The sequence below is a fragment of the Sarcophilus harrisii genome, chromosome 2, assembly GCF_902635505.1.
Source record: "Sarcophilus harrisii chromosome 2, mSarHar1.11, whole genome shotgun sequence".
Taxonomy (NCBI): Eukaryota; Metazoa; Chordata; class Mammalia; order Dasyuromorphia; family Dasyuridae; genus Sarcophilus; species Sarcophilus harrisii.
Genome location: NC_045427.1, coordinates 218,090,137 through 218,162,225, shown reverse-complemented (window position 1 = coordinate 218,162,225; position 72,089 = coordinate 218,090,137). Strand labels below are relative to the sequence as shown.

Below are 72,089 nucleotides of genomic sequence, written 5' to 3'. Positions count from 1 at the left end.
TTACATGAAAGATCTTATAGGAAGGAGCCAAAAAGTGAGAGGCCAGAGCTGGGCAATGCAGTGAATGAAATTTAGTCCAATTAAGCCAAGAAAAAGATGCCATAACCTGGAAGTGAAGGGTCAGTTTCTGGTGAGGCTCTTGGAAGAGATCAGAGAATGAGCTGGAGTTCCTCTAACTCATCAGTGGGAGGATAATTTAATACTACTGAATGAGGGAGAGAAAAGCTTTGTAGGATTCCCAGTAGGAGCCGGTGAAGGAACTGAATTTCTTTATTTGTTCTCAACTGGGGACTGGGAGAGAAAGCTAAAGAAAGGTAGACATGACCACAGAACGAGTTCCCACTTTTGGGAGGGGATGGGTCTAGGGACCTAGTGGAATGTGTATCTTTGCATTCTCAGTAATTTTTCTGCCATCACTATCATTTTATCTAATTCCACAAAATGCTTGTTCCACTATGTCTATTGATTAAACATGGATCACTGAATCACTCAAATAAAGGAGCTTCCTAGAATAGATTGCAAGTTGTCATTTTTTTAAGCCTTCTCTATGGTTTTTGTTTTTATTTTTTTAATTATAGCTTTTTATTTTAAAATATATATACACAGATAATTTTTTACATTCACCCCTACAAAATCCTGTGTTCTAATTTTTTTCCTCCCTCCCACCCTCTTCCCCAATCAGCAAGTGATCTAATATATGTTGAACTTGTGGAATTCCTTTATACATATTCCCACAAATATGATGCTGCACAAGAAAAATTAGATCAAAAAAGAAAAAAATGAGAAAAAACAAAATGCAAGCAAAAAACAACAAAAAGAGTGAAAATACTAAGTTGAGGTCCACATTCAGTTCCCACAGTCCTCTCTCTGGATGCAGATGGCTTCCTTCATCACAATACTATTGGAACTGGTCTGAATCACCTTATTATTGATGAGAGTCATGTCCATCAGATTTGATCATTGTGTAATGTAATATGAGTCATGATATGAAATGTTAATCCATACCAAATCTATACCAAACTCTAGACTAGAGGCTCTTAACTTGAGCTCTATGAACTTGTTTTTTTAGAAATGTTTTGATAACTGAAGTTCATCATAACTAGTTTCCTTTGTAATGTCATATATTTTATTTTATACATTAAAAAAATACTATTCTGAGAAGAGGTCCATAGGCTTTATTAGGCTGCCTTAGGGGTCCATGATATAAAAATAGCTAAGGATCTTTTTCATAAATGAAATAAGGAAAAGTGGTATCTCTCACAAATGGATAGAGCTTGGGATAGCACCTAACTCTTGGAGAATCTGAGACAGGGACAAGGAGCAAGGCTGACATCTGAGAGCATCCTATCTTGCTGAATGGTACAGAAGAAGTGGGGGGAGGGGAGAAAACTTGATTGACTGGATATATCCTATTCCTTACCACTAAATAGGATGGAATATTGGGCACAGTGCTCTTTGGTGTTACCCAAATAATTTCCAGATGAACTCCAAGCTCCTCTTTCTACATGAAGATTTCTTGATTTCCCTCTGCCTGCTAGTACTAGTAGTAAATGTCAATTTGGAATTATGCAAGAAAACTATTCATCCCTTTTGATCCAGTGATCGCATAGCTGAACCTACACACTAAGGAAGTTAAAGACAAAATACAAGTATAACATATGAAAAATATTTGTAGCATTACTGTTTGTAAAGAACTAGGAACAATGTGGGTACCATCACTTGGAAAATGATTAAACAAATTGTTCTTCACACACAGTACTCCATCCCCCTCTATCTGTCTTTGTACATGGGGCTATTTCCCATGTTAAGAATGCCTTCCTTCCTCACTTCTGTCTCATGGAGGCTTTCATTTCCTTCAATATACACCCCAAACAGTGCCATCTTCTTAAAAGCAAAAAAAAAAAAAAAAAAAAAAAAAAAAAAAAGCTATTTGTACCTTTCTTCACTAACATCCCTGCATTTATTTTGTATTGATATTTATTTTGCATGCCTTTATAGATGTAAACCTCTTCACACAGAATGCAAGCTTCTTAAGAATAGGTATTTTTAATTCTTTATGGTTGTGTCTTGGATACTTGGATACTTAACACAGTGTCTGACATATAGTAAGTACTTAGTAAGTGTTTATACTTTCTTCCAATTCCACATAAGTAATATTCTTTTTGTTGTATTAGCCCAATCTTGAACTGCTAAGAGTTTATCAACACCATGTGAGAGGTATGCCTGTTTTTTATATTTTTGTTTTTCCCAAGTTTTCCCCATTAAAATTATTTTTTATATTTGTTTTTAAAATTTTGAGTTCCATATTCTCCTTTATTCCAATCCTCACCCCTCAGTGACAAAGTACATGTGGAATTATGCAAAACATTTCTATGAAATTCATGTTGTTAAACAAAACAAATCTCCTCCCTAAAAAAAGCCTCAAGAAAAACAAAGTAAAATAGAGAGAGAAATAGAGAGAAAGAGAAAGACAGAGACAGAGAAATAGAGAGACAGAAACGGAAAGACAGAGAGAAAGAGACAGAGACAGAGACAGAGAGACAGAGACAGATAGAAAGAGAGAGAGAGAGAGAAAGAGAGAGACAAAGAGAGAGACAGAGACAGAAAGACAGAGAGAAAGAGACAGAGAGACAAAGACAGAGAGAGACAGAGACAGAGACAGAAAAAGAGATGGGGGGGAGGGAGAGGAAGGGAGGAAGAGAGAATGCTTTAATATATCTTCAGACAATCAGTTCTTTCTCTGCATATAGATAGGATTTTCAATCATAAGTACTTCAAAGTAGTCATGGATCATTGCATTGCTAAGAATAGTAAAGTTATTCATAGTGATCATCCCAGAACATGCTATTACTCTGTACACAGTACATTTCATTTTAGTTGAGTTCATGGAGGACTTACCAGATTTTTTCTGAAAGCATCCTACTCATCATTACCCATAGACCAATAATATTCCATCATAACCACATACCACAATTTATTCAGCTACTCTCCAATTGATGTGCTTCCCCTCATTTCCATTTTTTTTTTGCCAAGAAGAGAGCTGTTATAATTTTTTTGTACATATAGTTCTTTTTCTTTTTTTTAAATCTCTTTTGGGATTCATGCCCAGAATGACATCAATTGGGGTATAGCTCTTATTTTTCTACAAAGACTCAGTTCTCTTTATGTTTGAGAAATAAGGCCTGATCAGGATAATTTTCTTTAAAATTCTTCTTCTTCTTCTTCTTCTACAATTACTATTGCTAAACTGCATTTCTCCCCATTTATTCTATTCTTTCTTTCTTTTCACCCTGTCCCTCCTCAAAAGTGTTTGCTACTGACCACTCTCTCCCCCAATATGCCTCTCTTCTATTACCCTTCCCCTTCCTATATGCCTTTCCCCTTCTATTTTCCTGCAGGGTAAGATAGATTTCTATACCCATATTGAGTATGTATGTTATTTTTTCTTTAAGCCAATTCTGATGAGAGTAAGATTGACTCATTCACCCACTTCTTCCCCTCCTCTGTAAAATTTTTTTCTTAACTCTTTTATGGCAGATAACTTTTTAAAAATGTTTTTATTCTTTTGGATTTGTTTTATTATATCTTGATTTGTCATAAAGTTATTAGCTTCCATATGCTCAATTTTTATTTCTTCCTTGGTGAACTTTTGGACCTCTTTTCCTCTGGCCACATTTGTTTTTTAAGACATTCTTCTCATTAGCTTTCTGTATCACCTTTTGCACACTCTCAATTCTCTTCCTAATTTTTTTCTCTCTTACTTGATTTTCAAAATTTCCTTTGAGCTCTTCCACGGATTGATACCAACTCTTATTTTTTTTGGAGGCTTTGGGTGTAGGAGTTTTGACTTTTTTATCTTTTTTCTGAGTGTGTATTTTGATCTTCCTGTCACCATAGTAACTTTCTATGGTTAGAACTTTTTCCTGTCATCTTCTCACTTTCCTAACCTATTATTTGGCTTTTAACTCTTTGTTAAAGAGGGACTCTGCTTCCAGGGTGGAGAGTGCACAGTCCCAAGCTTCTGGGGTTTTGTGCAGCTATTTTCAGAGATCCTTCTAGACACCTGACTATAATCACTCTTTTCTATCCCTACTCCACTGTAGCTGTAAGGTCTAGTGAGTTAAAGCAACTCCTTCCTGCTAGTAGAGACCTCCTGTGAGCTGGGGCCTCCTGGAGCTGCGGCCTCCTGGAGCTGCGGCCTCCTGGAGCTGCCACCACCACCACCCATGCCCATTTCTGGTATACTGGTTCCCCAAGGCCCTCTCATCCTACTGACAAATCTTTCCTGCTACTTTCCAAGTAGTTTTTGATGTCTCTGGGCTGAGAGGTCTTGAAGCAGTCACTACTATTGCTGATTCAGAGGTCCCAAGGCCTGTTCCTGCTTTGCTAGTTCTGGAACTAAGTCCAGGGCTGGGTTGGCCAGGGGCTGCACTGGCACTGACTGCCCTGGTATTGCATGTTGAGCTCCCACTTTGGTGCCACGGACCTTTTCTAGTGACTTTTTAACTTGTCTTCCCCTGGAAAATTGTTTTATTCCATATTTTTATGTGTTTTGATGCTCTAAAATTTATTTAGAGTCATTGTTTACAGGAATTTGGAGCAATTTGGGGCAGAGCATGGAGAGTTCCTGCCTTTATTCTGCCATCTTGGCTCTGCCTCCTACTTGTTTTTAAATGAGCCTTTGTATATGAAAAAACATCATGACAGTACAGAGAGGACCAGTTTTGGATTCAGAAAAACCTTGTTTTCACATATTTTTCCTGACTTTCACACATATTTCCTGTGTGATGATGGGCAAAAGTCACTTCATCTCTTATTTCCCCAGGCAACTCTCTGAGACAGTAAGTTAAAGTTGAATTTTAATCTATATCATTAGAGGGAATTTCCATACTTGGAGTTCCCCCCAGTTCTGGACTCCTTTTTACCCTTTGTAGAAACACATTTGCCTTTTCAGGTTTTTCATAAATGTGTCTTAGAAAGGAAGATTTAATATTAGAGTCCTCCAGTAGCCTAAACTCCTTGAGAACATGGACTATTTTCATTTTTTGTATTTGTATTTCTAGCATCTAGCATAATACTTGACATGCCCTAGATGCTCAATAAATGTTTCTACAGCTGGCCAATAAGAGCTCAGTCCTCAGGGCATACACAGAATAATCTGGCTAATCTCAACCTGTGGGAATTTAATGAATCTGTTTCTAGCAATGTGTGATGGTGATGCACAATGGAGAGGCCCTTTCTCCAATTTAGAGTACATATGAGCATTTTCTGGTTAATTCCTGTCAGCTCACTGCCTTTTAATTGACTGTTGAATTGTAATTGAGTGTGCATACAAAAGGCTCAATGAAACACAAAATCTTTCTCTTTCCTCTGAACTTCTGGAGTTAGGAGGAAGTGATTCTGTAAACCTATAGGTGGGGGAGAGTGGGAGTGGCAATGGCAGTTGAGACCTTCCCGTTCTCCATCCAGGCTGCCATGTGGCCTTGGTTGCGTCACCATGGTTTCAGTGTCTGTCTTGATTTTGCCTGATCATTAATTATAATATTGATCCTTGATCATTAATTACACTATTAGAGATGGAATGGGCCAGGTTATATCCTTGTGAGCTTCCAAATGTCAGAACGGCCAGAAACCCAGCAATTGCAGTACACAGATGAATGTATTAGGAGCACTAGAAACTAGGTCCAGTGAGGAGACAGCCATGGAAAGCAACCTGCTTGATCAACCCTAGAGCTGAGTCCATTGGTTATGCCATACTCAGAAGTAAACTTGATCAGGGGCAAGTTTAATTAGCAGTCATATGGTACAGTAAAAAAGGGTACTCCCCCTTTTTATTCCACAAATACTCTGGGATAAAGCTCTAGATAAAAGTAGTGTGGTACAAAAATACTTAATTTGGAATCAAAAGATTCCAAGTTTTATCCTTGTCCCTACTAGTCCTTTGATCACGAAACAGGCAAGACAGTACACTCTCAGAATTTTTATAGATTTATATATATATATATATATATATATTTTAATTTATAAGCTAGGCAAAAGTTACCCTACATACATCATACCTTTGTTGTGTTTTATTATTGAATAACATTTGTGAAAGTCTTGGAAAGTCATGAAATGTTATGGAACTGTCAAGGATTGTTTTTGTCAAAGTCAAGTCAGATGGGAAGAAAATAAAGGCATTTGTTCATAGAATGTTGAGATGCCTGGAAAAATCATTGTGTCAGGAAAGGAAGGGAGGAGGGGACTGCCAGGTGGCAGGAATGACTGGAGGCAAAGCTGGGGTGGGGGGGAAGGAGCAAGCAGCATTAGGGAGAAAAATGATGAGAGATGTGTGAGAGGAGTGTTTGGTTAATGCTCCCCAGACTGGTTAAAAGGGAAACACCTGTATTGAATTCCACCCCTCCCCCCACCAAAAAAAGAAAAAGATCAAAAGTGGGTGGAATGCTGCAGATGACATTAGATTTTTCGGTTTTTCTGATATGTTGCTTGGTTTTGCCAACCTTTATCTTCTTTTTTTTTTCTTTTTTAAATTAAGGAATGACTTTCTGGGAGGGGATTGGGGGATAGATGTAATAGGATAGGTACATGGTATAAAAACAAAAATAGGAATGTGAATTTGTTTGATTAACCTATTAACTCACTGTCATCCATTATTCCTTAATAATTTACCTTTTTATCTGAATATTCCAATGGCTTCAAGGGCTGCTGAGCTCCAGTGTTTAGATATGAATATAATCATTATTGTATTTCATGATGTTCCTTCTGTCTGTCTCTGTGCCTTCACATACAATTTTGCTCTCTCTCCTCATCTTTGCTTCCTTCAAGGCTCTATTAAAGTGCTGTTGCCTACATAAGACTTAGTACCTTCCTTGTCCCTGAAATAGTTTGGTATAAATTCTATGTTTCTTAATCTAATGTTTCTTTCTGATAGAATGCAGGGTGGTTCAGTGAATAGAACCCTAGATCCGGAGTTCTGAAAATCCAAGTTCAAATCCAGGATTAGACACTCTTGGAAAATTCAGGTCATCTCTACTTGCCTCAGTTTATTTGACAATAGCACCTATCTTCCAGGTTTGTTATGAGGATAGGATCAGATAATATTTGTAAAGCACTTTGAAAAATTTTAATTGGCCATATAAATGCTAGCTAACACCATCAATTGTTATTATTGTTTGTCTCTGCATTCTCAGCACTGCAGGTGCTTAAGAAATACTTATTGCATGAGAAGATGGGCATCCTTCAGTCATGTGACTCACTTTCCCATGATTAACCAGCACCCTAAAACTCAAGCTTTGGCTTTAATCCAGGTGTTGTGATAAATGCTTCAATAAGAAGTCAGCAGAGGCTGTGGGACAGACTGGGTTGTCATGGGCACGGTTTTCTGGGCCATTACTCTTGTTCACTAAGCTTCTCATGGCTCTTCTTGATGAGCTGGATGGTTGACTCCTGATTCTAGCCAGACTGTTCTCTGTTCCACTTCCCTACCACCGCCTCTGCAGCCCCTTGGACCATAGAAGTTTTTTACTTGCTGCCCCAGGTTCTTGAGATGCTGAGAGACTAGTGACTGATTTCAGCCTTGATGGTAGTAGACAAAAAAAAACTGTTTAATGCTATGTCTGGCACACCCTGGGGTGTGTTTGTGTGTATCTTAGAGCTATGGCACAGTCTGCCTTGCTTAGACATCACCTTCTTCATGAAATCTTTCATTCTATTTCCAGATCAAATATAATCCTTCCTTCTTCTGAACTATTCCTTCCTCCTATTAAATTGTCTAGAACTTTGCTGGGTTCGATTTTGTTTCATTAAGAGATACCTCCCTGAAAAACAGCTGTGAAGGCTGAGAAGGGCCAGGCTTCTCCCAAATCTAGTAAATCTGAGACTGAAAAGTGGACAGCATCAAAGGCTGGTATTCTGTGTGGTTCTCATACTAGCACCCAAAGGCCATTATCAAGGTGATGAAGGGCTGAAGTAGGCTGGCAACCTGTGAGTAGAGAGAAGGGAACAGATGTGAGAGATGTGAACATTAACTCAAAAAGATTTGGCAACTAATGGGACATGGGAGATGAAGGAGAATGAGGAGGAGAACTTGTGGAAGTTGTGAATCTGAGTGACTGGAAGAATAATGATGCCTCTGGTAGAAATAGGGATGTTAGGAAGAAGAGTAGGTTTTTGGAAAAAGATAGTTCTACTCTGGTCATGTTGAGTTTAAGTTACCTATGGGAATTCTAATACAATTTGTCCATTAGGTAGCTGGCGATTCTGATTTTCTGCAGGAGGCCCTTCTTGGGCCCTCTTGCTGCTAAATGCTTCTCTCCAAGTCTACCTTTTACTTACTCTGTGGATATTTTGTTATATTTATAGTTATTTACATGTTTTCTTTCCTATTAGAATATGAACTCTTTGAAAGAGAGATCTTGTTTTTGCTCGTGTATCTAGATTTAAAGACACAATGCCTGGTACATAGTAAGTGATTAATAAATGCTTGTTGACTAAGTGATTAATTCTACATTAGAGTTCAGGAGAAAGATGAGGGCTAGAAAAATGAACTTGGGAGTCATCTATTCGCACAGAGATAAGAACTGAACACAGGAACTTATAACTGAGAAACATAGGGGGAAAATAGGAATTCCTAGCTCTTTCTGTATTATGTGTATCCTTTGGGAATCTGGTGGAGCCTTTGGATTCCTTTTGAAAATAATTTTTAACAATTCTTAATTGAAAAAATGATAAATTTCAGTGATAGGTTGGTGATAATAAAGATGTATTCTTTTTCCCATCCAAGTTCATGTACTACTTGAAATGTGTCGGTGAATCCCTAGGTTAATTACCCTTTATGTTGACAGAGAACAAAAGAGAATTTAAATCTAGAACTTCAAGTTATCCTTCTTTTCCCATTGAGTTGAGCATTCTGGATGAATCTTTAAATTTTAAAAAGTTTAGAGTTATCCATTTATTCAAGACCTTGCTTGGTTCTATTCTGTCTCAGCAAGAGATATTCCTGAAAAGCAGCTATGAAGGCTAAGAAATGCTAGGCTTGGCCCAAATTTGGCACACTGCAAGGTGGAAAGCAGCAGAGGCTGGTATTCTGTGTGGTTCTCATACTTGCACCCAAAAGCCATTGTCAACGGATTGGGTAGCAGCAAAATGACAGGCTGACTCTTTTCAACTTCCAACCAATGGCTTTAGTCTGAGGACAATCAGAAGATATGAATTATGGTTTCCATATGATAATCCCTTGAAAACTTGAATAAAGGTATAAAGTCTTCTAATTCTTTTTTCCTGGCTAAATATTCCCAGATCTTTCAACTGACCTTAATATATCACAGTCTTCATAGTTGCTCTTCTGGTTGCCCTACTCTGGGGAGCTAGGGCTAGAAAAGAATTTTTGTAGAAAAGATAGCACAGTGGATAGAATGCTGGACTTGGAATCAGGAAGCTCTGAGTTCAAAGTCTTCCTCAGGCATTTAATAGTTGGGTGGCTCTGAGCAAATTGCTTAATTACTGTCTGCCTCAGTTTCCTTATCTGTAAAATGGGGATAATAATAGCACTCAGATAGATTGCTGTGAAGATAAAAAGATAAAACGAAATAATATTTGTAAAGTGCTTTGCAAATATTTAAAGTGCTATATACAGGTAAATTATTTTTGTTATTGTTAACATAAACTGCGTCTCATTTTGTTTGGGGGGAGTGCTATGTTACAATACTGCATGACCTATAATAAGAGCTTAATAAATGGAAAACAGCTGAGAGTCAGGAAAACAATTTTAATGCCAGTTATTATGCAGTAGTTGTGTGACTTTGGGCAAGTCGTTTAACCCATTTGGTTCTCTGCTTATTTATTTGTAGCAGTTGATCAGGTTTTGACACCTCCTCCTCCTTCTGCAAAAGTGTGTTCTTGATTCTAAGGGGGAGAAGAAAAGAGAGAATATTCTCTAGGAATGGGGGATAGCCAGTTCAAAGATGGAGATGATGGACTGTTGTTTTTGTTGTTGTTTTGTTTGAGTCATATCTGACTCTTCCTGCTCCATTTGGGGTTATCTTGGCAGAGAAATGGTTTCCCATTTCCTTCCCTAGCTCATTTCACAGATGAGAAAATTGAGGTAAGTAGAGTTAACTGACTTACTCAGGGTCACACAGTAAGTGTCTGAGACCAGATTTGAACCCAGGAATAAGAGTCTTCCTGATGCCAGGCTTGCTCTGTACACACTGAGTTTATACTAGAGTGTTACATATTAGGGATATGGGAAAGGCTAATATGGCTGGCTGACACAGAGTGTGTGAAGGTGATGTAGATAATGTCTCTATATTCTCCATCGCATCACGGTGCCATGCATATGGACATGATAAGAGTGGTAAAACATTGGCCTTAGATTTTCAGGATCTAGATTTGAGTCCTGGCCCAATTGTATGTCATTTGACCCTGGATAAGTCATTTACTTGCTTTAAATCTCAATTTCCTCATCTGGAAAATGGGTAATGGCAGTACCACTCTGCTTATGGAGATGTTGTAAGGAAAGCACTTTGTAAACAGGAGAATGTTATGTTAAAGCTGGCTATTTTTAGGCTTGTTAAAGAAAGAAAGGCAGGGATCCTGAACTGTTTGCCCTTCTGAATTTTCCAAACCAATGGTCTTCATAGTACAGGTCTCTTAGAATTGCCTGTGCAGCAAAGTTTTCCTGAGCCAACGGGAGCTTGCCAGCTCAACTCAGCATCTTCCTCTGGAGAGGGCAGCTTGGAGCAGGCAGTACTTTCCGCCTCACACCCTCCCCCACTTCTCTATTTTGACAGGTGTGTCTAAGGGTTGTGGGTAGCTGGAATCATCAGGCTCAGCACAAACTGGGGCGGGAGGCACTATTCCTTAGCTTGTTTCCATACACAGGCAGGGGAGGGGGAATGAGGCAGTCAGGATTGAAATGGAGAAGACTGGGATGATGAGGGCAACTAAAGAATGGCTTCAGGAGTGTACCCAAAGCATCATCCCTTCACCCACCCTACAGAACTCCTAATCTCATTTTTTCCTGGGACGTAGTTTTGTAGTGCAGTAAAATGGTTGCTATATTTGGAGTCAGAGACTGTGGATTAAAATACTCTGCCACTTTTGTTACAAGTCAATGAATCTTTCTGGACTCAGTTTCCTTCTTTGAAAAATGAGAGGATTGGATCTTTTCTATTCAGCTTTAAACCTGTAATCCCAAATTCCAGAAACCATCTCATCACTTGACAACTCACAGGATCATACACTTATATCTGGAAGGAACTTTGAAGCCATTGAGTTCGACCATCTCATTTTACAGATGAGGCAAACATGATGAAATGATTTGCCCAATCACACAGCTAGACTGAAGCAGACTTTGAACACACATTTACTTGATTTGCGTACTCCATCTACTGCGCCATCAAAGTTCCTGAGAAGGGTCTTTACTCTAGACCTGAAATTTGGTTTAAATTTCTTTCTGCTAACTAACTTCCCAGTTGGTCTATTGAAAATACTACCTTTGGCCAAGTTATAGGAATCTAGGAAAAGAGTTGAAGTCCCACATGGGAAAATGAGAATAACTTCCCCACTTAGTCAGCTCTCTTCACAGTAGCTAGATGTATCTGTTGGACAAGGAGATAACCTGGAATCTGAATTCAATTTAGCAAACATTTATTTCATACCTCTGCTGTCCAACATCTATGTTAAGTACTCCAGGAGAAAGGAAGCTAAGGAAGACATGCTTTCATGTAGATGACGTTCCTCACAGGAAAGAGAATGTTATTGGGGACCAGAGTAACTCTGAAGCCTCATCTCGTTCTGCTTTAACAGGGCTTGGGATTCTACATGGTTGGGATGTATTCCTCTTCTGGAACTTGGCCAAATAGGGAACTGTGAATTTGATGCTGGAAAAATATCCCTTCTAAACCTGACTTTACTGTTTGCATTGTATGTGACCCTGGGCTGGGCCCTTAGTTTCCTCATATGTAAAACAAGATGATTAGACTAGATAACTTTCCAGCTCTAAATTTATGAACCATCAATAGGGTTTCGTTGTATAATGTAGCTGCTTGAGGGCTGATATTGTTATTTTTTTTTGTCTTTATAGTTCCAGCACCTGGCACAGAACCTAGCGTGGAATAAGAGTTTATTGAATGCTGGTTGAGTTGAGTCAGACAATGAGGATCATTGCAATAACAGGGTCAAGGAAGTCAACCTAGAGATTACATCAGAGGAAAGGACATGGGTTGTGAAAGATTTCTTTGTTTGGGGTGTGGGTCCCATCAGTGTTTGCCTCTGGAGTACATTTTCCCTTCCTCTATTCCAAATCCATTTGGTTCTTCAAGCCCCAGGTGCAGGCTACCTTCTCTATGAAACATTCTCTGACTCCTCCAGCTTGCTATCTTCTCTCCTTTTTGTGTTCAGGGAAGGAATATTGCAGTGAAATTAGCACTGGAGTTGAGGGAATCTGAATTCAAATCCTGACTCTTATTTATTACCTACAGGTATACCTTGTTTTATTGTGCTTCTCAGATGACAAGTTTTTTGAAGCTTTGTGACAACCCTGCCTCCTGCAAGTGTATCAGCATCTTTTTTCTAACAGTACGTGCTGACTTTGTATCTCTGATAATTCTTGAAATATTTCAAACCTTTTCATTATTATTATGTCTGTTATAATGACTTGTGGTCAGTGATCTTTGGTGTTACTATTACAGTTGTTTTGGGACACCATGAGCCAAGCCCACGTAAGATGGCAAACTTAATTGATAAAGGTTATATATGTTCTGATTGCTTCATGGATCGGCCATTTTCCCCATCTCCCCAGACTTTCCTGTTTCTTGAATCACTGCAAAATTGAAGAATATTACATATACTTAGTTGATAAAGCAGTGGCAGAATTTGAAAGAACTGACTCCGTTTTGAAAGAGGTTCGATTATGAGCAAAATGCAGTCAAGCAACATCACTTGCTATAGAGCCCAGTTTCTTAAACTGTGGTTCACAATCCCATACAGGTCTTATAACTGAAATGTGGGGGGTTGCTACATTATGATTTATCAGTAAATATTTTATTTGTATACCTATTTTATATACCTATATGATTAAGGGTCACAAAAGTTTCTTGGATGAAAAGGGGTCATGAATGGAAAAAGTTTAGGAAATCCTGTTTTAAAGAAATGTTTCATGAAAGAAAGAGACAATCAATGTGGCAAACTTCATTGTTGTCTTATTTTAAACAATTGCCACAGCCATTGTACCCTTTAGCAGTCACTACCCTGATCAGTCAGTGGCCATTAAAATCAAGGCAAGACCCTTCTCCACTAGTAAAAAAATCACAACTCACTGAAGACTCAGATGATATTTAGCATTTTTTTTTAGCAATAAAGTATTTTTTAATTAAGGTATGTACATTGGACTTAAAAAAAGACACAATACTATTGTACACTTAGTAGAATACAGAATAATGAAAACATAACTTTTATATGCATTGGGAAACCAAAAAAATGTGACTTGCTTTATTGCAAATTGCTTTATTGTGGTGATCTGGAACTGAATGTGCAATGTCTCTGCGTGTCTTTTTATGACCATGAGCAGGTAACTGAGCCCTCCTGAGGGTCAGTTTTGCTGTCCATAAAATGGAGAGTTTAGACAAGGTACCTCCTAAAATCACTCTAGTTCTAAATTTATGATCCTCTGGAAATTATTGCCTGTACCATTTAACTGGAATTTGACCCATATTTTAAATAATACGAGATAACCTGTGTAAAGCCCTTGAAGTGCTATATAAATGCTATCTATTATTGTTATCGTTTCCATTTTATCTTTGAAAATCTTTTTATGTGCATGTTCTCTTCTGCTTCATCTCCTTCTATTGTCCTGTCTATTGAAAATGAGAGGTCATAGAGACCTCTCAGACAGGAAATGCATCCTCCACCTTTCTAATCCCCTGATCACAATGGAGCCACTCTGTAAATGATTGTTGATTGATGGATGGACCAGAATGTCCAGAAACATGGTATATGATTCCTCTATGTCCTAGAAGAGCAGTACCTCTAGGGAAAAGAGGTACAAATATGAAGATTTTATATAGAGTTGGATGTATCTGAGGGTGATTTTCCTATGTTCCACCAGAATAACATTTCTGAAAGAGAGATTTAACCATGGATATTTTATGTGAGGTGGGAGATTCTGTGGGTTATTCTTTTATATTCCACCAAATTGGCACCACTGTGGAAGAAAGGTCAGGAAGTCCATCTTCCGCAGATAGGTATCTCTTTATTGATCCAGTAATACAATATTTTTGATATAGGTAGATATGAGGGTTACACAGCAGCAATGGGGGAAGATGCAAACCAGTTGCATTTTAATTGGAACAAACAATGAAATTAAGATTCCACTTTAGGCCCCAGCAAATAGTATAAGGGTTTTGTTCCAGATCAATCAGTCTGGTAGCAAAGACCCTAATCCCCTCTTCCTTAAAGTCTAAAATTGTCATTCTGTGAGAAATGAAATATTTCAAGGAAATGGTTCCCACAGCCAGAGAGGGTCATAGAATCGGGGATCGTGATCATTAGAAATTTCTTGATACTTCTCTCCAGCAGTGCTTTCTGGAAGTTGAGGGTAATGGGAATGGAGGACTGGTCAGTATTTCACAGGGAACAAAAGGATCATACACTGTTCTCACTTGAGGGCTCTGCCCTTGATTTTTAAGTGGTGAGTCCTGCCCACTACAAGTACGATCTTGTTTCTCTTCAATAGTTGACTGGGGAGGATTTTTAGTTCTGGATCAGGGAGGACAAAGGCACTACTCGTGGGACCAATGTAAATCTGTTTATAGCATGAGCAGCTGTTCAGTGTGGGCTAGGGATAGATGAACCTAAAGAAGTGGGAGCAGTGCTTTGATTAGCAGGAGTGCTGCTGCCTAGGACATCTCCTTGTGACAACAATGAGTTTTTGTTAAAGGAACAGAGAGGGCCAGCCTCAGGGTTAGGGGTGTGTGTGTGTGTGTGTGTGTGTGTGTGTGTGTGTGTTTTGGGGGAGAACTCTCTGAATGAAGAGCTGTTTTCCCAAAGTATCCAAATATGAAAATACTTAACCAGGATCTTCTTCTTCAGTTTGTTGTCTCTTTCTCCTCCCAACATTGGTGGCCTTCTCCATCCATTTTCACCAATCTACTTTAAGCAGTTTTTCTAAGACTAGAAGGTGCAGAGCAGGTGCTGATCTATGTTAGTGAAGGGAGTAACATCACAAGAAATCTTCTGCACCAATAAAATTACAGTTCCAGACCAAAAATAACACTTTAGGTTTTGCTGCATTTTCTCTCTAAAGTGAAGATGCCCTTCTGCCTTAGTTCTCACTGGGCTGCCATATGCTCAAAAAAAAAAAGGCAGGGAGGTAAGAGGCCTTTTAAAAAGGCATCTTGCTTTTAGTTGAAACCAGAGACAGGGCCATGAGGATAGCTTGGTCATTTCTTTTTTCTTTTCTTTTTTTTTTTTTTTTGGTCATTTATTTCTATTCCAATCAAGAAGAACATTTCTCCCTGAAGTTATCCCTCAAAAGGTTTCTGAGTCATCCCCAAAATGGTGCAGTCCAAACCAAGAAACTTTTTTGATGGCTAAATAGGCTTGTGGTTTCCATAGGTAGGTAGTCATTGCTTGATACATCCAGTATTTGGTTGGCCCTAGTCATATTAGATATGATGGGGGAATAAGAGAGAATATTTGCCCCATCAGTGATGATACTGGTCCAATACCCTCTTCTGGGCAATCACTCCCAGTTTTATGCACTGACTAATTTGCTCAAATCCCATCTGGACACTCCCAGACCCATCTGCCCTTCCTTATGACCTGCACTTTCATCCTCCCAAGACTAGTCCAGTTAGATCCCTGTTCAGTAGAGAAAGGCTTTAGGGGAAAGAAGATAGTAAAAAGGGAGTTACCGCTTCTTTATCATCAATCTGCCACAATCATCATCATGATCATGAGCACCATCACCACTCCCATCACCAATATCATCCCCATCCCCATCTTCCCCCTAAGAACTAAAAAGCTTAGTTCCACTAATTTAGTTTTTAGGAACTTCTTTATCTGACAATAGCCTTTGAGGGTAAGGATGGATAGGGTTCTAACATTCCCCACTGGGACTAGTCAAAGCAGCAAGCAGGAAGTCCTTTGAAAGCTGGAAATGGACAGGGTCAGATCCAGAAGGAATCCCAGTGGAGATGAAGGAAGCATAGTTGTCTTTGGGGAGATGCTTCTTCCTTGATGGGTCCCTGGGCTATTTTGGGCAGTCCCTTTCCCCAGAACTTTTGTGTGGCAATATTTCTAGGAAGTGGACTCTGTTCAATAAGGGCTCTGGTTTCTTGGTAGCCCTGGAGGCCCAGGAAGACCAGGGGGACCTTGTATCCCAGGCTCGCCTTTTGGACCCATGGGCCCAACCTGGCCTGGTGATCCTGGTTTCCCAGCGATTCCTGGCTTGCCCTGAGGTCCTGGTGGTCCTGGAGAACCTGGGGGTCCCTCTGGCCCTTGGGGTCCCATATCACCCTTGGGACCTGGTTGTCCTCTTAGTCCTGCTGATCCAAAACTGCCTTTAGATCCTTTAAGGCCTGGGAAACCTTTGAGGCCACTGGGTCCCCTTTCACCTGCTGGTCCTTCTTTACCAGGCTGACCCTGAGGACCTTGGGGACCAGGGGGCCCCATAGTGCCATTGTCTCCTTTGGGACCCCTGCTCCCATAGGGTCCCTTCACGCCCATGTCTCCCTTCAGTCCTCTTGGTCCTGGAGGTCCAGGGATGCCTAGGATTGGAAGAAAATAGAAGGTCAAGACATCAGACTTTGCTTAATATTGTAAAGAATGTAGAGCATGACATTTAAAAGAGAACTTAGAGATTATCTAGTCCAACTGTCTCATTTTACCAATGAGGAAATTGGGGTCCATGATGGTGAGGGTTTACTCAACCACGCCATTATCCTGCTGTGCTTCCCAAACCAATACACCTCTCCATGGCTACCACTTCCTTATACGTGTTGTTTTCTCCTGTTAGACTGTAAGCTCGAGGGCAGTAGTTATTTTTGATTTTGTCTTTGTATCCCCAGTGTTTGGCACTGTGCTTAGCACATGGTAAAAACTTGACACATAATGGGAAAGACTAGCATGAACTGATACAAAGTGAAGAGAGTAGGATGAAAAAAATATTGTAACAGTAACAGCAATCCCATACAATGATCAATTGTGAATGATTTAGCTATTTTCAGCAATATGATGATCCAAGAGAATCCCAAAGGCTCACGGTAAACATGTAATTCAACTCCAGAAAAAGAACTGATATTGTCTGAATATTGACTAAAGCATGATATTTTTAAATTTCTTTCTTTTTTTATTCAAATCTTCTTGTACAAAATGACTAATATGTTTTATGTGACTGAACATGTATAACCTATATCAGATTGCTTATCAGGTCATGGAGGAGGAAGGGAAAGAGGGAAGAATAAAATTTGGAACTCAAAACTTAAAAAAAGGAATGTTAAAATTATACATGTAATGGGGGAAATATTATTAAAAGTAAAGTAAAAAAATAATTTAAATGCTTTATCATTTATTGATCCATGAAATGACTTGTCTAAGAGACAGGGAGTTGTAAAATCAGGCTAAGAACTCAAATTTTTCTGACTTCAGTCTAGCATCATCATCATAACTAACATTTACATGGCACTTCAAGATTTGTAACATATTTTGTGTAGATTATCTCATCTGAATACTTTGTGTAGATCATCTCATTTAACCTTCACAACAGCACCATAAGGTCAGTACTGTTAAAATTTCCATTTTACAGATGAGAAAACTGAGGTTGAGAGAGAGAAATTGACTTGTCTAAGATTACACAGCTAAGGAGGGACTGAGGTAGGATTATAACTTGCATTTTTCTGATGCCAAATTAGGCACTTTCCCCACTCCACCACTGTGCCTCAGCATTTATTCTACTAGTTTTCTTGGCACTTTTCTATGAATAACATCTTATTTACATCTAGCTACAGAAGGTGGGTTGGCTTGACCATAGTGCTTTCTGTAAAAGTTTGGGGTAGGGTTTTTTTTTTACAGACCATCCTTGTGGTCAGCTGTATCCTGCTCTTTTTGAACACACATACACAGCAGAGGACAAATTATTCTTTTGAATGGGAGAACAAAGGAGGGAGTAAGGGTTTGCTATGGGATCTTTGAAATGTGACAGAAAAACAAAGAGGAAGCAAGAAGCTAAGAAGACCTGTTCATTATTTGCATGGGGGCCTTTTCTCTTTGCCATCTAAAGAATGGAGGTCTCAGGATTTAGCTACCTAAAACAGTATTATTGTTTTAAAAGGAAACAGTGGAAAAATTAGTTATAGAAGTGAGAGTAAGAGAACCAAGATTCAAATCATGGCTCTGATATGTTCCACCTGAGTGACAATCAGGGTTTTTTTTGGGGGGGGCAGGGAAGTTGGGGAAGAGAGAGAAAAACAATTTGGTTATGATAGTAGGGCTACTCTGAACCTTGGAGCACACTATCTTCCCATTTTGGATGATGGGATTCAGACTGGAGGAGCCTTAGAAACTGCCTGGCTCCAAGAGATCTTGCAGCTTTGTACCTCCAGTCCGTTCCACCAGAAGAAGTAACTTCAAGCTTCAAAAGCTCCCTATATTTATGTGATCTCCCAAAGGTTAACTCTACCTTCTGGAGGGAGAGGGATTCTGGGTTATCTCCCAGAGTGCTTTCTGGTCCTAAGGGAGGTGTGAATTCAGATCTCATACTAGCCCTGAACTCTCCCAAAGGTGTGAACTCCATTGAGTACTTAGATACTTATGAGCTCTCTAAAGGTGTGAACATTGTTCTATCAGTTTCACTTAGTACTTTGTTTCAAGTTCTGGCCCAAAATATCTTCTTCTAAGATCACATCAACTCCAATGTCTTAACACTTTGTAAAGAAATGTTTTAACACTTTGTAAAGATTCCAACAATATGTAAGGATCCCTGAAGGGTACTGCATATTGACTTAAAAAACTACGTATTACTATTATCTATGATTTATTATATTTTTATTTGTTTTATTAAATATTTCCAAATTACAGTTTAATTTGGTTCAGCCCCATTCTGGAGTCTTATGGGTGAGCTTGAGGTATATTTGATAAGTTTTATCTAATCCAATTGTTTTACAAAAGTTAATAAAGAACCATAGAGAGAGGTGACTTGCATTTGGTCATCAACTGTTTCATTCAAAACTCTTCCTTTTTAAGGAAATTTAAGTCCCCATACCTAAATTATTCTTTTATATTATTCAATTTACATATATGTATGTACATATTAATTACTTATTTGCACCCTAGGTTCTCTGACTTCAAAATCTAATGCTCTTTTTATGGTTTCAGGTCTTCTTGAAACCATCTCCTGCCCATCCCAATGCTCAGAGAGTACTTCCTTCCTTTTAACTCCCTTAGAACTTATTTTCTCTATGATTCTCATGGCCTTTAGTCTAGTTTTCATTTTAACACCAGCATATTTTTGTATTTTCTGTCTCTCCAACTAGAATAGGATAAGTCCTGTGTCCTGTACTCCTTGTACTTCAGAGGTCAGTGCAATGGATTTTTAAAAATTGTACTTATGATTTCACTGATATATGGGAACTTGCAGTGAGGAATCCCTCTCTACTAATGCACACTTAATTAACAAATATTTGTTAAATGCTTTCCATATATCAGACATTGTGCTAAGTGCTGGGGATATAAAAGAAGGAAAAGACAGTGCCTGCTTTGGAGGAACTTAAAATCTAATGGGGGAGACAACAAGCAGACAAATAGCTATAATGATACACAAACATACATATGTGTGTGTATATATACAACACAGATACATACACACATATAAATATATATAATTAGGAAATAATTAATTATTGAAGGAAAGACACTAGAATGAAGAAGTGTTGGAAAAGAGTTTCTGTAGAAGGAAGGCTTTTAGTTAGGACTTAAAGGAAGCTGGGGGACATCAGTAGGTGGAGATCGGGAGGGAGAGCATATACCAGGTTTAGGGGAAAACTAGAGAAACTGTCTAGAGGGAATATTTTGTTGAACAGTGTTTGTTATTTGTTGAACAGTAAGGAAGCCAGTCTCTCTGGATTGAAGAGAATATAGCAGGGATTAAAGTGTAAAGATACTGGAAAGGTAGAAGGGGCCGAGATTATGAAAGGCTTTGAAGGTTAGGTCCACTGTCCTTTCTCATGAATATTTTGTAATAGAAATATACAAGATTCGAGTCAGTTCTTCTCGTTTTATATTTGTAAAGAGGCTCAGAGAGGTTACACATATAAGGAGAATCAAAGCCAGAATTAAAAGCCATGTTCTTTGTAGGCTCATCGTTCAGGCTGTGATGTGAGACTGCTACTTAAGCCTTAGCTTTCAGGGAGAAAGGACCCCTGGGAACTCTGGGCAGTTTTCAGCTTCCTGGGAGTTCCTATAAGCCAGCCTAGTCCCCACCAGGGCCCTTCCTCATAACTTCTGATTTTTCTAACCCTAGCAACACTGCCTTTAGCCCCACCCTTTGTCTTCCCTCCAGCCTCCACCCCTTATGCTCCCCTCACACCCCCATCACTTGGGGAGTGATTTCTTCTAGTGGAACAGAGAGGCCATAAGTTTTGCTCTATTATGACCTAAACCAGAAACCAGAGCCCAGTCTTTACCCCACTGGGGCCAACCAAAATTTCAGGCCCCAGTTTCTGGCCACCTCCATTCCTAGTCTTCCCCACCCAGCATCTCCCTCTCCACTAGATGTTGTCATATATTGACTCACTCAGATATATCAATAACAGAGAATAGAATTTCCTGTCTGCTTCTAGGTTGTCTGGGGAAGGGAGGCTGAGGAGGGCAGCTGTGGGCCTTTTGAAATGCCAACAGCCCAAGAAGCTTTGCCCTGGCCCATTTTCCATAATAAACACCCCCAGCAGGATGGCAGCAAAAACAACCGAGGCTCCCTGAAGCACTGCCCGGGGGCCATGGCTCCGAGCTAAAGCTGTTTGTAACCTGGCTCAGCTCAGGTTTGCCAAAGCATAAGCATCATTTTGGGACTGGAGCAATGGTCTGTTGAAGTATGATGGAAGGGGCCCTGGGATTAAGAGTCAGAAGGACTTCTGGGTCCTAGTTCTGATCCTATCACTAACTACTCTCTTAATAGCCAGATGTGAGCCTCAATTTCCCATCCATAACATAGAGGGGTTGGTTCAAAGGAAGACAGACTTATCTGAATGGATGCAGAATGAAGTAAACAGAACCAAGAAAATAATATAGTCACAGTGATTACAACGATGTAAAAGGGAAGAATGAGAAAACAAAACTGAATCCTGCATCATTATAATGCTCACATTTGATATTAGAATACTATCTGTAATCCAGGTAGTATCCTACCTTTCTCCTTCTATTGAAAAAAGAAAATAATAATAATTATATAAGACTTTAAAGTTTGCAAAACACTTTACAAATATCTCATTTGATCCTCACAACAACCCTGGGATATGGGTATCATTTTTATTATTACTCTCTTTTTACAGATGGGAAAACTAAAGTAGAGAGAGGTTAAGTAATAAAAATTGTATCTTTTTCTGCATGTTAATCCATCGTCTCTCTCTCTCTCTCTCTCTCTCTCTCTCTCTCTCTCTCTCTCTCAGGAGGTGGTTAACATTTTTCATTACTGGTTTCTGGAATCCTATTTGATTATTTTATTGATCTGAGTTCGCAAGTCTTTCAGGTTTTTTTGTTTTTGTTTTTTAACAATACTCTTTCTTGTCTATTTTTATAGTAGATTTCAAAGTCTCCTGAGTAAGAGAATAAAAAGATCCTATTTATTTCCAATAAAAATGTTTTTATTTTATGTTTTTATAGCTTATATTTTTATAGATCTAACCCACTTAACAATATTAATCAATTTTACAAAAATGTGATGTTAAGCCAATATGTTATCCAAGACAGCTGCAAAAGGGACAATATTATAAATGTTCTAATTGGCTTCATTGGGCAAATGATGCCATACTAAGACTTGATGACTTACTAAGATAGGCTTTGGTTCTGATGCATTAATTATTTTATTGCAAATCCAAGTTGCCAGTCCCAATTCAGGGTGTGTCAGTTGATGTGCTTGGCTGTTTCCAAAGACCTTTCACTTACAGCATCTCATTTGTGTAGTAAGTGATAGAACTTCAGACTTCAAAATAAGAATGCTTTTGATTATACTCTCTGCCTTTATGTGAAATACTCTACCCAATGCTCTGCACCCAGCAGAAACTTAATAAAATATTCATTTGAATAATAATAACAATAATAACAACAATAAGTTGCAAAATGTCTGTTGTGGAACACACTGTTTTTAAAGCCACAACACTGTGCTAAGCATACTGGGAAGAGAGGGATATGCAACATTGTAGGGGTAGCCCAACCCTCAACCTTAATAGGTTCTAAATCTTTATCAATTGTGACTCTGAGCAAGCCCCACAATTTCTCTCAATCTCAGTTTCCACATCTATAAAATGAGTATTATAATAATAGCACCTACCTCATAAGATTGCTGTGAGGAGACCAAATCAATTAATATGAAGTACTTTTCAAACCTTAAAGCACTGTTAAATTGAACTTTTATTAGGTAGAGAAGAGATCTTCAATTGGCCCAAGAACTAACAGGCAAATCTTGTCAACATTTAGTCATGTATAATCAAGGTCACATTATAATGTCATAAGGACTTCTTGGAGCCAAAAAAGCAGTTTCTCACTTTTTATCCATGAAATTTCAGCGCCCTGGTTATAAACAGCCTAAGGTTTGTTTTAAATCTGAAAGTATCTTTGAAGTGGAATTAGTTCTCCTTGTTTGTGTGCATGTTTGAAACGATTTGGGGATTTTAGAAATTGGCTTTGGGATTGGAGGCACCTTCCCAGCTCTAAAAGCCTGTAAATTTGATCCTATGAAGTAACTCTTATTTTTCCAGGTGGTTTCCTTTCTGCTCTCGATAACCCTGTTTATTTGCTTGTACAAGATGTTTTGAAAGGACTTTCCCTTTGCAGCAGCAGTGAGGCTCTTGGCTGTGGTTATTGACTCAGCTGAGTTGCCAGATATTTTCATGCCTACCTGTCTTACTGCAGGTAAACACACTCATCTTGTGTGGCAGCTGTTGCTATTTAGGGCTGTGGAAGCAGAGGGATGAGGTCTGCCTAATCAGAGAACCATAAAGGTAGATCATAAGGATTAAAGCAAGACCCTCCCCTTCTTGCTGGTACCTTGAGGTATCTCACCCTCAACCTGCAGAGGATTATTTCAGAACTCCCAATCCCAGAGAGGGAGGGCAGCTAGGTGGTGCAGTGGATAGAGCATTGCATTTGGAATCAGGAAAATTTATCTTCCTAACTAAATCTAGCCTTGGATGCTGGTTAGCTATGTGACCCTGGGTAGGTCACTTAACCCTGTCTGCCTCAGTTTCCTCATCTATAAAATGAGCTGGAGAAGGAAATGGTAAATCCCTACTGTATCTTTGTCCAAAAAAATCCCAAATTGGGTCACGAAGAAAGGCAAAATTGAAACAACTGAAGAATAAAAGTTCTGGAGAGAAGCTCTTTGAAAGTTCCTCTGCCCAAAAGGATCTCTATTCCTGAAGCATTTGTTAATCTACACTGTCTATATTTGGTGTTGTAGGTTCTATGCATTTTTCTCCAAGAAGAGGCAGCTGCCACTGACGCAGAGGAGATGTATCTTATTGGACAGAATCCTTTCATACAGTTGCTCTGGTTTGTATGTACTCTTCCAAATTGCAAGAAATTAGAACTTAAATATGGGTTGGTTAAACTACCCAAGGGTCAGTGTCCTAGGGTGAAGCTGGAAAATCGTTCTCGAGACTCTTGTCCCAGATACCATGAATTAGTAGGAATTAGTAGAAAGATAATGGAAATAGAAAACTGGATTTGAAGCCAGGAGTCCTTCTGATACCTACTGACTGCATAACCCTAGAAACTCACTTAATTTCTCAGTTTTCTAACTGTCAAACATGTAGTCCAATCTGCTTCTGAGTGTGGTCCCAATTAGGTTAAAATATGACTGGGAAAAATTTAACAAAATAAATAAAATTGCAATAGAATACATGTAATATTGATTTGTGATTGTCTAAGTTAGTATTTGAGGATCCTTATGTAAAGTTTAGTGACCATTTCTATTTGAATTTAACATCACTGCCTCTTGGCAACTCTCTACCATAAATTTCAGAGGCAGTATAAACTGTGTTGGTAGAGGAAGTTTCCTTACCTGGGAATCACCTATGCCAGTGAAATCCTATGTCCAGACCCTCTGCCTATCTTTACTCAATTCCAGAAGGAGATGCTGGAGAAAACACCAAGCTTCACCCTTTTGAAATTTTGGCTTCAGGCTCCACAAACTGGCCCCAACCTCATTTCTCTGCTTGATTCATTCTACATTACCCATTTTCCTGCAGTCTGGAGACAAGACACCCTGTTAAAATTGAGCTACAGTAAGTCCGATTGTGACTGAACAGACCAATACCAGCTTGGACTGCTCTGCCACAGATAGGACACAAATAGTCTCTATGAACCTCTGGGGTAGCTTCTCTAATTTTGTTCGTCTTGCATTTCCTTTGGGTTCATTCAATTTTGCTTTGCTCCTAGAGTACAGCACCGTCTCTGATGAGAACACGCCATATTGAGTGGTCCTAGATACCTTGTATCACTTTTTCTAACTATCTCATCAGTGCAATCCCTGTGTGAGGTTTTTTTTTTAATTTTTTATAAAATAACTTTTTTGGCAAGTGTGTATTTGCCATCGAACCATGTGTCCAGCCCAACAGAATTATATTGCTGCATTCTGCTTTTCCTCCCACCACCACTGAAGCTGACCATATTGCTTGTCTCCCATTTCTCCCTTTAATATTCCCAATCTTTGGGGCTCCAAGTTCCAAGCTCTGTTTAATTTCTCGGCTATCTCAGAAAAAGGTAAGGCTAAAGAGGGCTGCCAGAAGTTTGAGGAATCAGGACCAAGGAAAATCTGAGTTTTGTGACTGTAGTGCAGGTTTCAGTTAAAAACAATTAATCAACCATTTCCTGAATGAATCCTGACCTTAATCAATTTTATACACACACACACACACACACACACACACAGAGAGAGAGAGAGAGAGAGAGAGAGAGAGAGAGAGAGAGAGAAAGAGAGAGTACACCTACTATAATGCAGATCCTGGGAATACAAAAATGATACAAAAAATGTCTACCCTCAAGGAAATCATATTCTACTGTGAAATGTAACACATAAACAATTAAATGCATACATGATAATTTGTGGGGAAAGAGAGTCCTAATGAATGATCACCCTTACTGTTGTATTATTCATTAATCAATTTATTTTATCTTTTAATGACATTTTAAAAAATATTCATGTCTCCTTTTCCCACCAATGAGTCTGGGAGCTAAGCACAATATTCCAAAGTCACTGTATCAAGCCCCTAGCATACTGCCTAATGCAGAGCCCAGTTAATGATTATTAATTCAATTGGTGGTGATGATAATGTATGATGACTTCTCCTCACACAAGTAGTGAGCATCAGAGGCAAGATTTGAATCCAGATTCTCTGATTCCAGAGCCAATTCATCCACTGACTATGCCACAGTCTATAGTAAATTTGGTGGGAAGAATGCTTTGTAGTTACCACTTTTAAATTTGACTCTCCCTAATGATCAAAGTAGCAGGGGCCAGTATGCCCTGGTTAGGGAGGGATGTTTTTATACCTCTTTTTATTATCTTTTCTGTATGTTTCTCTTTATAAAAGTTAATTCACATTAATTGATTATTAACACCTTGAGAAGATAGCAAGTGGTCAAACATAGTATTAGGATGGATTAGATACTATTGGGAAAAATACTTCTAAATCCCCTGAGGAAGGGAACGTACCTGAGCTCTGAAGAACCAACCCCACCGTGCTGAGTAAGGGCTGGGAGAGCGAGCTCAGAGGCTCTTTGTAAGTCTTACACTTACATCAGCTGCTGTTGGTATCCTTTTCCCCCTTATTCTTCCTCCCCTAAGGAGCTTCATCTCGCCTCCAGCCCCAATGGCCAGCACTCTGCCTATCTTGGGGATTACACTGAGGGTCCTTGATACTACCTGGAAGGAAAAAGAATCTCATTCTCTGTCTTTCTCTGCAATGTGTTTGGGTACAAGTTGGAAGGTTTCTTTCTCAGTTCAGCACATGATGCTCCATCTGACAGCTATGGAGCAGAGCATTGTAGGGCGTTCTAGTAGAATATGTCAGCATTTCTAGCAGTTTGTGACTAGCTGGGCCTCAGGGAGGAAGTTCCCAACTATAATTAAGCTGGTAGAAAGAGAGGTTAGGAATGTGACTAGAAGTTGATCATTCACCATAGCTCGAGACCCCTCACGGAGCCCTGCTCACCACAGAAACCCCAATAGTTTCCAAATGATAGGGGACAGGCATCAGATCAGGAAGGGTAGGGAGGGGTTAAGGCTAACATTAGCTCACCAGTTCTGGGAAAAAAAGCAGAAGGATTGTCGGGGTTATCACCAGGACATAAAGGAACCCAGAGCACAGAAGTGCCATTGGGAGTTGGCAAGGTCAGGGGCAGGGAAAGAAATGAACAGAAAATACATGAGTCTTAACAGGCCTCTTAATTACTAAGGAAGAGTCAGGAAGTCAGAAGTTGTAATTAAGTAATTCATGCCCATTAAGTTCAGTCCACAAATGACTTCAAGTCTGGGAAAAGTGGGTGGTCTATAGGGCTGAAATGAAGGGGTGGGAGGTTAGGCAGGGGCTTCTCCCTGCCCCAAGCCCTCCAGGCTCTGGGGCAGAGAACACCAGAGGTACATACAGGAAAGGAACATCAAAGCATCAAATGCCTCCTGGATGGTGTGGAATAGTGGAAAGAGAATGGATCTGATTTTTCCACTGAGGAGCAGAGATCTTGGCCAAGTCATATTACTGTCCTTAGCACACTTTACATCCACCCAAACTGGCCTTCTTGCTCTTCCTCACACATGACACTGGATTTCTCATCTCCTTGCCTTTGCAAAGCCTCCATGCCATCTCCTCACCTCTGCTTCTTGGAATTCCTAGCCTCCTTCCATACATGGCTCAAATGCCACCTCCTACATAAACTTTTCTTGATCCTCCCAGCTAATAGTAACTAACCCTAACCCCTTTAAACTTCCTTTTGTTTATTTTGTATATATTTTGAATTTATTTGTATGTGAACCCACTATTTCTCCTGATAGAGTATAAGCTCCTTGAAGGCAGGAACTGATTTATTTTTTCTATGTTCATTGGAAACCCCAGGGGAAGGAATTCCAGGAGCTTTGGTTCAATGGCAAAAATCTGATTGGCTTCAGAGTTCAAATCCTTCTTCTGGCTCTTAATCCTTTCATGACACAGGACAAATCACTTTATCTCTCTGGGGCTCAGTTTCTTCATCTGTAAAATGAGGGGTTGGAATGATGTCTAAAACTATTTCAAGTTCTAAGTCATAGTATGATTTTCAGAGAGCTCTTAGTCCCTTTCTTGACATGGGAATGCAGTGGATTCTTTGTACTTTAAAGAGAACCTATCAACTGACATGGAAGAAAGGAAGGAGGTCTTTTATCCCATTCCATTCGAGGCCTTTCAGTTAATCTCTTTACAATAAAAATATTGAAATGGATTATATTTAAAGTTCACCCATATTTTTCAACTATAGTTGCAGTTTTTCCCAAAGAAGAGTAGTATTCATATTTACTTGTGCTTTCCTGCCCTTATACAAACATTGAAGTTGCATTTTTAAAGATTTATGCACATATATAAGTCACCGTTACCACAACTGAAAGTTCTAGTTGCTTAAAAGCCAAAAGAACTTTTGGGAGAGTTTTTTTTTTTTTCTGTGAATCTAGGATATAAGATTAAAAGCAACAACAACATTTTAAGGGGCAGACTTTTTATTTATTTCAATCTGGTTCCACTATGTCCTCTGTCTTCTAGATGCTTTATATTTATATAGACTCAGTGGAATAAAAAACACGAAAGGGCCAGAATATGAATAAAATTTGTATGAATTCATCATGGGTAGCAATCTCCTAGCTTGCAAAAAGACAAAAAATCTGTGTAAGGCTGATCACTACACTGGGCACTTGACAGCATAGATGTCTCAGATAACTATTTCTTTTTCTCCTTCCAGCAATGCTAGAATTTCCGGTATGATTGGGCCAAGATGTCTAGTTCCTCAAGTGTAAACTCCTGAAGATGAAATGATCAGATCTTAATTGCCATTAGTTCTTTCACTTAGAGCCAAGATATTGACAAACTTTGTAATACTCTGGTCTAATGATATGTCAGCAGAAAATGTTCCGACTAGCAGCTAGATTATAGATTCTTGTGTTTCTGAATCTGCATAAAAATCAGAATAGAGTCTTGTCTTTTTATCATAAAGACAGGATGACACAGAACAAGTCATAGTAAGAGTGACAGATCTAAGTTCTTACCTAACAATTGACTTTCTGACTTTCCTACTCAATTAACTCCAGTGGATTTCCATTGCTTCTTTGATAAAGCTTTTATCTTTTAAAGCTTTTCCCAATTTGGCTTGACCCAGCCTTTCTGGCCTGATAGAACATTGTTTCCCTTTTCATAGTCTGTTGTCCAACCATACTGATATTTTCTTTAATCTTCCATTTCCTGCGCTTTTCCCTGGTTGTCACTCATGCTTGAAATGTGCTCTCTCCTTTTCTCTACCTTGTAGAATCCCTTTATTCCTTTAAGGTAATACTCAAATAGTATCTTCAGCATTCAGCTTTTTGAGTTCCCCATCTGCTAGTGTCCTCTCTCCAATACTAATGTTAACTGCTTTGTGTGTATGTGTGTGTGTGTTACACACACACACATATATATGTATATACATTCATACATACACATATATGTATATACATTCATACACACATATGTGAGGACCAATATAGCTAAGTTTAGGGAGGCTCATTGCCAGGTGAAGGAATTTCTCAACCACAAATTGAGAAGACCATTTACTCAGACAGAAAAGTGACCATCAGTGTTAGAAGAAGAAGCATTCCCAGCTCGGGTACCAGAAATCCTTCACGTTTTGAACTAAAAGCTTTTGACAATGAAACACTGGGCTTGGATGTGAGAATCATGGGAACACCTATTCTTGCTCATTTAAAACAGATTAAAATAATGCTTTCTTGGGTAGCAAAGAATTGGAAAACGAGTCGATGCCCATCAATTGAGGAATGGCTGAATAAGTTGTGGTACATGAAGCTGATGGAATATTATTGTTCTATAAAAATGATGAACAAGCTGACTTCAGAAAGACTTGGAAAAGTTTACATGAACTGATACTGAGTGAAACAAGCAGAACCAGGAATATATTGTACACAATAACATCAAGAATATGTGATGATCAACTATGAAAGACTTGGTTCTTCTTGGTGATTTAGTGATCCAAGACAATCTGAATAGACTTTAGGTAGAAAATGCCATCTGTATCCAGAAAAAGAATGATGGAGTTGAATGTAAATCAACATATGCTATGTTCATTTCTTTTTATTGTTTTTTTAGCTCTCATCTTTTTTCCCTTTTGTATTGATTTTTCTCTCCCAACATGATTCATAAAACAATGTGTATTAAAAATTAATTTAAAATATTAGCAGAAATAACAACAAAAGCATTATCTGTTCAAGGATTTCTTAAAAGTATTTTATGTAACTCCAGAATAAAATAAAATGAAATGATAATGCTTTTCTGGACAGAAAGACTGGGAAAAAACATTCAAAGCAGATTTGCTGTAAAGGGAAGAAGAATCACTTGTCAAAGTGATTTGGAAAACAGAGAGCAGACTAGTGGTAAATAGAACAAATGACCTTGTGCTTTTATATTTATGGATCCAAGAAAGCTTTGATTATGGCCTACCAGTAGAGTAAGGTAGGTTGATGCTGGTGAACATCATAAGGAGGGTATGTTGAGTAGCCTCAGTGGGTGAGGGGACAGAGTGGTGTGCTTGAAAGAACAAAGAATTAGGAATCTGGAAATCTGGGTCTAGTCCCAGTTCTACTATAAGCTCACTATTGATACAACTTACTTGTTTAAAGCCACTACTTTTTTCTGCATTTTAAAAGTTGGACTAGATGTTCCCAAATTCCTTCCAGCTTTAACATCCTATGATTCAATGAGTAAGCATTTTAGTATAACTTTAATCCTAGGACAGGCCCAGATCCAGGTAAGAAAGAAAAGCAGAAGCAACCAAAGAGACATTCTTTCCATCCCACAACATGAACAATTGGAACAGAGTAAGGATGAACAAGTTCCTGTTTAAGGAACAAGTTTCAAATGGTTGTTTTTGGAAGCAGAAAAAAGACAAGGAAAATTTCTCTAGTGATGTGTCTCAGCACTAAGCATCTGGCCCTATCTTTTTCCATTAAAAATTAGCAATTAGACAAAAGTTATATAGCGAATATTTATTGAAGTCACAAAACAGTCACTGGCAGAGGGGTATCCAAACTGAGAATTATTTATACTGAAGAAATCACAGTTGTGCACTGAACAATTCCTTGTTCAGCTCATTTTGCAGGTAAGGAAACTGAGGCAAGTGTTAAGTGACTTGTCCAAGATTACACAGCTAGCATCTGAGACTAGATTGAATTCAGGAAAATGAGTATTCCTGACTCTAGTCCTGACACCCCATCCACTTTGCTACATGGCTAGCCTGGGCACATAGAAGGTGTTTTAAAATTGCTTGTTTAATTGAATCAACTTAAGCTGAGTTGAATTGAGTCAAATACCTGATACAGTGGACAGAGCACTGGAGCAGGAGTCAGGAAGATGTGAAATCAAATCGTCCTTCAAATATTTACTAGCTATGTAACCCTGGATAAGCCACTTATCTTCTCTCTGCTTTAGTTTCCTTTTCATAAAATATGAATAATAATAGTATCTACCTCTCAGGGTTATTGTGGAACAAAATGGGATAACTTTTTTGTTTTTGGCTGAAGCAATTGGGGTTAAGTGACTTGCCCAGGGTCACACAGCTATGACATGTTAATTGTCTGAGATCAGATTTGAACTCAAGTCCTCCTGACTTCAGGGCTGGTGCTCTATCCACTACACCACCTAGCTGCCCCATGAGATAATATTTATAAGTCTCTTAGCTTAGTATTTTGCACATAATAAGCACTTAGTAAAAGTCTATTTCCTTCCTTTGTAAAATGCTTTGTAAACCTTAATATACTACATTATTGTCATTGTAATAATTGTATTATTATTATACTTAATTGAATTGGATTCAATTCAGGCTAAGTGATTCCCCCCAGCAACCCACAAAATACACACAAAGAGAACTCACCTCTTAGGACAGTGACATTCTGGAGGATTGCTCCATGCTGGACATCCACAGCCTTCATTTCCTCCATGACCATTGAGAGGTTCTGGATGTCAAAGTCCAGTCGGGCACGGAGCAGGCTGAAGCGCTCCCTCAGCAGGTCCGTGGTGCTCAGCATGACAGAGACAGACTTGTTGAGGTAGTAGAGTTCCTCGGCGTGGGTGTGGAAGCCCAGTGTGCAGGAGAGCCGGACGTCATCCAGGTACTTGAGCATGCTGTGGACATGGTTGTCTGTGGCATTGATGTTGGTGAAGATGGTGTTTATCTCGATCTCGTGCGAAGTCATGCGCCCTTCCAGGGTCTCAAAACGCTCCACGGTTCGGTTCTGGGCATAGCGTGTGTGGTACTGCAGGTCATGCATGTTCTCTTCGTGGTCATCCAGGAAGGAGGAGACATTGTCCAGCTGCAGCTGCAGCCCCATCACCTGCAGCACCAGGTCGTGGATGCCCTCGGAGTTTTGGTTGATGCGCTGGGAGGCGGTGCTGAGGCTGCTCTGTATGCTCTTGACCAGTTCCCCAGTCTTGGCCGAGGTAGCTCGCAGGCCCCCAAAGAGTCGGGTGTAGTTCTGCCACTCACTGACCATCTTCTGCAAGGTCAGGGTCTCTTCTTCTGTCTTCCTCTGGATCATGTGCACCCAGTCTGAGGTCTGCCCTACTGTGAAGTTGATCTGCTGCACAGCTGCCTTAACATCATAGCAGTCCTGGGTCAGGCCCTTTAGTGAAAAGTCCAGGCCAGCCATGGCAGCCTGCCAGCCCCTCACTTGGGCCAGGAACTGACCCAGAGTCTGGTTGACCTGGTGGATGGAGAAGGAACAGCTGTCTACTACAGCCGTGATTTGGTTGCTAGTCGAGAAGAGCTGCTGATGGGTCTGGGATGTCTGATCCAGCTGAATCTCCTGAACTAGAAGCATCTTTTGTATTTCCTCCAGCTCTTGCTGAAGTTTGTGGATCTCTTGTCCCAACTGCCCTGTATCATGGCAGAAGGAGCAATTGCCCAGGGCTTTCTGATCTGTAAGAGAAAATGATAAAGGTGATAGGTGCCTAGGGTTGGAGAATCATAGAACTAAAAATGGTAGAGAAAGGAACTTATTTTTCCACTCATTCACTAAATTTAAAAAAAAATCATTTAATTAATTATTTTATTTATAAAGCACATGCATGGGTAATTTTTCCAACACTGATGCTTGCAAAACCTTTTGTTCCAAATTTTCCCCTCCTTCTTCCTCCCCCCCTCCCCTAGCTGGCAGGTAGTGCCATGCATGTTAAATATGTTAAATACATGTTAGATCCAATATATGTATATATATATATATTTATATAGTTATCTTGCTGCACAACAAAAATCAGATCAAGAAGGAAGGAAAAGAAAAAATGAGAAAGAAAACAAAATGCAAGCAAATAACAACAGAGAGAGTGAGAATGGTATGTTATGGTCCACACTCTGTTCCCATGGTTCTCTCTCTGGGTGTAGATGGCTCTCTTTATCACTGAACAAGTGGAACTGGTTTAAATCCTCTCATTGTTGAAGAGAGAGCCCTGTCCATCAGAATTGATCATTGTATAGTCTTGTTGTTGCCGTGCATAATAATCTCCTGTTTCTGCTTATTTCACTCAGTTCATGTAAGTCTCTCCAGGACTCTCTGAAATCATCCCACTGGTCATTTCTTACAGAACAATAATATTCCATAACATTCATATACCATAATTTATTCAGCCATTCTCCAATTGATGGGTATCTATCTACTCAGTTTCCAGTTTTTTGCCACTACAAAAAAACTGCCACAAACATTTTTGCACAAGTGGGTCCCTTCTCTTTCAAGCTCTCTTTGGGATATAAGCCCAATAGAAACACCCCTGGGTCAAAGGGTATGCACAAATAGATAACTTTTTGAGCATAGTTCCAAACTGCTCTCCAGAATGGTTAGATACATTCACAGTTGCACCAGTAATGTATCAGTGTCCCATTTTTCCCACATCCCCTCCAAGATTTGTTGTTATCTTTTCCTGTCATCTTAGCCAATCTGAGAGGTGTATAGTGGGATCTCAGAGTTGTCTTGATTTGCATTTCTCTCATCAATAGTGATTTGGAGCACTGTTTCATGTGGCTACAAATAGTTTCAATTTCTTCATCTGTAAATTGTCTGTTCATATCCTTTGACCATTTATCAATTGGAGAATGGCTTGAACTATTATAAATTTGAGTCAATCCTCTATACATTTTAGAAATGAGACCTTTATCAGATCCTTTGGATGTAAAAATGTTTTCCCAGTTTATTGCTTCCCTTCTAATCTTGTCTGCATTAGTTTTGTTTGTACAAAAACTTTTTAACTTAATATAATAAAAATTATCTATTTTGTGATCAATAATGATCTCTAGTTCTTCTTTGGTGACAATTCCTTCCTCCTCCACAAATCTGAGAGGTAAACCATTCTATGTTCTTTTAATTTGTTTATAATATCATTCTTTATGTCTAGATCATGAACCCATTTCAACCTTGTATTGGTATACGGTGTTAGATATGGGTCTATGCCTACTTTCTGCCATAATAGTTTCCAATTTTCCCAGCAGTTTTTGTCAAATAGTGAATTCTTATCCCCAAAGTTGGGGTCTTTGGGTTTGTCAAACACTGGATTGCTATAGTAACTGGCTATTTTGTTCTGTGAACCTAACCTATTCCACTGATTAACTTCTCTATTTCTTAGCCAGTACTAAATGGTTTTGATGACCACTGCTTTATTATAGAGGTTTAGATATGGTACAGCAAGGCCACCTTCATTTGCTTTTCTCTTCATTAATTCCTTTGAAATTCTTGATCTTTTGTTCTTCCAGATGAATTTTGTTGTTATTTTTTCCAGGTCAGTAAAATAGTTTCTTGGGAGTTTGATTGGTATAGCACTAAATAAATAGATTAGTTTAGGGAGTATTGTCATCTTTATTATATTTGCTTGACCCATCCAAGAGCACTTGGCATTTTTCCAATTGCTTAGATCTGACTTTATTTGTGTGGAAAATGTTTTGTAGTTTTGCTCAAATAGTTCCTGACTTTCCCTTGGCAGATAGATTACCAAATATTTTATACTCTAAATGGTTATTTTAAATAGAATTTCTCTTTGTATCTCTTGCTGTTGGATTTTGTTAGTGATATATAAAAATACTGATGATTTATGTGGATTTATTTTATATCCTGCAATTTTGCTGAAGTTGTGGATTATTTCTAATAGTTTTTAGTTGATTCCCTAGGGTTCTCTAAGTATACCATCATATCTGCAAAGAGTGATAATTTGGTTTCCATATTACCTATTCCATTCACTAAATTTTTTTAAAATTAAAAATTTTAAAAATGAGTTTATTCATCTCACACAGACTGAAAATACAGGGGAAATTTAAGGGCCTAATCTCACTACTGATTGGAGTGAAAGCATTGACCTGTTGCCTCTCCATCAGACAACATTTGTTTATTCAATCTATTAAGTTCCCATATATTCAGTGAACTATGCTAGGCACTAAGAGAAATACAAAGGTAAGTAAGTAGATGATATCCTGACCTTTTTTTTTTTTTTAAATAATTCCTCTTTCAAAATCTTGCTTAGAAAAGTTTCTCATTTACCTGGAGTAGTTTTGTTTTTTTTAAAAACCAAATCAGAGTTTTGAAAGACAAAGCTTTTACTACCCATTCTACTACAGACCTATAGGATTTTATCCCCAAAGATTTTATGTCCCCATAAAACTATGATGATGGTATAATAACTGACTCTAGAACAACTCTGGGCTTCAGTAGGTGGGATTTTGTTTTATCTTTATCCCAGACCCATGTGGGTCATCTCCTGGCCATCCATCTCTAGTCCAAGCACTCATGTGTCTCTCTTTACTGCTCTAATATATTTTTTTTTACTATTGTTTTCCTCCATTATACATTAGAATTACCTCCTTAAAAGCAAGGATTGTCTTGTTTGCTGATACTTGTATTACCAGTGCTTAGCATAATATCTGGCCTATAGTTAGTGTTTAATAAATGTTCTATCTATCCAACCACTTATATCTATGTCTTTCTGTATCTATCTGTAATGTCATTTTACCCAGAATGGCTGATGTGGAACTGTCTAGTTTCCCAGTAACTCTGGAAGTAAAAACAGGGTTCTATTCTGGATAGGAGAGCAGCCATAAGGAGGGCTGTAGGCACACCCACCTAATTCCTGGAGATTTTCCTGCACAGAAACTATCTTCTTCTCATAGTTTGACTGCGTGATGGTGATGTCTTCTGAGAGAGAGTCAACCTTCTTAAACACTGTGGAAGAAACACAGGAGAGAACATGAGAGGTAAGGGCTTAAGAGAATTCAAATAGACAAGATAGAGCAATTTAGGGGGAAATATAACAGGAGGAAATTGGATTAGAAACTCCATGATATGATAAATGTGAAAATACGTATAGAAGAATTGCACATTTTTAACCTATATTGGATTACTTATTGTCTAGGGGAGAGGGGTGAGGGCAAGGAAGGGAAAAAATTTAGAACATGAGGTTTTGCAAGAGTGAATGTTGAAAATTATCTTTGCATGTATTTGAAAATAAAAAGCTATTATTAAAAATAAATAAAGATAATATCTAATATAAAAAGAAGATCTATGATAGTCCTGCTGACTCTGAAATGATGTGATGAAAGGGTTTAAAAACTGTCTGTTGATTGATTGGGTACACATTTAGCTGGATGCTAATGAGTAAATGACTATGTTATAGAATCAGAGCTTGAGATTTGGAAAGGACTTTTAACGGTCATCCAGTACAGATCTGTCATCTTACAGATGAGGAAATTGAGATTCGTCAGGGAAGGGGAAATTTTAGAATTTAGAATTTAGTAATTTAGAATTACAAAGGTGAGTGATATGGGTAGAGAGGCCATTGGAGTCAAGGGAACCTTCTTTGAAACCCAAATTATTTAGCCTCTCTGAGGTTCAGTTTCTTTATTTGTAGAATGAAGAGTGTTCTCCAAGGTCTCTTAGATAGTAGAATAGTGGAAATTTAAACTCTGACTCCTATGATTCCATTATGTCTTTCTGAGTCCCTTTCACCACTAAATCCTGTAACTTTATGATTGGGAAATAATGGAAAGGGAGTCCCTTGTTGCCCAGGGATACATTCATGTAATCTGGAATTCCCTGTGGCATGTATGAGAATTTTCTGTAGGTCCAGAAGACAGTCAATTAAGTAACACCTGTATTTTGAGCATCAGCCTGGGCCTGAGACTGACTGTCATGTCTCAAAGCCAGAACTCTTAGGGAAGGAAATAGAATCTGGGGGTGAGGACTAACTTTATTTGAGTTTCAGTGGTGATCTGGGGTTGACTTTCATCAGTGAATGTTTTTTTAAAGACAACTTAGGATAACAGATCTAGACTTAGAAAGGACTTCTGAAGTAATTTTAGTTTAGTGGTGTCCAATTCAAATAGAAATGGATCCCTGCAGGCCCTGTGCTGACTTAGAAAACCACATATCAACATTATCTATGGTGTATTGATTTTTTAAAAATTTTGTTGAACATTTCTCAGTTACAGTTTAATATGGCTCAGGCTACAATCAATGTGAAAATCACACACAGTGTGCAAATGAAAAGGGATAGAATAGGGAATTAACTTGTACTTTCACTGGTGTAGGAAAAACTCAAACACAGGAGAAATTTGTTCCTCCTCTGGTCATCACCTTCCCAGCAACAAGTAGGTTTAGAGAATTGCCTGGAACCCTAAGTTAGGTAATAGTAGCATGCCTATACTTATGCAGCCAGCAGGGATCAGAGGCCTCTGAAAGCAACTTTGAAAACTTAGATGTCAATTATTTCAGGGTAGGGCCAAGCCCATTTCGTGTGAGTACTACAATTCAGGGCATGATTTATTGTTTTACTGATTAGACTAAGAAAATGGTGGAGAAAACATGATCATATTTCTTTAACTTAAAAGTTAACCTTATGTTTTTGGAAAGCTAGTTGTTAAATATTTAACAGCATATTCCCAGGCTATTTTGGGGGGAGGTAGTTGGGGTTAAGTGACTTGCTCAGGATCACACAGCTGGTGAGTTTCTGAAGCTAGATTTGAACTTGGGTTCTTCTGATTCCAGGGCCAGTGCCCTATCCGCTGTACCACCTAGCTACCTTCTACCTCCTCCCAGTGGTTATTATTAAACCATATTTACAACCAAGGCATAGTCTAAGTTCTGGAAGAATTGGATGAAAACCCTTCCTTCTGTTTGCTAACCCCTGTGAACTCTGTGATTAGGAATGGAGCTTCTGGACCTGTGCTTACATGTTAAGGAGTAGATTGATTCCAGCTCAAGCTGTTTCTTTGTCTAGTTCCTCTCAGAGCACAGCCCCTATGGGATGCTCTGTTATAAGGGAGTGAATTACTTGAATCTGTCTCTAGGCTGGATAGCCTCTGCTTTCCCCCAGCCTACTAGAAAGTTAAGTCATGAGAGACTAGTCCAACATTCCCCTTTGATCCCAGAGTAAGACCCATAAACTTGTTATTGGCAGAAATGTGACTGGAACCTAGCTCCCCAATTTTGGCTCCAGATTTTTTTCCTTTATATCATATGACATAGTGACCCCTGGGTATATGGGTCTAGGAATTTAGATGGGAAAAACATATCTTTATCTCAATAGAGTTGGTTTCCTTTGTAATATTATATATTTTATTTTATGTATTTAAAGATATTCTTCTGAGAAGGGACCAGCTGCCAAAAGGGTCCATGATATATTAAAAAAAATTAGGAATCTCTGATTTATGTCCAAAAGGACATTGAGATTCTCCAGATTAGAAAAGGGTTAGGATTGGGGAACCTGGGCCAGAAGACCCTGAGAAACTCATTGAGATGAAATAAATATAGTAGGAAGTTATGAAGGCCCTCTGGTCATTCCTTCCTTGGCTTGTGGAGAGTCGTGCATGCTGGGAGAGGTGGGATGTGCCTTTTGGGGGAGGGTGGTCTCCACTCACCCAGTGAAGCCAGAACTGCCACAGCCACTAGCAGGAGGGCCAAGAAGAGGTACAGAATTCTCACGGATGTGTGCAAGGACAGGTTCTTCTGACAGCGGCTACAGCTGGGCCCTGCTGGGCCTGTGTGGGAAGAAGGGTAGCACTTATTCAAACTCTTGGTCTGACACTGGTGAAAGAGGTCTCCCTCTGCAAACTTGGCCATGACTTCCCTAAATTGGTAGTTGATAAGATGAGAACCCAGTGATATTTTGCTCCCTTTCCCAAGCTTCCCATCTGTTTTCTCCTGGTTTTAGAGGCCTTTGGAATGGAATGGGAACTTAATAAGGCACCTCCTCCTCTGTTTTTGTCTTTCTCTTTGGGTGTTTTTTGTGAAAAAATCCACTATACAATGGGCTCATCTTGATTTAGTTTAAAATGTATTAATTAGATTTTATTGTATTTTTATTTATTTTGTTAAATATTTCCCAATTATATTTTAATCTAATCCAGGCTACACTCAGGACATTTGATATTTCTGGTCTAGATTAACTTGAGACTCCAAGAAAGCTGGTGCCTCATAGAAGCAGGTTATTGCCATTTATCCTTTCTTCTCAAAGAGGTCCATGACTTGCAAGTGGGCTGGATTTAAAGGAGGGAGGTCTGTGCAGGGTCACTTTCCTCACTTTCCCCTTCTTAGCCATCTGGGTCCAGTGGCCAGATATAGATCAGGAGGACTGGAGATGGCCCTGGATGCAGTGGGAGACCTTGATCTTTTTAAGCTAAGGTCTTTAACAGGTCTCAGTTTGACTGAGGCAACACCCCATTCACTGATTAAGGCTAGGAGGGCTCCTGCTTGTCAGAGCAGGACTCATTCAGTAAATGATCGATTATTTGTTTTTAACTGAACCCTGCCCTACAATCACAAAATTCAGATTCTCCTTGGTCCTGAAGTGCACAAACTTCTGGCATACCTCTTTCTAAGATAGCTGAGAAACTAAGCCAAGCTTGGAACTTGGAACCCCAAAGACTGGGAATATTAAAGGGAGAAATGGGAGAGAAGCAAGCTGGTAATGGCCAGCCTCAGTGGTGGTGGTGGGGAAAGTAGTGCAGCAATATATAACTTTGCCCCAGGCTCCAGTGTATCCAGGCATGACCTCAAAATCTGTTTCTTGATTGTCTTAGCCTCCAAATAACAGACTCCATCCATATTAAATTAGAACTATTAAAATTATTAAAATAGTACTTTTGCCCTATGGCATTTTCTTTACCAGATTAAATGGCTCTTCATTGAGGCCCTGAAGGGCCTGTCATTTTGATGGAGGTGAGATGAGTTGAAAGTATCCAAAGTAGGGTCCCATGAGTGGTTTGTGTGCATGGTGCCCAGTGGGCAGCATGAGGCTCTGGCAGAGGAAGGAGAAGGCATTGAAAGGGAAGAAAGAGGAAAGGAGAGGGACACTGAAAGGGATGAAGAGGGGACACTGAAAGAGAGGAAGTAGGCGAATGGCAAATTTTGGTCTCTTCCCAAATTGCTTTATAGATTCTGGCTGGCTGGAACAGTTTCCCTTCATCACTTCCATGGGAAATGAGAATGGCTATGAGTAGCCTCAGCCTCCACTGCAGCCACAGCCAGATTGTCCTCCTGTTGCCTTGCTCTCATGAGCGGTGAGCGCTCAGCCAGTGTCTGCCTTGCCCGGGGTTCCCTGGCCAGACTGGGGAGGCCCTTACCATTCTGGGTGCATGGGAATGCTGCCATTTCCTCGTCTTCTCCAACAGGTTCCTCTTCTGCTACACATAAGGCTTCTCCGTCGCCTCCAGTGGACCTCACTGAGAAGGAGTTGGTGCCTGTCAGGACCCCGGACCACCCATCTCCAACTGTCCCTCACCAGCAGCTCCACCACTTCCTTCAACCCTTGACACTCTGCCTAAGGCTGGCCATTTTTTTCTGAACAGAACAGCAGGTGATCTAAGGGAGAACTAGGTGGCTAAGGACTTGAATTCCAGGGGATGGGATTTTTATGCAAACTTAATTCACAGGGGCCATTCTCTAAGCAAGGAAATACTTTTGAAAACATATCCACATCTATCTTACCAGATGTACTAAGATAAAGTGTTCTACCCCTCAGTCACTAACCTCCTGTATGATTTTAAGGGATACATGTTACCTCTCTTTCCTCAGTTTCCTCATCTGTAAAATGGAGTTAATAATATCCAGAGTGTCTCCCTTCAAGGCCATTCAAATTGTAAGGGAATTTAGAGAAAGTTAAATCCATCCTCTGATCTGTGAATATAGGGTAGGGCTCCTTATTTTTCAAATGAAGAGCTACAAAGAGAAAGTGATTAATCCAAAGAGGAGATTGAAAGAAGAAATGGGAGAGAGGCTGTCTATGATCATGTAATACTCTAGTATTCAAGGCCAGATTAGATTTTAGATTTTTAAATTCAGGTTTATTCAGAAAGGTTTTTTCAATTTTTTTTAACCTCTTCTAAACATTTATTAAGTACTTAATATGTGCAAAGCACTGTACTAAATGTTGAGGGTATAAAACTGGAAAACAAAACTGGTCTTTGTCCTCAAGGAGACTGCAATCTAATAAAGTCAGATGGATATGTGCCTCCAAAAGGGTGGTAGTGGTAGAAACTGTATAAAAAGTGACTTTTAACTGATGAAGTCTACAGGGATGGAAAGCTACTGAGGTGTTCTTGTTCTCACCTCAACAGGAGGTAGAAGACAGGAAAAAGAAAGATACTTGCCTTTCTTCTCATTTCCTTGAACAGGACAAGAAATAAGTTTCCATGGAGAAGGATAAATGGATCTGCTAGTGGGTTTCTATTCTATATCTAGCCCTACTCAGATACCTGAACTACATCCTTCAGAGAAGAAATAATAATGCCTAAACTGAACCCCAAGGCATAATATAACAGTCTAGCCGGGTCAGCTTTCCGGAGCCCAGAACTGAACATGATTTTTGCTCTGGTGGTGTCCTGATTAGGGCTGTTGTTTATCTTTCATTCTCAAAAACAAACATGACCTCAGGGAGAGGATACCATGATGTGTAAGTGAGTTGGATTTAAGTGAGGAAGGGATGTGCAAGGTCACCTGCCTCACCTTCCTCTCCAGTGCCATCTGGGTCCAGTGACCAGACATACATCAGTATGACTGGAGGTGGCCCTTGATGCTGTGGCCTTTTTAAGTAAAGTTTTTAACAGGGAGAGTAAAGAAGGACCACCACCTCCAAGAATGCAGATTAACATGTTGGTAATCTTTTATTCCCTGTAATTATGTATAAATTAGGATAATATATCTATTGAGGGAAAGGTATTCACTAGATGATCTCTCTAAAATCCATTTAAGTTTCAACATTCAGTTTCTTTATGGAAATGGAAAATTTCACCAAAATCATAGTCAATCAATGTCACATGAAGACAAGACTTTAGAATCCCCACCCCTCTCAACTGTAAAATGAAGGGGTTGGAGTTAGTTGATGGCCTTAATAAAAGTCCCTTTCAACTCTAAATCTATGAATCTATGAGCAGATACTTTTATCTCTGAATCTTATGGTCCCTAAACAAAGAGGGTAAATGAGAACCTTTCTAGAACAAAAAGAAAAGAAGATTCAATACTTAGCTTCTCTCTACCCCAAATGCCTTATTCTAGCGTCACAATAAGAATTGTAAGGGACCTCAGAAGTCATCAGAACCAATCTCCTCATATTATTTTTCAAGTAAATTTTATTTTTTCCAGTGAGCAAAAATCTATTTCCTCTCTTTCCCATATCCTACTATCAACTTGTGTGTGTATGAAGGACAAAATCTCTGCTAATGACAATAATAGCTAATGACAATATAGCAATTGTCATTTTATAAAGTACCAATAACTTTATAAATATTGTCCTATTTGATCCTTACAACAACCCTGGGGCTATTGTTAATCCCATTTTACAGATGAGGAAACTCAAGGCAAACCGAGGTTAATAACTTTCTTGCTGAGGGTCACACACTTAATTAGAAAGTATCTCGGGCTAATTTTGAACTCAGATCTTCATGGCTCCAAACCCAGCACACTTCCCACAGAATCCCCTAATTGCCTCATGCTAATTTGTATCATTTATCTTACAAATGTGGAAATTGAGGTGAAATCACTTGTCCAGGTTTTACATATGTCTAATAAACATCTGAGATATGATTAGTACAAAGGTCTCCCTCTCCTCTCAGGCCAGAACTTAATCTGCTTTTTATACTTCTTTTCTGAAAAGATTATGCAAATGTAGTAAATTGAAAGGATTACCCAGTGACAGCTTTAGAAAATGGCACAACATCCTTATAGAGTTTTGGCTTGTATATTCTGGAAATAGAATCTCTTTCCTCCTCAGAATATGTGTAAGTGTCCCCTCTTACTACTAGGAACAAAACAAGGAAATCTCTTAATTATCTTCTGAGCTGAATTGAGTGTGCATACAAAAGACTAGAAAAACTGAACTCTCCCTTTGTTCATCAAAAGAGTCGAGTCTGACTCTGATGAACCTATTTGGGTTTTATGGCAAAGATAATGGACTAATTTGCCATTTCTTTCTCCAGTTCATTTTGCAGATGAGGAAACTGAGACAAACAGGATGAAGTGACTTCCTCAAGGACACACAGCTCAGAAGTATCTGAGGTCAGATGTGAATTCAGGAAGATGAGTCTTCCTGACTCCAGACCTGGAACTCTATTCATTGTACCATCTGATTGCCCAAAGAACTCTGGGATGGCAGTGGTGGAATGCCAATCCATGCCCCCAGAGAGACTCTTAATCCAGTGCCTTAGATCTCTCTACCAACCTGTTACAGGTACTTTTACTCTCCTTCCTTTTACTGATGAAGAAAATGAATTTTAGAGAAATGAGAGACTTGCCCAGTAAGTGTCTGAGGTCAGAGTCAAACTCAAGTCTTCCTGGCTCCAAGTGCAGTGCCAGGTCTCTGATAGCTGCCGGGAAGACAAGTGTAGAGTACTGGCAGCCCTGTCCTGAAGGAGCTTGTACTCCAGTGGATCCAAGAAGGGACTGGCCTCCTCAGAGGGAATGAAGGAGGTGGTAAATGGTAATGGAAAGAAAGAAGACTGAGCTGCTCAGTTCTTACTTTGATTACAGTCAAGGAGGATGACCTTTACAGGAGAAAAGTCAGGAAATGAAGGTTATTTAAGGGTGTGTGTGTGTTGTGTGTGTGTGTGTGTGTGTGTGTGTGTGTATGTGTGTTTGTATATGAGTTATATCCTATGAGAGACCAATGTCCCTAGCACTTGAGTCTTCACATAATCACAAAATTGCAGAATCTTAGAGCTGGAAGGGAGCTCAGAAGCCCTCTGGTCCAATGGTAAGGAAGTTTTTCATGATATCAATTCAAAATCCCCCATCTTCAGAATTTACTCATGGATATTCCATCTTTCCATTTTCTGCAAGAAGCCTTTTCCAGTGTTCCTGTGCCTCCCTTCTGAGACTATCTCTCATTTGTCCCGTACGCATCTTATTTATACATAGTTGTCTGTGTGTTGTCTCTCCCATTAGGCAATGTGCTCCTTGAGAGTGGGGATAGGTCCCCTTAACCTCTTTCTGGACCTTTCTTTGTATACCCAGCATTTAGCACAGCATCCAGCGCTTAGTAGTTGCTTAAATGCTTGTTGACTTGACTTTTTCTATGCTTGATGAAGAAGAGGGAGGAAAACAAAGGGATGGATGGATGGGCTAAAGCTTATCTTTTAAAATTCATCCAGATAAATTAGCCCTTTCATCCCTCGGTCCTCAAATACCTTTCCCCACCCTACCTCCACCTTCCCATCACTGTCTACTACCTTCTGATGTAGCAGGATCAGAGTTAGTCCAGTGGTCCATAGTTAGTCTTCTCAGTCCTCCTCTGAACTTCTTTTAGGGGCTAATGCCCTGGTGGAGGCGGCTGTAAATGTGCTGGGGTCTCCCAGATGAATGATCATTCCCCCCACTCTCACATAGATCCAGCTTCAGACTCTCTTGAGTCAGGAACTTTCTTTGGGTCCACAAAGGCTCTTTCCTCCTATCCCTCTGGGCCTGTTATTCTGATTTGCTGAAGCAGGGCCCAGGCTGTGATTTCCTGTCCATGTTTCTAATTTCTTCCCCCTTTTGGTGGTGTTCCTCTGCCCTCCCTGGTGACGAGGGCTCCACCCAGCTTTGGCTGCTCAGTCTGTTTCATCACTTCAATGTTTATACCCTTTTCCTGATGTTGTAGGAAGGTTTAAATCAAATGAGACCAAAGTTGACCCTTTTCTGAATGCACTCTGTTTCCTTGCTCCCTTAGCTTCCCCGGCCAATTTGTCACTAACTGGAGCCAAGCTAGTTATGGATGGAGTGAGAATAGATGAGACTCTATGCTGGGCCCATCTGAGCCTGGGGCAGTGCCCATCACCTTTCTCTTATCTCTCCCCCATTAAGAATGTTCACAAGTGGTTGTACTTAACTCTCCCTCTCCCCAGTCCCCTTAGCTCCCATTTCCTAGCTCCATAACTCATAGATTCCCTAAAGGCATCCCTTCCCAGTCTCCTTTCTTCCTGCCTTCCTGTTCCTCACACCCACACTTCATAGTCAGAGGCCCTAGAGAGCATCCATTTACCTAGGTATGGATCTCGAGGCCAATTCTCTACACAGACGTTCCTTAGTGGGAACATAATCTTAAACATGCGTCCGGTGCTTTTCACAAGCCAAGAACTTTAAGATTCATTAGCTAGCTCTGTTCTCGGAGCCCTGGTATTATTGGGTTTGTCCACAGTATGGATGGTGATCCAAGAAAGCCCCCCAAACTTGGGAAACATTTAGGGAAGGACATATGGTAAGGATCTGGAATAGGGAAAATCCCTGGGATCACAGACCAGTCTAAGAATGACAGACTGTCATAGACCCTCATCCTCTCATTTATGTCGGGAAGAGTATTAGCAATGCAGAGGGGAGAAGCATGCCCATACACCTTACACAATCTCAGGCACAACCTGATTTAATCTTGAGAACAAGGAAAGATAGCAGTTGTTTAAAATGCACAGAGATTTGAAGAGGTATCTAACAAAGTGGGTAAAATGACATCTTTTTATTGCCTAGGGACCTCAAAACTTGCAGGATTTGTGATCAGAAGATATAGAAGCTCCTAGTTATTGCCTGGCTGGCCTTGGCTTCTCAGTGCCTAAATTTCCTTATCTATAAAATTAGGGAAAAGGACTGTGTTGGATTAGGGGATGTCTAAGGTCCCTCTCTTAGCTGACAAAGTTCACCTAGTCCAGAAGTTCTTGAACTATCAAATTTATGAACCTCCAAAAGGCTGCTCTACTACTTACTATCTTTGTGATCTTGGAAAAGTTACCTCTCAGGGTCTGTTTCCCTATCTGTAAAATGAAGGGGTTGGACTAGATGTCTTCTGGAGTCCCTTCCAGCTCTAGACCTCTGACCCCAGAATCCCTTAAATTAGTAAGGGTCATATCAGCTGCCACTCCTGTGCCTTCCTCCATGTCTGCTGTGCTCATCCTCCATGCAATGAACAAACTAATATCCCTAAAATGGAGCTCTTAGCAGCCTCCAAAGCTTCAACAGCTATCGTGGTTTTTAGGATTAAATACAGACTCCTGTTTGGCATTTACCTTCACATCTGGCTCCAGTCTAACTTTCCGTATTGATTTATTAATTTTTCCCCCTTCATGTACTCTGTACTCCAGACAAACTGCTCTATGTGCAGCTGTTTATAGGTGACATTCTTTTGCTATGGCTTTAGCCAGGCTGTCCCTCATACCTGGAAGACTCTCCATCCTTACCTCCTCCTCAACTTTAGCACCTTTCAAGGTCCCATTCAAGTACCATTTCCTTCAAGAAGTTTTTCCTGGTTCCGCTGATTGTTAGTTCCCCATAATTTTTCTTTTGGGCACATGCACACACACACACACACACACACACACACACACACGCACACACACACACATACATATACAAGGGTACTTAGGGGATACAGTGAATAGAGTGCTGGGCTTGGAATCAGAAGACCTGAGTTCAAATATGGACTTAGAAATTTACTAGCTGTGTGATCTTGGGCAAGTCACTTAATCCTGTTTGTCTCAATTTCCTCATCAGTTAAAGGAGCTGGAGAAGGAAATTGCAAACCATTCCAGTATCTTTGCCAAGAGTAATCCCAAATGGAGTTATGAAAGGTCAGAGATGACTGAAAATGGCTAACCAACAACTAAAATATATGTGTGTATGTGTGTATATTACACACACTCCCATATATATGTTAACACACACAGACATACACATATACATATATATGCATATATACAAATTAAACACATAGCTATATATACATTTATAGACACATATCCCATATATATGCTCTATATCCCCTCTCTTCTCTGTGTGTCTCTATCTCTCTGTGTCTTTCTCTTTGTCTCTGTTTGTCTATTTCTATCTGTTTTTCTCTCTCTCTATATATGTGTATAAATATATATATATATATATATATATATATATATATATATATATATATAATATATATAATTACCTGGGAACATGTAGTGTTCCACTAATAGAAGAATGTAAGCTCCTTGAGAGCAGGGACTGTTTTGCTTTTATATTTGTATTCCCAACACAACATAGTGCCTGAGATATTGTATGTATTTAATACATGCTTGTTAATTGATTGATTTTAGACAAATCACTTTATGTCCATGGGTCTCAGTTCCTTCATCTGTAATGAAGAAGTTGTAAGGGAAAACTTACCAAAAAACACAAACCAACAAAAAACATGTCAGGATATTTAAGAGTATGGTGGGTTGCTTCAGGAGCCTCCTTTTCACTAAAGGTCTTCAAACAGAGATTGGATACCCTCTTGTCAGGTGTATTGCAGAAGTACCTTTTACAGATGTGGGTTGGACTAGGTGGCTGCTACATCCCTTTCCACCCTCATATTCTGTGATTTTGTGGGTTGGTGACCTTTAAATTCCCTTCCAGCTCTGATTTTATGATTTATGATTTTATGACTCTACCCAAAGTCTCCCCTGTGGGTTTTCAGTTACCACCGCATCTTACAAGAATTCATGCTCGGGTGGTCATGGGAAGTAGGAGTGCTTGTGGGAGAATGAGATTGTGCCAGTCCTGCAGAGCTCGCAGACTCAAAAGATGTTATTGGACATGAAAGTCTTTTGAGAAATATGAGCTGTACAAGCTGTAACTTGATAGTCCAATGGACTTATGATCTCACTGATTCTGACACCCCCTTCAAAGGGGCAGATCACAACCCATCTGTGGCTGCCCATCTCATGTGACCTTATTCATGTCCTCTCATTAGATCATGAGGGGAGGTCTGCCCAATATGCTGGAGACCTTCCTCCTACTCTCTTGGCAAAGAAAACAAGGAACATTGAAGTTATCCATCTTTCCTTCATCCGTGCCTTATGTGCAACCCACATTTTAAAATTCTGTCATTTTATAATGATTTTTTTCTAATGGACTAATACTGAGTATTTCCTGATTTGTAAGATGTTTTCACTCACTCAGATCCACCACACACCCCTCCATTGCGCCTTGAGTAATTCTCAGAATTACAGTGTTTTTTGGCTTTAATTTTTGGTATGGAAACCAGGAAACAAAGGATAAAAGTCACACCAAGGTCCTGCTACCCAAGGGACTTTTTTCTTCTCCTTCTTGCTCCTTATCCCCCAAATGTATTATTCTCTTGCAGGATTGATTGGAAGACCACTTGTTAGATATGTTAGAATAGGCCTTCCCTTAGAGGATTGTTTAAATCAGAGGGCCACCAAGATCCCTTTTAGCTCTTAAAATCTGTGATTGTTTGAATACATTGCATTTTCATTTGATAAGTCAAAACATGCTGCACTGAGCATAAACAACTCTTAAAAATGAACATTCCTAATATTCTTGGTGGGACTGTTCAGGAAAATTTATTTGCTGAAAAGTTTGTTATTTTAAAAAAAGATATCCACTAAAAAATAGAACTTAAAAAAAAATGAACATTCCTGAATATGTTTGTGGAAGGGATGTACATATGCATGGGAGATGGAGTTAGGTAGGACAAACGGAAGGGAAAGTCACTATTTTAAAATAGCTTGTTAACATCTTTCACTAAGGTCCTCTTCAGATGCTTCAGTATAGCACAGAGGTACATGTGGAGTCTTAAGTAGCATAAGAATATACAAAGGATAGGAACAGGCAGTTTTCAGAAGAAGAAATCAAAGCTATCTATAGGCATATGAGGAAGTGATCTAAATGTCTTTTGATTAGAGAAATACAAATTAAAACAACTCTTGAGTTATCACCTCACACCTATCAGATTGGCTTAGCATGACAAAAAAAAAAGGAAAATAATAAATGTTGAAGAGGATATGGGAAAATTGGGACACCAATGCATTGTTGGTGGAGTTGTAAACTAATATAACCATTTTGGAGAATAATTTGGAACTATGCCCAGAGGGCAACAACCTGTGCATAACCTTTTGATGCAGCAATACCACTTACTAGGTCTGTATCTTAAAGAGATCATGGAGAAGGGAAAAGGACCTTCATGAGCAAAAATATATATAACAGTCCTTTTTGTGGTAGCCAAATATTAGAAACTGGTGATGGCTGATCAAGTATATGAATGTAATAAGACATGATGAGTAAACAGATTTCAGAAAAACCTGGAAAGACTTGTATGTACTGATACAAAGTAAAATGAGCAGAACCAGGAAAACATAAACACAGTATCAGCAACATTGTGTGATCTAGCTATGAATGACTCAGTCTCAGCAACACACTAATGCAAGAGAAGTACAAAGGAAAATGCTATCACATCTAGATAAAGAACTGATGGACTCTGAATGCAGATTGAAGCATATTTTTTCCCACTTTATTTTTTTTTCATGGTGCTTTTTTCTCCCATTTTGATCTGTTTCTTCTTTTACAACTGTGACTAAAATGAAATATGTTTTACATCAGAAATGGGGAATTTTTTCTGCCAAGGTCCATTCTGGACAGTAATAACATGGAAAATTATCAACTTAAAGAACTCAAACAGAGGGAGGTTCATCATTGCCTGTGGTTGATTATGTAAATTATTTCACAGGCCTTGTAAGGCCCATGGCTGAAGATTCTCCACCCCTGTTTTACATGATGGCATATGTATAACATATCAAATTGCCTACCATTTCCAGAAGAGGGCAGGGAAGAAAAAAGGGGGAAAATTTTGGAACTGAAAATCTTGCACAAATGAATACTAAAAATCGTCTTGACATGTAATTGGCAGGAGGGAAATAAAATACTTTAAAAAAAGAAACTTGAGATTATAGAAGTAAAGCATAAGTTCAGGTAGGTTCTGGCAAGTTGTAAAAGCTTCCACTTTTTTTGTTATGATGAGTAGTACAGTGGTGAGTTTAGAATCAGACCAACTAAATTCAGAATTTGTAGAGTTATTGAAGCACTGCTAAATTGGTTGCATGATGATTTGGGGGAGACAGCAAAAAGAGGACAGAAACTCTTAAAGACTATAGCTAGGTGGCTAAAGCTCACCTGGAGCCCTGGAGACAGGAAGATCTGAGATCAAATCCAGATTCAGATACTTACTTGCTATGTGATGCTGAGCAAGACACGTCACCTTGTTTGCCTCAATTTCCTTATCAATAAAATTGGAATAATAATAATAGTACTTACCTTCAAAGGTTGTTTTGAGGATTAAGTGAGATAATAATTGTAAAATGATAATATTACCTAATTCCTAGAGTTATGTGAGAATCAAATAAGATAATGTATGTAAAGTAGAAAATGTAGAGCCCTATAGAAATGTCATCTATTATCATTCCATCAATGTGTAAGCATGGGGTACATATTCTACCAATCCAGATGAGAAGAAGAAAAAGAAAAAAAGGAGGAGAAGAAGAGGAGGAGGAAGAAGAAGAGGATGAAGATGAGGAGGAGAAGGAGGAGGAGAAAGAGAAAAAGAAAGAAAGGAAGAAAGAAAGAAAGAAAGAAAGAAAGAAAGAAAGAAAGAAAGAAAGAAAGAAGACGAGGAAGAGGAGGAGGAAGAGGAAGAGAAGGAAGAAGAAGAAAAGAAAAAGAAGAAGAAAAAGAAAGAAAGAAGAGGAGGAGGAGAGGAGAGGAGGATACTCAGAAACTAAGGTTCAGAAAAGTTAAGTGACTTGACTAGGATCACCTAGATAATAATGAATGTCAGTGATGGGGTTTAATTTTCCTGACTCTACATTGAGCACTCTGGCTATATTGCCATACTGATTCTGGAAGCCATGCTGTGTGAGTGACCTGTGCAGGTAGGAAGACTGCCATTGTCTGAATTCTAGTTAACCCCACCCAGAAGCTACATTGCTTCTCAACATGGTTTGTAGAATTACCGAAACCCTTAATAATTCTGTATTATTTCCCCCAAAATTCTTGGCTTTAGGTGGGAATTCAATAAAAAGTTGGATCCATTTTGGTTCTAACTTAATGTGCCACAATTGCTGCAGTTCTAAAAGGACTTTTTTTTTCCTGAAGCAATTGGGGTTAAGTGACTTGCCCAGGGTCACACAGCCAGGAAGTGTCTGAGGCCAGATTTGAACTCAGGTTCTCCTGACTTCAGGACTGGTGCTCTAACCACCGTACCTACTAGCTGCCCCTAAAAGAACATTCTTATAAAGTTTTGTAAGGACTTCATCAGGTACTATTGATCTTTCCTCTGTCTTGTCCATTCTCTACATCTTTGCTGTCACCATTATATTTTCATCCCCTTCCATAATTCTTGCATTGCTGCAGCTCATCTCAATAATTAAGTTCCTACTTTATGTTAAGCCCTGGGCTAAGCACTAGGAGAAAAAAACAGAACTACCAAAGTTCCTGACCTCAAGGAGCTTGCTAACCACTTGTTACTATGTGACTTTGACCATGCTTCTGAGCCTCTCTGAAAAATAGGTCATTGATCTCAATCATCTCTGTGTTTCCTCCACTTCAAACATCCCTTGATTCAATGACTGAATTACCCCTTGTAAAATTATCTCAGAACACAATGCTTTCCCTTACATTCTCCCGCCATTCTTCCTCCATTAGTGGTTTAATACAATGAATCTTGGATTGGGAGTCATTGAACCTATAGTCACATAGTCACATAGTCAAAGTGATATTGTAAAAAGTTCTTACCAATATTCTCCCCGTTGAATGGGGGGAACAAAATGTACACAGTTGTATCGAGACAAAATCTATGCAATGAAAATATTGCTGACCTCCATGGCTTCTTTTAAGCCCCAGCTAAAATCCCACCTTCTACAGAGGTTCTTCCCCAAGCCTCTTAATTCCAGTACCTTCCCTTTGCTAATTATTTCCTATTTATTCTGTATATAATTCACTTTGCCTATATTTCTTTGCATGTTGTCCCCTCCATTAGATTGTAACCTGCTTCAGATCAGTGACTATCTTTTGCCTCTTTTTTAATCCCCAGTACTTGGCACAGTGTCTGTCATATAGTAGGCACTTATTGATTGGAAGTGTGGTGAAGAACAATAGTGTGGGAAATGATTTTGCATGGAGTTTTTCAGAGAGATAAAAATTCCACAAAGTGGAAGTGAGAAGTGAGAACATCCCAGAAATAGGGGACAGCTACCCTAAGGACTCCTTGATGGGAAATGGAATGTTGGGAATATCATAGGTCAATTGGGTAGGAATATAAAAGGCATGGGAGAAAAAACAACAACTAATGTTTAATTAGCTTGGAAAAATGGATTGGAGCCAGATCTTGAAAGGCTTTAAGTGTCAAATGGAGCAATTTGTACTTTCTTCCAGAAGCTGGCCTCCTAATTGACTTCTCTAAATTTAGTTTCTCCATCTTCATGTGAATATGTTGCCATTGTTATATTGCTACTAGATAGGGATATATCCAAATGTTCTGGTTTAGTGGACCCTCAGAATAGATGATAGGCATATAAAAAAGAAAAGTTGGGGTTGGGATACTCCTAGCTGAGTCAGGGTACCCTGAAATGTCCTCAGATGTCCCAGTGGGGATATAGTCCAGCTTCCAGATAAATCTTCACTAAACTCAGCTTGTGTCATGTTGCTCTGGGCTAAAAAAAAACCACTCTATGTATTTTTTCCCTCTACTATATTGAATATCCCCTCCACTGGAGTCCTCTTCTGATGCTTTCTCATGGTACAAGGGTAACTTTGAGGTCTTGAGCCTATGCCAGCAAAACAAATTTTGGCAGAGCCAGCAATGGATTATGTTTCTTCTGTTGTCTGAGAATCAGCTTTGCTAAGTTTGAAGAAACTCATCCACAGTCAATTGCCCACTGGGGATAGACTCAGGACAGTCGTCAACTAAGAAGTGTGTGTGTGTGTGTGTGTGTGTGTGTGTGTGTGTAAGGAACTATGTTCTATTTTTGAGGAGAAACTGCTAACCCCAGAGAAAAGTATGAATCTTTTGATGCATGAAATCTAAATTCCTCTGCCCTGGTTTTACACTCTATAATCTGGCCCCATTTTATCCACCCAATTGTTATTTCCCATTATTCCCCAACATATGTCCTCTGCTCTTGTTTAGTGCCATGTTTCTCAACTAAACTGTGGGTTAGTAAACCTCCAGGGATGCTAGTGTGTGATACTTCTCCCCTGGGGACTACATCCCAGGTATACCCCATCACTTCTTCCTTGATCCACTTTTGCCTCAGTGACAAAAAATCTGCTTCATAGCCTTAGTTCATTTTAATTTGGGAAAGCTTGTTGTTTTGTTGTTATTGTTGTTTGTTTGATTTTTTAAATTAGGCAAGCAGAGTTAAGTGACTTGCCCAGGACCAGCTAGTACATTTCTGAAGATGGCTTTGAATCCAGATTTTCCTGACTTCAGGGTTAGTGATCTATCCACTATATCACCTAGCTGCCCCTAGGATAGGAGTTCTTCACCTTTTTTTGTGGTAATAGATCTCTTGGGCACTCTGATAAAGCCTATTGAACAAACACTTCTAAGAATAATGCTTTTAATTACTCAAAGGAAATTCTAAAGTTCATTTGGAGGTTAGTTTTATCCCATCCAAAGATTCCCTCTGCATATCATTCATCAAGAATTCCTTGTATGGAGGCTCTTGGAGGATGGGCCACAGGAACCAGGAAGAATAAGGGAGACAAGGTGGTAGCATAGAATGTGAAGGAAAAGGATGAATGAGAACTGTGGCAGAATGGATAGAGATATGGAACTGGAGTCAAGAAGAGCTGAATTTCAATCCCATGTTGGACATTGACAAGCTGAGTAATCCTCAATGAATCACTTCTCTGGTCTCAGTGTCCTCATCTAATATGAGGGAATTGAATTTGATGATGTCTAAGTCCTGACCAACTCTTAAGTCTCTAAACTTATGATTCTATGATCTTAAAAGTAGAAGCTTTGTGGGTCAGTGACAACTTCCCGTGAATTAGAGGTTGGAAAATATTGGTCTCTTGGAATGCTTTATGAACCCACATTCTGGGTTCATTCTTCCCTATGTCTTTATAAATGGTGCTGTACTAACCTAGAGAACTACCCTCCTTTCTTTCCTTCCTTCTTCTCCTTCCATTATTTCCTGTCTTTCATTTCTTTACATTTCCTATGTGCAGTTAGCCAAATAACCAATTACCAAGCATTTATTAAGCACCTACTATGTACCAGGCATTGTTATGCATGGGAATATAAAGCAGGAGCAAAAACAGTCCCTGCTGTTAAAGAACTCAATTATAATAGGTGAAGACATATACTCATATAAAATACAAACAAGGTAAACATAAAATGCAGTTATACCTTCTACATGGCGGGGTAATTAGGGATATGAGGTCCCTTAATCTGGAAATACGTATAAAATTTTTTGACCCTTCCTTCTGAATTATTATGATATTAAAAGAGAAAATATGTTAATATTATAGAATACTGCACATATAATTTTAGCATTTCTGAGTTTCTAAACTTTTTTGTGTCATTTGATGGATTTTTGCATGTTATTTGTGATTTCCACAAAACTCCAAATTCCCATTTAATTTCTTATGTTGACCCATGAGTATAGCAAAACCAAGATGGGGAAAGTCACCATGTGGAAAAGATACCTGTAGATGGAAGATAACTTTAGAGAGAGTGGCACTGGTAACTGGAGAAACCAGAAAAGTCCTCTTGGAAGGAGTGGCACTTCAGTTACACTGCTGTGATAAGTCCTAAAATGCCAGAGTAATAGCCAAATTTAGAACTTATCATCTACATTACTTGTCTCAGAGGTAGGGCTATATCTAAATTTAACAGTGATTGTTAACATGAAAGTTACCAGATAGTGCCTATATTTATATTTCTTTAAATCTTGCTCCAAATTATGTATATTTTCATTTTTAATGATTAAAAATGAAGTTATGATTAATTTTACTTAGCAATTTATTTTTTACAGAAAATATAATTGGATGGAAAAGTATACTATATTCCTTTCTCTCCTTCCTAGCATTTCCAGGAAAATTAGTTATTCATCATAGCAAACTGCACCCCTTAGGTTACTGAATTATAGAGATAGCACCTAACAGGGGATAGCCTTTGAAAGGTTACTCTTAAAGACTCAAATCTTGGAAATTATATTGTTACAGATTTTAGTGCGTACTTTTGGAAAACCTGATTGTTCATGTACTTAAGTCTATGTCCCCAGTGTCATATTATCCAATTGAAATAATAGTATAGGTGGATCTGTACCTCAAAGAAATAATAAAGGAGGGAAAAGAACCCACATGTGCAAAAATCTTCGTATGAAAAAATGAGTAGATGCCCATCAGTTGGGGAATGGCTGAATAAGTTATGGTATATGAAGTAATGGAATATTATTGTTCCATAAAAAATGATAAACAGGCTGGCTTTAGAAAGACCTGGAAAGATTTACATGAACTGATGCTGAGTGAAATAAGCAGAACCAGGGATACACTGTACACAGTAACAGCATGATTGTGTGATGATCAGCTATGAAAGACTTGTTTCTTCTCAGTGATTCACTAATCTAAGGCAATTCTAATAAACTTTATGATAGAAAACATCATCTGCATCCAGAAAGTGAACTATGGAGATTGAATGTCAATCAACACATATGTGTTATGTTCACTTTTTTCCCCTCTAATGGTTTTTCCCTTTTGTTCTCTCCCAACATGATTCATGAAGAATGTATATTAAAAAAGTTAATATGCATGTATAACCAAAAAAAAATAATTAATTAAAAAAGAAATAAAAGTGTTGGAAAGAAACCAGAATGGGTATTATTTAACATCACAGATTCAGAACTGGAAGGAGTCATCTAATCCAATATTCTTCCTCTCTTATTTGGGGTGAGATAGCTTGCCTGAAGTCACACAAATCCAGGGCTCTTTTTGATATACTATTCTTTGTCTCTAATCTGGAAAAGCAATATAGAGAATTTGAATATATCTTAGTGTTTGTATCGTCTGCATATATATATATATATACATATATACATATATATATATATATTTAATAGATTGGGTTAGCTCTGGAAGGGCAGAAAGTAGCCTATCAACCAAGAAGTCTTCTGCTAGCTCAGCCCTAGACCGGATCATAGATTTGAAACTAAAAGATATGAAAACTAGTCCATCATTTTACATGGGACACTCAGCACCTGAGAGGTTAAAGGAATTGTTCAGAGTCTCTGAGCTAATAGGCATTTAAGACAGAGTTCAAACTCAGATTTTCCTGATTCCAGCTCTATACTCTTAAGTCTTAGGCCATTCTTTGGACTTTCATGGGCCACTGTTCCCATAGGGTCAAGACGGGGAGAGTCAAGGAATTATAACTAAAGCTTTCTCTTCTGTAGATTCAAGGAACATATTTGGATGGTTATCTTTTGTCAAGTTAACAATGTGGGTTTTCTAAATAACTGTTTGTTTAAAAGAAATAAAAAGTTTTGAGTCCACTGGTAGTCAACATTATAATTTCAGTTGGGGGATAGCTATAGTTAAGGTTAGAAAATGCTGCAATTGAGATTGCAAAATGATTTTCATTAGTTCCAGCCTGCCAGCCCCAGCCCCGACTTGTAACTTCCCTCTGGATGTGTGCATGTCCCATACACATGTATGTGTGTGCCTATGAGTGTATTTGTATGCATGCATACTACAGATTTTATTAATCTCCTTTTCTCTTTAGATAAATTTTATCCTTCTTGAATCTTCTTGCTTTCACTTCTCTTCACACCATGGCTTCCCTTGCTCCTGCTTCTGACACATAACTCCAGCTTTGGGGTCCACACTGGCTGCTCTGGACATAGATGTCTCATTCTTGCTGCTCTCACCCAAAGCTTCATACCCCTCCCACTCTCATCAATGATCTTATCCTTGTTTTATTCCTTTCCCCTTTTCATTGATACACTTTGCTGTCCTTGGTAGCCCACTTAGCCACTTGGGTTTACTGGAATGAATGTTGGATCTGAAATCAGAGGACTTGGTCTGGGATCAGATCTTGGTTTTGCCATGTACTAGAGTAGCTAGGAGGCTCAATAGATAGACTGCTGGGACTGAAGTCAGGAAGATTCAACAGTTCAAATCAGTTCAAATCTGACCTTAGATACTTAGCTATGTGATCTTGAGTAAGTCACTTAACCATGCTTGCCTCAGTTTCCTCATCTGTAAAATGAACTGGGGAAGGAAATGTCCCCTTCAGTATCTTTTTCAAGAAAACCCCCAAAAGGATTATAAAGAGTCAAAGGGGTGAGACCTAAGCATCTCACCTCAAATTTTCTCCTTGGTAAAATGAAGGGTTTGAGATCTGAGTTCTAATTTTGACTTTGGCACTTATTGCTTATTAGACCTTACCCTAGTCACTTAACCTTTTTTTGACTTTAGTTTCCTCATCTGTAAAATGAGAGTGTTAGATTACATGACTCTCAAGATCCCTTCCAGGTCTGAGATCTATGAGCCTGTGAACCTAAATTCTGAGCCTCAGCTTTTGCATTTTACATTTGTAAATTGGGAATTATAATAACCTCGCCTTTGCCTAAGAGGGTGAGGGACCAAGTAAGATGCTGGACATGATGTACTTTTTAAACTGTGAAACCTCCATATAAATAGAAAGATGATTTTTCATGAGGCTGTCTTGTCTCCCTTTGCCTCTTTCTATCCTTTATTGGCTTGAATACATTAGAGAACAATTCCAGACAGCAGAGAACTAGAGTGAATATAATCAAGTGCTAAAAATATGGGGTGTTGATAATAAGTGCTCCAAACAGCCAGGGCTAGTCCTAAACCATTCTTCCTCCATCAAGGGCAGCTGCCTGTTCTTGGCTGAGAGATGCCAAGTTAGAGACACTCCCTAATGTCTCACTGAACAAATCAATTCTGAGTAAAAGAACAACCCTTTTTCTCACAGACTCAAAAATCAGTAGAATTATGAATTGCCTTGGAGAGAAATTAGTTCCACCCCTCCCAATCAATGGAGAAACTGAAGCACAGAGCAAAAAGAGAGCAATCTGCCCAAAGTCTTACAAAGAATAAATGTTGAAGGGGAGGTTGAACTCAGGTCCTCAGATTCCAGTCAGGGCTCTTTCCACTCCATTTTCCTATCAGGGTGGAGCTGGTCCTGAATCTTGGCTCTGCCCCTTATGACCTGTGTGACTTTTGGTAAATCACTTGAGTCTCAATTTTACCATCTGTAAAAATGAGAAGTTGAATTTTATGGGCTCTGAGGGCCCTTCCATTCCTAAAGCTTCGACCCTAAGGAAAGTGTCATTTACAGAGAACGTTGCTGGCCACCTTAAACATCTTTGCTGTCGCCTCAGGTCCCTTGCAAACTTTGGAGGTCTGCAATCTGGAACTGGAGCTTTTCGAGGGAAGCCCATAGTCTCCTAGTCAGGGCATGGGGCCAGTAGCAGAATTTAATCACCCCACGGCCAGTGTGCATGAAGCAGATTTTCCCTGGGATTATGTCACTCTCTCTTGCCTCTCCTCAGCCCATTTCTTTGCTCTGGGGAGCTGTGTTTCTGACACATAATGGGAGCTGTGAAATCTCACCCACCCCCACAAAGAGCTGAGCCATCTCTTCATGCATGGAAGAGCAGGAGGATGTGAGTCCAGCCATCAGCATTCATGACAGCTTGGGCTACAGGATACATGGCCAGAGGAGTGGCTGGCTAATCGGCTCCCCTGGAGGCAGCAGCCTGGGCCCGGGATCACAGAACCTCTCACTGCTCCTTCTTCTGGGACCTTTGGCCCAGAGTCCGGAGGGAATTAGGGGTCAGAACTTTAAAACAGTAACGCTGGCTTCTGCTGCCATGTCCCGCTCCCAGAGAAGCCCCTTGGTAAGCAGTCATGGCTCCAACAGGCAGGCAGGAAGCCTTGGAGGGAGATGCTGACCCAGCCCTGTCGCTGTGAAGGAAGGCGATTTGGGCGTACGTTTTGAGGGTGTGGGGGCACGAGGAGGGAGCCTTCAGCTGTGCCCCGGCCCATGCCAGCTGTGGATTTTCATGGAAAGAGATGGCCTATGTGGGCAGCCAGGGCTGGGGAGGCAGGAAAGAGGGGAGCAGCAGGTTGGAAGGGACTTTCCTTGGCAGAGTTGTCCTGGGCACTCTGCCCAGGCGTGGAGCGCTCTGCTTTTAGTGTGTGTGTGTGTATGTGCGTGCATGTGCATGTTTTCTTCAAGAACACAGAATCTCAGAACTGGAAAGGGCCTTAGAGACCAACCCCCTCATTTTACAGATGAGGAATCTTATGCACGTAGTTTTCCCTTTCCTCAGCCCTCTCCTCAAAAAAATAAAAATAAATCCATAATTTGACACTGTTTGGAGTGGGGGATGGGGACCCAGGAAGATTTTACCCCAAAAATGTGAATCTCAGAGGATCAGCTGGGGCTTTGGTGGTACCATATCCAGACAGAGCTTAAAAATCCAGGGCTTCCTTTCAGGGCCCCTATTCCCTTCCCCCCCCCACTTCCCAGGCGTGTTGTTTTCCATGGGAAAGAAACAAAAACAACCAGCAAAATCCTAGCATCTGATTATACATATTCTGTAGGTCAATAGTGTCAGAAAGCAGCTCAAATATTGAGTGTCTATAGCTTGAGAAAAGACTTTCCTGTTCCAAGTAATATTGTCAGAGGGATATTAATGCTTTTACTTAGATCTCCTATGGAATATGGTTACAGAGTTTCTCTACTTCTCTCAAAAACAGGAGTCCTTAATCTATTTAAATGTCACAGACTATGGACTTCTAAACAGAATAGAATTTTTAATGTGTAAAATAAAAGTATTACAAAGAAAACCAATTTCTAGCGAAATACAATTACCAAAATCATTTTTAAGAAGTTAATGGACCTGAGAATAAATAAATAGCTTTGCATTTCAAGGCTGAGGGCATAGCAAGGCCCCATCAGGAATGCTATGCCCTTGGAGGCCCAGAACTAACTATGATCCCTGTTTCTATGGCCCTTTATGCTTACAAAACACAGAGTGGGAGTAGGGAGAGTTTTAGATTTGTAGTCAGGTGACCTAACCTGGAATTCCAGCTTTGACCCTTTACTGAGAAGATTGTCCTCAGCTCAGCTGAGCTATAAACAGGGACCACTGCTATAATTGAACTGAAGAAAGGCTGTGATTTTTTTTTTTTTGGCAAGGCAATTGGGGTTATGTGACTTGCACAGGGTCACACAGCTAGTAAGTATTAAGTGTCTGAGGTGGGATTTGAGCTCTGGTCCTCCTGACTTCAGGGCTGGTGTTCATTCTGCTGTGCCATTTAGCTGCTCAAGGCTGTAATCTTATGACTGGACAAGTCATTTAGACAGAGTGGGCCTCTGTGGGCCTCAGTTTCTTTCTTTTGTAAAACAAAAGGATTAAATTAAGGTTGATCCTTAAGGTTCCTTCTTGATCTAAAATATTTCAGCTCTCACACTTAATAGTCATAAGATATGAGATTTGGAATTAGAAGGAACTTTAGAAGTTCTCTTAGATTTGATTAGATTTGGTCCCTTTAGTCCTAGAGTGTGAAACAAAGATCAATTAATTAATCAATAAGTATATATTAAACTCCTATCATGTGCCAAAGTGCTCATTTCTGATGGATACAAAATAAAAAAAAAGGTTTTAATTTGGAAAGAATTATATTTAGTTCTTATAATAGGAAATCTTCCTAACAATTAGAGCTAATTCATAGTAGATTGGGTTACCTAAAGGGGCGATGGGGTTGGAGTTTTTCACCAAGAGCCTGACTGACCACTTACTGGGGATCTTATAGTGGGAGTTCCTTTTCAATGTGGATGGGATTAAATGGCCACAGAAGTGCCTCTTGACTTTTACAATTTCTGTGATTCTGTCAGCTAGTCCAGCTGTCTCATTTTATAGATGAGGAAACTGATGCTTAGGAGGGTTATAGGAATTGTGTCACTAGATTCAAATAATAGGTCTTCACCATTTTTCAAATGAAGAAAAAAGCTTGGAAAGGTCATAAGATTATAGATTTAGAGCTTGAAGGTACCTTGGAAGTCACTTAGTTAAACCTCCTCTTTTAGGAGATGAGGAAATGAAGGTAAACTAAGTCACTTAGAATCACATAAGAATTCATGTCTTCTAACTCCAACTCTGGGACTCTTTCCATTATTCCACATTTTACCTAAAAACATAAGGTATTAGGACACAGAAGTCCCCAAATGGTCAGTGACCCAGTGTGCTCACTGTCCTGATGGATGATAGGATTATAGACTGAGAGTGGAAAAAAACCTTAAAGACCATCTGGTTTAACCTCATTTTATAGAGGAAGTGAAATAAGACCCAGGGACACAGCCCAAGGTCATTCAAATAATAAGCATCTAAGTTGGAACTTCAACTGAGATCATCCAACTTCAGAGCAATCCCTCCCTCAGTGTGGTTGTTTTGTAGCATATACTCCTAATATTTTTCCAGAAAACATACTAGGAAACAGGTGACTCTATTTAGTGTTTTCTTGATAAAGATACTGGAGTGGTTTGCCATTTCCTTCTTCATTTCATTTCACAGATGAGAAAACTGAGGCAAACACGGTTAATTTGCTGAGGGTCACACAGACAGTAAGTATCTGAGGTCAGATTTGAATTCAGGAAGAGGAGTCTTCTTGATTCTAGGCCAGACCCACTATCCACTGTGCCACCTAGTTGCCCAGGATAAAGCCATTGGATCACTTAAATTCAGGAGTTCTGAGTTAAAGCAGGGCTGAAGTTGATCTGGTATCAGCACTAAGGGCACCAATATGGGAAATCTCTGGGAGCAAAGTCCCATCAGTCTGCCTAAGGAGGGGCAAGCTAGCCTAGGTAGGAAAAACAGAGCAAGTAAAAACTCTTATATTGATGCCCTGAGGCACCATTTGACACATATCAGAAATGACAAATGATGGAGGGGATAAAGGAATTACTAATGCATTTTTGGTGGACATTGAGAAAATGCTCCTAAATCGGGAAATGGTTGAATGATTGAGGCATATGATAGTGATGGAATTATAAGAAATGACCAAGTGGAGATTTCAGGGAAAAAAACAAACAAACAAAAAAACAATTTCAAAATCTAAATGAACTATTGCAAAGTGAAGTAAAAACTGGGAGATCATTGTGCATGGTAACAACCATATTGTAGATAATCAACTGTGAAAGACTTGGCTATTCTGATCAGTGCAATGATTCAAGACATATCTAACAGCCTCATGATGAAAAATGCTATTCATCTCCAGAGAGAGAACTGATGAACTCTGAATGTAAATTGAAATATAGCTTTTTCTCTCTTTTTCTTCTTTCCTTCCTTCTCTCCCTTCTTCTTCTTTTTCCTATCTCCATTCTTCTTCCTTCATCTTCCTTCCTTTCTCCTTTTCTCCCTTCTTTGTTTCTTGATATGGCTAATATGTTCTGCATTATTTCACATGTATAATTGATATCAATTTGCTTTTGCCTTTTCAGCAGGTGGGAGAGGCATAGGAGTCAGGAGAGAATTTGGAGCTCAAAATTTTAAAAAAATTGCCAAAAATAAATAAATAAAAGATGAAAAATATTTTGGTAAAAAAGAAACAACTTCCCCCACCCAAAACTTTTCAAATATTCTGTATTCCTCAATATTGTGTTTGAGCTTATGAGTGGTTGCTATACTTTCAGCCTGCATGACAAAGGCAAACCCAGTTTCAAAAACAAAAACAAACAGAAAACCAAGAAATAATTGGGTTATTCTCAAGTCAAAACTGTAACTAGCAATTTTTTGTAATTGGGCACCACAAGCCATATCCAAGATAAGTTCTATGAAACCCATTCTCAATTAACTTAAACTTAGCCTCAATTGAAACCGGGACACTGGATGATCTTGGTCAGTGGAGACCTTTGAACATGTTGAGATTGCTATTGTCTGCTACCTTAGGCTATGTAGTAACTTCCTACTTTTAGTAACTCTTCTTGCTAACAGGATGCTAACTTATACGCCTTTCCATTTTCTACCTCTAAATCTGGCACTTTGATACAAAGCCCACATTGCCTTCCCCTAGTTAAAATTCTGTCTCCCGTTATCCATTGGATAACTACTGAAAGAATCCCGGAACATTTCTGATCTTTCAAAGTGGTAATATCAGTGATTTCCTGACAAACTCCAAAGTTCTACTCTTAAGGAAGATGGTCTTTAATCTTAGTGATGAAGAGAGGGTGATTCAATTCAACAGTCATTTGTTGATGAACATATTGCATGATAGGAAAAGTAGGACTTGGGTTTGATTATGGTAGTTAACAAAGTATCCTTGGCCAAGTGAGAAATACCTTAGTAAATGTCTTTCCTGATAGAATATAAGTTCCTTGAAGGGAAGGGGTTTCACTTCTGTGTTTGTAGCTCCAGTGCCTTGCATAATGCCTAGTACATAGTAGATGCTTAATAAATACATGTTGATCAATTCTACTAAATGTTATTAGAATGTTATTTTTGGAACTTTCTCCCCCTCCTTATCATTATTTCACAACTACACTATTTTGTAAAATGGTACAATTGGAAAAGTTCTAGCTTTCAAGTTTGAATTCAAACTCTGGCTTTGATATTTACTCCATGTGTGAGTCACTTCATTTCTTTGTTCCTCAGTTTCCCTTTCTGTAAAATGAAGGGGTTGGACTAAACAACCCGTAAGGTTTCTTCGAGCTTCAAAATCAGTATTTATGATCTTTAATCTTCCAAACCTGAATTTCTTTTCTGAGTTACCTCTGTGAAGGGTGACAGATCATAAGGATTTGGAACTTGTAGAGACCTTGGAACAGAAATATTAAATATGTGGTTCATTGGGTGCCTCCCATAACACTCATGAGTGGACTTGAACCATATTAAAATGTAATCAGGAAATATTGAACAAAATAAATCAAAATATAATAAAACATAGATTATGTTGACATGTGGTTTTCTATGTCAATATGTAGCCTGCATGAATCCTTATGTATGGTTTAGTGGCCCCTATTTCTACTCAAGTTTGACAGCATTGTTTTAAAACATAAGACTCATCAATTCATAGATTTAGTGGTAGAATGTACCTTCCTAGTCACTTGGTTCAATATTCTCATTTTTAATGAAGAATCAGAGAGAGGAAGTTCAAATTCATAAACAAGGTTATACAGACTAGGACAAAATTGCTCTGACTCCAAATCCATGTTCTTTCCACTATGCTCAGATGACTTAAGTTAAGGATTTCCTTTCTCCTTTACAACCGAGCTGTACTGGTGCAATCTCAGCAGAATGGGGCTCTGTCTTTAAAGGCATCATTTCCCACCCTATCATTATTTTTATCTTATGATGTTTATGCCTGGAATGCTGGCAAAACCCCAAGCCACTCTCACAGGATGTCGGACCTAGGACTGCCACCAGGCTTGGTCATGTGTGGGCCCAGCAGTCAGAGGTAAAGTCCCAATAAAGACTTAAAGTTCCCCCTGATTCTCACAGGTAATTAATAACCAATACTGTCTTATAGACTTGACAATGACCCCTGAGATTTGGGTATTCAGGAAGCGATAAAATGAAACTGTTTAGATGGGACTCTCCACGATCAAGCCCCAGAAACCCTTGGAATTGAAAACGGTTTTTTGTTCATGAAGGGGAACCACAAAGAAAGTGTAATGGAAAGAAGGATTTTGCACAGATCTAGGTAGTACATTGGTTGTTATGAATTGGGATCTAACTCTGAGTACTATCCCATTACTCCACTTGACAAGTCATCAACTTTCTCCAAATCTTGGTTTCCTCATCAGCAAAATGGGAATGATAACTTGAAGGGCTTTGGGGGAGTGTGGCACAATGGAAGAGATCTCTATGCTTGAACCAGAGGACCTGGCACAGTACTTGGCACATAGTAGGTGCTTGTTGATTTGACTTGATGACTTGACTCGGGTTTGTGACCCAGATTTCTATTTATCACCTTTTTGTCTGATCTGGGACAAATCACTTAATTTCTTCACCTATAAAATATGTGGGGATTAGCCTAGGGGATATATGAAGTCTTTTCCAGCTTTAGATGTATGAAAATCTGAGAATATCTCCAAGGCACTTTAAATAATAATAATAATAATAATAAAGATCTCTGAGTGTGCAAGGTTATGATGACATGATCTAGAAGGCAAAGAAATGTGTCCCATAGTGTAGTGGGAAGAGCTCTTGGCTCAGCTCTGTTACTAATCCCTTGTGAGAGTAGGGGCAAGTTACCATGTCTATGAAGTATAATTCCTTATACTTCATCATAATATAATAACTATTCTCTTATACTGAGCTGATCCCATTGTTGGATATGTGGAAAATACCTGGAAAATCTTAAGTGCTTTATAAATCAAATAGGAATTAATAAGATCATACATTTAGTGCTGCAAACGACATGTAGTCCAATTCCATTTATTTTACAGAGAAGGAAACTGAGGTTGAGAGACGTTGGCTAGTCTGAAGTCTGGTAGATAATAAATGGCAGAGTCAGCATGCACACCTACTACAAATTTAGTGCTTTTTTCTATTGCTCCTATCTGTCAACTAAAGGGGATGGAGAAGATTACATCCTAAGGATAAAGAGGGATAAGAAATTCCTCTTATCTGCCTATGCTATCCACTTCATTTATGAAGGAAAGAAGAAATGATAGAAAGGAGGAAAGACAAAAAGGAGAGAAAAAAGGAAAGGAGAAATAGAAGAAATGAATAAAAAGGAAAGAAGATAAGAAAAGAAGGAAAGGAAGAAAGAAAAAAGGATAAAGAAGGAGGGAAGAAAAATTCTAAATCAAGAAATAGTCCATAGTAGATGTTTAAGAATTAGGAAATGACTGAACAAGTTGTGGCATATAACTATAATGAACTGTTATTTCACTGCAAGAAGTTATCAATCTGAATACAAAGAAATACATGGAGATTTTCATGAAGTGATTGTAAATGAAGAAAGCAGAGCAGCCATGTGCACATTATATAAAAATTAATAGCCACAAAAATAAATAAAAGAATAGACAGAAAAAAGAATTCTCTTTTCTTCTCTAGGCCAATGCTAATTTTCACTTATGACATTCTTAAGGGACAAGAAGCAGTGGGAAGTGGAGAGATAGCAGAGGAGATGGCTCCAAATGAATCTTGATCTCAATACCAAAAACAGTGTGAAAAGTTTCTTCCAAAGCAAAATTCCTATTGACCTGGGATGAAGGGTTCAGTTCATTGGCTCGTGGCAGATTGCCTACTTAATTCTAGCCCTAGCTACTTAATTGGTAGAGTGAAGGTGAGAGGCAGGGTGGGATCAGGACCAGGGCAGGGGAGACCTGTAGAGAAATTTGAGGAAGCTGGGGGTAATGTGGGGAAAGCAGTTATAGAGCAGGAAGGGCTAAGGAGCTTTGGACCATCATTCTCTTTGTGCACCCATCCTACTGCAATTCTGCATTCCAATTAAGAGAAAGAGGTGCTGGTCATACCCTACAGCCAGCTCCTGAGAATTATTTCTGGGGGCAGATGGCAGAGCTGTAGTTCAGACTAGTGATAGCCAAATGTTTTGCACTGTTATGGTTCAGGGGCAGGAGGGACCATCCTCATCAAATCTTACTGCTTGGTTGTAGTTTCTGACACTAGAAATTAGAGCTCCTCTAGGATTTAAACAATAATCTCTTTAAGCTCCACTTTCCTCATCTGTAAAATGGGTATGAGAGTTGTAGGGACATGTGATAGGGAAAATGGTCTATCATCCTGATTCTATGGATGAGAGGAAAAGCAAAAACCTTATCAGAAAAATAACTCCCTGTGTGTCTTAGCTGCTGTAACTGTTCTGCTCTGGTTACTACTCTCCATCATTTCTCCGCCCTACCTTTCCCTCTCCCCTCCCTTCTCACCCCATCATTTGTCTGCTTAAGAGCTGTTCTGTGCATCTGTTTATTTAAATGCTCTCTGCTGTCACAGAATCAGGGATCTCCCAGTGTGGTTAGAATGTAGACAGACACACCTACCCCGCCCCTCTCCTGCCCTGAACTTGAATGTTTCCATCCCGGGACACCAGCAGCAGCCTTGCAGACAAAGCAGCCCATTGTGTTCCCTGTCCCCAGTTTCTCCCAATGGTCATAGGGCAGAAGGTCTCTTTTAGCAAGTCTGAACCCCAAAGACTCTCCTTAATCCTAGGCCCCATCTTTGCCCAGAACTTACCTTTCATGGTCTTGTTGTTAATCGGGAGCCAGAGGTGGAAGATGATGAAAGAGACTCTTGGGGAGCTTCAGATGCTTCTTGGAATGACTTGAGAGGGGATAGCTTTGGGGGTCCAAGACAGGATGGCAGGTGGCTCCCTATAGGACCATACAAAGTATCTTAGGTGCCCTTCTCTACCCAAGAGTTATAGTGAGGAAGGGATTAACTTTTTGAACTCATTCTTAGCCTCCTTAGGCTCCCTTCAAGGCCTGGGATTTGAGGGTTTTAGTTCATGCCCCAGGTTAGAATTGTACCCTGCGGTGACTCCTCCCCGGCTGACATTTGCTGCCTAGGGCCTGGAGCTGACACAGCTGTTCTCTCCCATCCCTTCCCACTCCCCCAACAGCAAGGAGTTACCCTCTTTCCCACTAGACATCCAAACTCCAAGTGTGTGATCCAGGCTTCCCGTGCCTCCCTCTCCCTCTCCTCCCTCTCTCAGCCTCGTCACTTCTTGGGCCAGAGCCCAGATCAACTTCCTTGGTATTTTTGAAACTGCCGCGGCCAGGACTTCTTTGTGCGGCTGCTTCCTCCCTCTGAACCGTCCCTCTGTCCCCCCTGTTCCCCTCCCACCTTCGACAACACCCCTGGATCTCCCCTTCAGTGGCTCACACCCACCTTGCCCCCACTGGAAGAAAATGTTGGCAACTCCCTGGGGCGGGGCAGACTGGGATGCTTTCAGCTGACAGGCTCGGAGAAATCTGACACAAAACTCTTCTGCTTCCCCCAGCCCACTCTCTCTGGTCTCCTTACTCTCCCCTCCTCTCCAGCCCTCCTTCCATCCCCACTCCCTAGTAACTCTAATTGCTAGCAAATGTCGGGTCTCTGACTATGCTTAGAGGATTATAGAATCATAGGACCTCAGGGTTGGAAGGAGCTTCAAAGGTCATCTAATGCAGGGTTTGTCAGGAGGATGGAGTTTTCTTTAAGGAGGGAGTGGAACATTTCCTGAAGCCATCTGGCCAAGAGAGAACTGGAGGTCCCATTAAAGTTTCCAAGAATAGGGAGGTGGTAGCCTCACTCTATTCCACCTCATCAGAGCTCATTTGCAGTATTGTCCTGTGGTTCATATCCATGTCCTATTGTCATTATGGTTGCCGGTCTTTCATTCTTGAAGAGGACCAATGACATCAGGAGGATGATGTCTTAACTTGCAAGTGAATTGGATTTAAGTAAAGCAAAATGTGCTCTGCAAAATCATTGGTCTCACTCTCTGCTCCAGAGCCACGTGGGTCCAATGGCAAAACCTCATCTACATTATTGTAGATACATATTGTACAATACATATTAAGTTCCATCTCCATAGCATATAAGACTCATTTGAAAGAAATGGTAATGTTTAGCTTAGAGAAGAAGGGGATATAATTGCTATATGCATGTATTTGGAAGGATTAGATTTATTCTGTCTGGTTCCACAGTGAAGAACTAGGAATAATAGGTAAAAGTAGCAAAGAGGCCAATTTAGGCACAGTGTCAGGTGAAATTTCCTAACACCAAGTCTTTCAAAAAATAGGACGATTACTTTGGAGGGAAGTGATTTAATTACTCCTCATTTAAGCTCTTTAAGAAGGGGCTAGATAATGAGGATTCCTTTCCTGTACAATTTGGACCAGATGACCAGTGGAATCCCTTTCAGTTCTCAGGTGCTGTGATTCTATGAGGTGTATTGGCCAGGGTCTCTATAATTCTATGGTTCTTTATTATCCCTGGAGGGTATGCTCTTGGGTAAACCTAGATATCTTTTGGATGGATCCTCAGTTGCCCAATAGAAAACCACAACCTCATCACAGGTTCTTCCTGGCATAGCTTCAATTGTTTTTTGTCCTGATTCTGGTTCAAAAATTGGGTGATTTCTAACTGATCTCCAATTATTGGCCACAGGGACAAGTAATGGGATAGGGTCCGTGGGCATATTTTATGGATGGAATCAATCATCTCTGCAGAGGATATCCTGGCTGGGTAATTCACATAGGGCATTGCTGTGAGTAAATTCAGTCAGTGATAATTATTTTACTGAACTTTTGAAGTACCTAGGCATAAAGATCTAGATACAGATCCTATTTCTGGTACTTACTAACTGTAAGGACCATGAGCTGCTCACTTCCCTTTGCTGAGGTTTTGTTTCCTAATCTATAAAATTGGGAAAAATAGAATAAAAGTCCTTTAGGTCAGAAAATGTTTCACTTTTGTTTTTGCATCCTAGTACCTATCTTGGGCCATTTGCACAGCAGTGACTTAAATGTTTCTTCCATTGAACTGAATCAAAGACATAAATACATTCTATGCTAGGCAGTATTGTATGCAGAAAACAGATAAGTGGACTTAGAGTTAGGAATAATTGACACATTCTGGCTTCATGGCCCTGGATTTGAGTTTCTGTCATGACTAGAATGATGATGTAGCAAGAAAATGGAAAAGAATTGCCAGACTCTAAAAAATGGGGCAGTAATTTTCCATGCTAGATCCTGATATAGTACCATATGAACCTGGTCACATTGCTTAATGTCTCAGAGTCTTAGACAATGCTCTAAGTTTGTAAATTGTAGAACAACTGCCAATCTTCCTTGGGTAGAGGAAGTTTCCTTCTAGGAGATTCCTCATGACAAATATCAATGAAATAGCTCTAGTCATCATCATGGTCATCATGATTCCTCTACTGCCTGTTTTGTAGGGTTGTGGTGAGGCTCAAAGTAGATAATGTGTCAAGAACTTTATAAACTTTAAAATCTATGTGTCCAGTAATTATTATTGTCCAATCAGTCATTTTTGGTAGATGGCTGCTAGCTGTGTTTCATTGCCCAGAAATACCAGATAATTCTTCCAAAATCAGGAACTAAATTAGTACCTTAAAATGAGAAAGAATACAGTCTAAAAGGTTGGTAACTGGAAAATGTGGTACAGGAACAAACCGGTGGTCTGGGAGTGAAGTTCTTGTAGGAACAATAACAAATAATTTTGGTGAGTATGTTGAGGACCACAAAGATGGCTTAGGATGTTTCTTGTGGGTGGGGGAAGGGCTTCACTGGGGTTTAGAGAGTTGCCTTCCTTAGGTCTTTGATGGCTTGCTTGGCAATACTTGGTGCATTTCTTGGAGGCTTTTGCTAGGGGTATCAGTATCTTGGGATGTGTAACATACATATAGAATTTAACAATACAATGAACTGAAGATCATCAAAAAGCCCAGGTTAGGAGTTTCATTGTTTTCTAGTATTCCTTGTGGCCTTCCATGAAGTAATTTGTGGATTACAGATGGATATGGTTCTGGGCTTTTAGTCAGGAGACCTGAGTTTGAATCAGTGATTGAGAAACCATATAACTTTTCAGTTTCTTCATCTTCAAAAGAAGAAGATATTTATACTGTCTGCTTCATAGTGTTGTGAAAAATATATCCTCTTTGGGAGTAGAAATTGTCTTATTCTTTATACTTGAATATCTCATGCCCATCTCTACTTCCTGAGATGTAGTATATATATTTGTTAATTGATTGAATGTGCTTTACAAATCTCAGAACTCATGATTATGAATTATCATTCTATTATTTAGGAATTTTTAACTTGGGAAGAGGAAGAATGGATAAAATTTTTTGGGACTCATGAACTTGTATGGGAAAAATTTACAAAATTTGTCACTAACTTCTAACTAAATTTTAGCATTTTTTCCAATTATTTGAAAACATTATTCAGAGAAGAATTCATAGACTCTAATAAACTACTAAAGGAATCCAGTAGAAGAAACTGTGGTATGATGGCTAAGGCACTTAGAAAAGCCTTTGTGTATGTGGGCTGGATGTAGAAGTTAGTCTATTGTGCTTTCAACATGGGAAGTTCCTGATAGAAAAACTTCCCCCACTATTTCAGGACAAGAACACTTTTATAATTTATATATAGTCTTTGAGAGTTTCCTGGTGTCACTGAAGGGACAATGCCTATGGTTACATAGACGTTTTCATTTTTGGTGGGCTTTCAAGAATCAGTATTGTGCCTTAGCAGAGAGAGTTCACCTGGTAAACTCAAACCTTTGTACTTGAAGGTTTAGACAAAGAAACCTCTTGGCAGGGCTTGGAGGATGGGATGAAGAAATCATTGACTATTGACCATGGAAAAAATTAGCTTGTATTTGTACATGGGCAAGATATGTGTTTTTGTAAGGAAAGATCTTCCTTATAGGAGAGTATATATTTCTCCATTCTTGGTCCCCAGGACATTAGAAATTTCCTAATCTTCATTCTTCTTGACACTTCTATAACATCCCTGCTGATCACACCCCTTCCTGTATATTCTCTAATTCATAGTTTTGGTTTTTGGTCCTCATTGTTTCCTCTTTCTTTCCCTCCTCTTCCTTCTTTTTCTTCTTTTCCTCCTCCTCTTTCTCCTTCTCCTTCACTACTAACTCTTGATTTTCTTCTTGCTTGTCCGACCCATGTCCTATCCCTTAACAGTTTGTATCCCCCAAGGCTGTGCCCTGGGGCTTCTTCTCATCTTTTTCTGTAGTGTTTTTATCAGCTTCTATGAGTTCAGTTATCATTTCCATGCAGTTGATTCCCAGATCTATGTATTCCGCCCCAGTCTCTCTCTTCAGTTCCACATCCCCAATTTTCTATCGGGCTTTTCTAATAGGGTGTCCCATAGGCATCTCAAATCCAACAAGTCCAAAATGGAACTTATTTTCTTTCTTTCTTCAAAACTGCCATTCTCCTAACTCCTCCATTTTTTTGATGAGCATAACACCATCTTTCCAATCATCCAGGTTTGTAAGTTCACTTCAAGTCTTCCCTTTCCTTTATCCTCCATTGCCAGTCAGTTGCCAAATTCAATCACTCAGTCAATAAACATTTAATAAAAACTTACTATATGCCAGGAATTGTGCTAAGCACTGGATATACAAAAAGAGGCAAAAAAGTCTCTGTCCTTAAGGAGTTTACAATCTAATTTAGATTATGTTTGTACATTTCTAATGCTAATCTTCTTGCAGTTTATACAGTTATAGCTTCAGTTCAGGTCCCCGTCATCTTTTATCTGGTCTATTGTAGTGCCTCCTAATTGGTTTCCCAGACTTAAGTTTCTCCCTTTTCCAATATATGCTCTACA

General features: G+C 39.4%; 1 protein-coding gene across 6 annotated transcripts; it reads right to left on the bottom strand.

The window, feature by feature from the left end:
• Positions 1-14,764: 14,764 nt before the first annotated feature.
• On the bottom strand, positions 14,765-67,715 carry SCARA3 (scavenger receptor class A member 3). 6 transcript variants are annotated; one of them, XM_031951466.1, is made up of 7 exons: positions 67,621-67,715; positions 66,967-67,103; positions 40,087-40,185; positions 38,383-38,502; positions 35,591-35,689; positions 31,369-32,412; positions 14,765-16,769 (listed from the first exon to the last, which is right to left on the bottom strand). In XM_031951466.1, exons 2-7 carry the CDS (start codon positions 66,971-66,973, stop codon positions 16,318-16,320), a joined length of 1,821 nt encoding a protein of 606 aa, XP_031807326.1. In that variant the 5' UTR covers positions 66,974-67,103; positions 67,621-67,715; the 3' UTR covers positions 14,765-16,317. The 6 variants fall into 6 exon arrangements, with proteins under 6 accessions (XP_031807326.1, XP_031807325.1, XP_031807324.1 ...); XM_031951465.1 differs by lacking the exon at positions 67,621-67,715 and adding an exon at positions 67,363-67,503; XM_031951464.1 differs by lacking the exons at positions 66,967-67,103; positions 67,621-67,715 and adding an exon at positions 44,185-44,808.
• Between the last annotated feature and the right edge of the window lie 4,374 nt (positions 67,716-72,089).

Bases quoted from the DNA above. Each gene is read 5' to 3' on its own strand.
- SCARA3 (XM_031951464.1), bottom strand. From the start codon at position 44,224: ATGGACCACTGGACTAACTCTGATCCTGCTACATCAGAAG. The intron at 38,503-40,086 runs GTAAGGGCCTCC...CTTCCCACACAG, and splicing joins ATTCCCATGCACCCAGAATG to GCCCAGCAGGGCCCAGCTGT. The intron at 32,413-35,590 runs GTGGGTGTGCCT...TTTCTCTTACAG, and splicing joins GGAAAATCTCCAGGAATTAG to ATCAGAAAGCCCTGGGCAAT.